Source organism: Heptranchias perlo, chromosome 11 (assembly GCF_035084215.1).
Source record: "Heptranchias perlo isolate sHepPer1 chromosome 11, sHepPer1.hap1, whole genome shotgun sequence".
NCBI lineage: Eukaryota > Metazoa > Chordata > Chondrichthyes > Hexanchiformes > Hexanchidae > Heptranchias > Heptranchias perlo.
Genome location: NC_090335.1, coordinates 68,339,051 through 68,399,998, shown reverse-complemented (window position 1 = coordinate 68,399,998; position 60,948 = coordinate 68,339,051). Strand labels below are relative to the sequence as shown.

Genomic DNA, 60,948 nt, shown 5'->3' with positions numbered 1-60,948 from the left:
TGTACAGGGGAAAGGACTGAACAGGGGGGAGGGAAAAAAAATTACGCAGGGAAAATCTGACTGTAATTTGGGAGCACTGAATAAGTAAGTGTGCTTTTTGCTGAGTTCTGCGTCCAGTGCTGGAAGCTTGGGGGGGAGGGGTTAAAACACACAGGAGAGGCCTGCAAATTCCTGAAGGGTTGGTAACCTGTGTGCTGCAATAGGAAGTGATGTCAGTGTTGAGTTAATGAACACACCTTGAACACCTGACCAGACAGATTGTGCAGCAACTATTCACTGAAAAAAAGGAGACACATGCACACACACCAGAAGGGAGGAGAAGGAGTGTTTGGGAATTGAAAAAGGAACGTTTTGAACTATGGAGAAACAGGAGCAGTCCTCCTGGGCAATGGGGCTGCTAAAGACCTTTGACTCTGATGAGTTTGGGAGCTGGGAAAAAATTGGATCTGGTGGTTTTGGACAGGTTTACAAGGTTCGTCACGTTAACTGGAAAACATGGCTGGCCATCAAGTGTCCCCCGAGTCTCCATGTTGACGAGAAGTAAGTTGCTGATTTTGAGTCTCGTATTCATGGCTGAAGGGATGAAAATTCCTGGTGGTGGGTGCGCCAGCCATTAAACTGATGTATGTTAAAATGCTCTCAAAATCAAAATAGTTGTCTGCCGTGTTTACAGCAGTAAGTGAGAGTGTTGGACGTAAAGGGAGTGCGGAGCATGCATGGCTTTCAGTTTAACCCTTTCCCTGTCTGTTTATTTTATTGCTGTTCCTGTTTCTTTCTTCTGTTGTGTGCGCTCTGGGTCTGAAGCTTCCAGTATGAAGGAAATGGTTTCCCGTGAGATTTGTATCACAGAGCGATGTTGAAATGAAGATCCCATTAACCATTATTGGATCTGTTCTGACATCTGCAAACATTATCGCGATCAAGGTTTACTTCCCCTCCCCCTTCCCCCAAGTTATCGCTCCTCCTCTCCTGAAGGTGTCGACTCCTGATCAAAGACGGTTTCACCTGGTATCTGGCCCAGTTGGCAGTCTTCATGTGCGAGTTCGGGCAATGATTGTCAACCAGATATTGAACTGTGGAGGGACTAATAGACAAGTCTGACCCTGTCCTACCCCACGGCTATATATGTATTCATGGAGACGTGGAATATGGAACCCTAGCTGACTGCCTTCGCCCATTGAGATCAGTTAACTTTGCACAGAGGATCAAACCTGGGACCTTATGATCTTATGTGGCTTTGTAACCTATCTCTGTAACTTCCTCCAGCCCTACCACCCGGGTAGATAGAGTCAAGATACAGCTGAATGGCCTACTCCTGTTCCTCCAACTCTGGTCTTTTGTGCATCCCTGATTTCCTTCGCCCCACCGCTGCTGGCTGTGTCTTCGGCTGTCTAGGCTGTAAGCTCTGGAATTCCCTCCCTAAACCTCTCCGCCTCTTTACCTCTCTCTCCTCCTTTAAGACGCTCCTTAAAACCCACCTCTTTGACCAAGCTTTTGGTCTCCTGTCCTATGTCAATTTTTGTCTAATTACACTTCTGTGAAGTGCCATGACACATTTTATTGTGTTAAAGGTGCTATATAAATGCAAATTGTTGTTGTATTACACTAGGCCTTTTACTCACTAGGCCATTCAGGGCAGCCTGATTTCCAATTTAACTCTTCCTGCTTGTTTGTTTTTTTGCCCCTGTTACTTTTTCTTGTTGTTCTGTTGTGTATGCTCTGGGTCTAAAGGTTACAGCGTGGAGGAGATGGTCCCCTCATGCTGCAGACAATTGTAAACAATTTTACAACACCAAGTTATAGTCCAGCAATTTTATTTTAAATTCACAAGCTTTCGGAGGCTACCTCCTTCCTCAGGTGAACGATGCAGACAGACACTGAACAAAACACCCCATTAACGAGTATTCGCCTCAGCCAGACTTCTGTAGATTCCAGTTGATTAATTTAGAGATAAAAAACCCCTCCCCGGCCCCCTTTAACGAGCGCAAGACAGAATTGATTCACGGCACTCTTACATTGTCATCGGGATTCCGGAGGAGAAGCAGCATTGAAATTGAGAGCGCTCCCAGGCTTTATACGCAGTCCTCCTCTCTCTTTATCTTACTTTCTGCCACCGCTCCAATCAATGTTTGTCGGTTCTCAAAATTTCCATAGCTTAAAGGGAGCAACTCTGGCTCCGGTGTCTCCACTTGTAACCGGAGGCCTAACAGCGACTCCCGAGACCCACGAAAATCGATGCTTCCCATGTCATCAGGTCCCTGGGCATTGGGTCCTTTTTATGATCGAAGAGCCCCTTCGATGGTCCATTTGATGTCAGTGGCTCTCCATTTCAGTGTAAAAATGCCTTTGGAATACGCAGAGCTAGATAGGAATTTATTGAATGTACAGCTGTTGAGGAGCTGACCCAATGTGGGGTACAATATGATGTTTCTGTAATTATGGGAATATCATATGTGCCTCCCTAATTGAAAAGGTGCTTCAGTATTGTTTTGAAGGGTAATGATGATGAGACTCATTCTTTAACATATACCCTATAATACTGTCTCCTATTTTTAAAAAATCATTTGCCGTTTCTCCTTAAGACACTGACTTATTTAGGGGTACAGTCCCACATGCACTGGCTGATCCCCATACCTCACCCAACTGTGAGATTGTAGGGCATTGTGCCCTTTAACCCTATTTGACCCTACTCTCTTTCCAGCGGAGGTCACTGTACAGTGCTCAGTAGCTGACCTAAAGGCACTATGACTAACTCCAGTCCCTCCACCATGGCCCTGATAGCAATCAGCTAACTCAGGACAAACTAAGAATCTAACCTGGGACCTTCTTTGTTTGTATGACTCAGTGCCATACCACGTGGTGTCCAATGACTGGGCCAAGAGGCGAGCTCCAAGTTTCATTTTATTGAGTTGAGTTTTCTTAAGTCTTTATCGTAACCATCTCCGATCCTTCCTGGGGACTTCATTCTTCAATTATTTCCTGTAGGTCATGCCCCAAATCTTCAGGTCTATTTTGCCTTTTGTGCCTCTGCCCTACGAAGGGTGGATACTGATTCTAAACCCAGATTAGTTCCGATATCTCTGCTAATTGACCACCTGGAGGCCCTAGGCACTGTCCGGGGAGGTGACTTCCGCTGTTCCCAATTTCTACCCTCCGCTGCAGGGACCTGCTGCAGACTCTGCTCACTGGTGTGGTGATCAAACCTACGTTTGCCCCGCTCCCTGACATTTGGTAATAGTCCTGGTCGCTGCAAGGCCGAGTTTATTTTCTGCAACACATGTTTTGTTCCACAGATGGTGTCACTTTGGGGCTGCTGTGCAGTGTTGCTGGAGCAGTGATGCTGATATCATCTTCTGCTCAAACCTGCATCGCATTCTGTGGGGCAGCGCATGTTTCGGGTCCCTGCGTCTCAATGGTGCCATTTTATGTAATGAGAAACCTAGGTGAAGGGCTAAGGTCCTCCATTCAGGACAGCACCGAGCTTGAAAGGAATGGGCTTAAAGATGAAGAAAATAAGGAAGGAGTGATTAGCCAAGATTGGATTTTAAAAGCCTGGAGATTAAAAGGAGGAGGCAGGGAATGTGTCACTTTTGTCTTTGATGTATCATGGTATTGGTTTCTTTCTTTCTGTTCTGGGGCTAAAAACCAGATTTACTCACAGACAGCAGGCCAGCTTGTTTCGATACAATGGCTCCTGTACAGAGGCGTTATGTCTAGCCAAATATCTGAGGGAGAGGCCAAGCCACTCCATTCAAATACAAGCATCTCGTTGGTTTTATTTGCGTACATGTACTCGATTGGCAACTCTTTCTGAAGTTAAGACGTGCATTTAAATTTCAGTTGTTCCGATATTTCTTTGTCTTGTCTTGTTAAAATTAAGAAGTGACCAGAGAGAGAAGGATAGGTGAGAGGCACTGTATGGATGGTCAGCAACAAACTGCTGTGTAGAGATTAATATTCAGCAAATTTCTGTCCAGCCATATTTATGCTGCAGTGTCGCTCAGCGGATGTGTCTGTTATTTTTCTATCTTCCAAGGAGGGTTGGTTAAACTGTAACTTACATAAATTTATCCAATTACTGTTTAATAAGACTGTAACATGTTTTAACCTAAGCGATGATCAAGTGAATATTATTCTACTGCCTACTGAAGTATCAGACTTGGCAAAGGCTTGAGTACATAATCCAGGCTCGGTGGTACCAGTCTCTCCTCTGAGTGAGAAGGTTGTGGGTTCAAGTCCCAATCCAGAGATTTGAGCACATAATCTACACACACAGGGTGGTAGAAGTTTGGAACTCTCTTCGGCAAACGGCAATCGATACTAGCTCAACTGAGATGGATAGCTTTTTGGCAACCATAGGTATTAAGGGATATGGGCCAAAGGCAGGTATATGGAGTTAGATCACAGATCAGCCATGATCTTATCAAATGGCGGAGCAGGCACGAGGGGCTGAATGGCCTACTCCTGTTCCTATAACACTTCGGTGCTGCACTGTCAGATGAGACGTTAAACAAAGGCCTCATCTGCCTTTTCAGGTAGACGTAAACGATTCCAGGCACTATTTCGAAGGTGAGCAGGGAAGTTCTCCCCAGTGTCTTGGCCAATATTTATCCCTCAACCAAAATCGTTTTTAAAAAAACAGATTATCTGGTCATTATCTCATTGCTGTTTGTGGGATCTTGCCGTGTGCAAATTGGCTGCCGCGTTACTTACATTACAACAGTGACTACACTTAAAAAAAAAACACATGCTCGTTGGCTGTAAAGTGCTTTGGGAAGTCCTGAGGTTGTGAAAGGCGCTATATAAATGCAAGTTCTTTCTTTTCGATGTTGGGTAAGATAACCTGAGTGTTTGCGATAATAACCGGCGGCCAAAAAATACATACCAAGGATTTTCTGTCCAAATCCCTGGACTAGCTGCAAATGCTCTAGATATAGGACGGGTAAACTCCAGGTAATAGCCATTGAGGACTTGCCTTCCGTAGTAGTCTGAGGTATTGGACCTGAGAAAAGTATCTAACACAAAAAATAACAAGGTGTTCTTTTAGATCCTGCAAAAGAATGGATTAGAGAGGACAATGTTATTTGGAACCTTGATTTCAGAGTGAAGGGAAGGACGTTGTTATTTTGATTTCAATACCATGAGGTTCATGTTCTTCGTAGCACCGTATTCCCAAGGAAGGGGGAAGATTGCAGGGAAAGACCTATCACACCTTCAAATAGATTTTGTATTACACTATTTATATCCTGCTAAGAGCACAAAGTCCTGTACATTGTTCTTTTTATATTAAAGATAAACAAAGGCTTGTGGTGTGATGTTCAGTCAAAACGGGTGCCCTTGAATTGTCCCACCCTTTTAACAGTCTGCGTCTCCCAAAGCTTGGCTGCTTTTGTCGCGAATAACATCACAGTCGTATCGTTTAACCTCGGTACCGAACACTGAGCTCCCACCCAAAATCGAGCTGCTTTCAGACAACTGCGACAGCGGAAATCGGGTTTGCATAAATCGAATAGACGAGATGGTCAAATGTATGATTATTTGGAGCTTTTTTTTAAATGAAGAAACGATAAGTATGGCCAGCTCCTTTTGTGGGTTTAGCTGATAAAGGCGATGAATAACTGAGCCCTGCAGATCTTGCTGAGTTAGCCGACCTCAGCAGGAGGGGCAGCTGAGGCATTACTGTTGGCCTCAGTTCCCCTGGGATAGGAAAAGGGGGACGAGGAAGCAGCCAGGATTCCTGATCCTGATCATTATCCAGTGACCTCACCCCATGTGTACAATGCATCTGTACAGATGTGGGAGCAGGCGGGACTATGATGCCCTCTATGGTAGAGTAGCCGACCGACATTTGGTGTCCAGGCTGGCACACGGTGGGTGGGGTTCTGGAAGGCTGCCATTGCTTGTGGAACCTTACTCCATCATGAAGTCAGCACCTTTTTAGGAGAGGAGGAGGGAAAGAACAATGTGATACGACTGTATTGGTATCTTAAAAGAGGAGGCTGGGCATCAGAATCTTTAAAAAAAATCAAACTGTTCCAAAGAACAGGGATTAGCAGTAATTTTTTTCCCAGATTATTTCTGTGGTTGTTTTCCCATATCTTTGTTTAAACACTAATGACCTGAGTGAGGACACTGGCTGGTTGGGGTTACTGAACCTGACAGTGTGAGTGAGGGCTATTAACCCTTAGTCCAGACGCTGTTGGGCTGTGGGGTTTGATCTGCTGATGGTATACACGTACCCGATGTACGTGTACCCTGTACACGTGTACCCTTGGCTTGTGACCATGTCAATCCACCAAGTCTGGCCTTTTACTCTGGCTGAAAAATATTGGCGGTTTGAACCCAACGAAAATCCAGCTGTTCAAAATTTGTTCCGACCTCCAATATGCAGAGAGGGAAAGAAGAAATGAGGGAAGCTTCGCTTATTTTAGGGAAAAGGGGGAAAGAGGATAAGTGAGATTAGGTAGGAGGAATAAATGTAAAATCTGATTTTAGAAAAGATGAATAGGAGGAAATAAAGACTACAGAAAAAGCTGAAAGTGTTTCCATTATGTACTTTGTGTGTATTTTAGTTCTGTAGGGCTAATGTATAACAGAAATAAGTCTATATTTAATTGGGTAACTTTATTACTGTAATATTAATGCTGTTTTCAGGTTCAGATTGTTTGTGATGAGAATTTGCTTGGAACTGTTGGCAGTGTAAGAAACTTGTCAAAAAAGTCTCTTTGCTCACCCCTCCCCATCTGACTCTTGCTCAGGTACAATTCCCCATGCAGCTCCCTGGCATTTCACCCAAGTGGCCATTCTTGGACGGTGGGTATTGGCAGATGATTCAAACATTGGGGCATCGTAACGAAGCCTGATTCTCACCCAGAATCTACACCTGTGTACTTTCTAGCACGGGTCAGTGGACTGCAGTCAGCAGTAGAAATCCTGGCTGACTTTGGAGGCTAATTGTGCTGTAGTATCTGACCCAGCTGAGATTAGCTAAGGGCGCATTCACACGCTAACTGTTTGGCAGTGAAGTGGGAACTGTTTTGCTGTGACACTACGGCCAGTGTGTGAGTGGGGGCTGGGGCAAGTGTTCTCGGAGCGCATCGCACGGGAACTGCTGAAGTGAACTGAGTGGATCCCAGACTGCAGTGTAAACATGGCCTTCTGAAGTTCAGGGTTAAAAGTGCACAGTGGAGTGAGGACAGGTCTGGAATTTTGCCAGCGCGGTGGGTAAGATTGCTTTGTGGTTTTCCCATTAAATTTTAGCTGAATGTTTTACAAACTGTCGTGTGCCTTGCACTCTGAGCACCATGTCATTGTTGATCGCGCATCGTGACGTAATAACATTAACGGGTTTCAGACCAGTTTGGCACCCAGAGAGTTTGGCCGATCCTTTGTAAACGGTCTCTCCGAGCCCACAGCAAACGTGTGAACAATTCGTTGGGAGGGGGGGTTAGTTAAGTGCAAATACTGGACCTTCTGTATGGCCTGGTCCTCACTGGGCAGTGGCTTTACGCATGAGGCCGTTAAGGAGTCTCAGCAGTTTAAGGGTTAACAATGGTACAGATACAGCCAGTAACACACAAGTGCTGGCTGGGGTTACCGAGCACAATGGTGCGAGGAAGCTAAGTTAACACTGGGAATGACGCAGTAGCTGAAGCCAATTCATGACTGTAGCTCTACTCATGCCAATTCCCCATACTCTCTGTCTGATCTATAACTCCTCATGACGACATTCAGACCATCAATACTGATTGTGGAAATGAAATGACCCTCCCCCACCCCCCTCCCACCTCGAAAGCAGAAGGTTAATCAGAATTCTTTATAACTATTTCCACTCCCTGCCTCCCTCCCCCCAAGGTATGCTGATGGTGAGATTCTAATTCAAGATATGAGCCTGGAAGTTACTGTTAGTGATGCTCAGTGCACTTGTATAAAATTACCCCCCGCCCCCACCACACCCATCCTCTGCTATTTTAACTGAGGCATTAACCGTTTTTTTGAAATGAGTTAACACCTCCATTAAAATAAAGAAGAATTTGATGCAAATACCTGATGCATTAAGTGTTCACACAAGAACGCTGTTCACAGTGATATTCAGGCCACAGAGTAGGATAGAGTGGCCGGTGGGATTTCTCTGTATGTCGCTTTCTTGCTAAGCGCAGTACCGAGGGAGTGCTGTATTGTTGGGAGGTGCTGCCCTTCAGATGAGTTGTTAAACCAAGTACCTCCGCTCAGGAGCCGCTTAAAGATTCCGGGGCACTATTCGAAGTTCTCCCAGTGTCCCTCCCCTGGACTCGACATCCGTGCTCCTCCAGCACGAGCGCACTGCAGTGTGTACAATCTACAGGATGCATTACAGTAACTCACCCGGGCTTACTGTGACTGCACCTCCGTGTTCCACTGAACAAGACTAGAGCAACAATGTTACAGGAAATGCCATCGTCAGATTCCTATATATCTCAACCTACAAAACTCAGAAAAACTGATCATCAACTTCAAAAATAACTGATCCAGCTCTTATAAAAAAATAAACTGACAGCTCAAAAATAACTGCACCGAAAAACTCCTAAAGTTCTCCACCTCCCCACCTCTCTCTCCTTTCACTCCTCTATACCTGCCATAGAGGGATTGCAACGAAGGTTCACCAGACTGATTCCTGGGATGGCGGGATTGTCGTATGAGGAGAGATTGAGTAGACCAGGCCTGTATTCTCTAGAGTTTAGAAGAATGAGAGGTGATCTCATTGAAACATACAAAATTCTCACAGGGCTCGACAGGGTTGATGCAGGGAGGATGTTTCCCCTGGCTGGGGAGTCTAGGACCAGGGGTCACAGTCTCAGAATAAAGGGTAGGCCATTTAGGACTGAGATGAGGAGAAATTTCTTCACTCAGAGGGTGGTGAATCTATGGAATTCTCTACCCCAGAGGGCTGTGGAGGTTCAGTCATTGAGTACATTCAAAACAGAGATCAATAGATTTCTAATTATTAAAGGCATCACAGGATATGGGGATAGTGCAGGAAAATGGCGTTGAGGTAGAAGATCAGCCATGATCTTGTTGAATGGCGGAGCAGGCTCGAGGGGCCGTATGGCCTACACCTGCTCCTATTTCTTGCGTTCTTAAGTTGTCTTTAAAACCTACCTCTTTGACCAAGCTTTTAGTCAAACCCTCCTAATGCCTCCTTCTTTGATTCAATGTCAATTTTTGTCTAATTACGCTTCTGTGAAGTGCCTGGGGGTGGGTTTTTTTAATACGTTAAAGGTGCTATATAAATGCAAGTTGTTGAAAAACCACTCTGAATAAAGGCCTATGAACAACTGCTTTGACTAAGTAATAATGTGGAGATGCCGGTGATGGACTGGGGTGGACAAATGTAAGGAATCTTACAACACCAGGTTATAGTCCAACAATTATAACCTGGTGTAAGATTCCTTACATTTGACTAAGTAAGTTAAATTCCTTTTTATTACACTGGATTTTCTTTTATTGGTGCGTAAGACTGACATTCCACAATTCTGTTTGTCTTTTATCTGGTGAAAGCTGAAACCTAATGGTCGCACATATGAAAAGTAGCTACAATGGGATATGAACTTAACATAACTTAAGCTATAGCTATATCCAATATTTCATCAGTTACATTATAGGGAAAAATACATACGGACACAAAGTGTAGGTTTTTGCAGTGGGGGATTTAGAAACATTTGAAGAGGATATGAGTTCTAATGGTGCAAAATTTATCTCCTAGGAAATTTTTCTTTTTAACACTTTTTAGTGTATTTTTCTGGCATTTTTAAGTGTACTACATACCCATCACGTGTAAAATATGAATGTGATCCACAATTGCCTCTTGATTTTTGCACCAGCAGCAGGCCATTGAATACCGTTTCCTGTTGTCCAGGGATTAGTAGGGCCAACTCTCAACTCCTGAGATACCTGCCGCTTTAACCAGTAAGCAGGGAAAGAGAGAAAGTCTGATTGGATCTGATCCAAAGCGAGAGCTCCTGACTCCCCATCTCTCCGACTTAAAACTAGAGTTAAACCACAGCGCGTTGTAATAAAAATCAGTGTGGACCTGGAGAAAACCCGTGCGAGGGTCTCAGTTAAAGGATCCTGAGGATCAGCCGTCTCATTAAAAGGACAGTCAGATTCCAGATTTTATAGCGGAATCCTCCTATGACTGCAGAGTGTTCTTCATCAATGAAACTAAAATTCTACTAAATGAAACACTTATCATGAAAACAAAACCTGAAGGAACACATTTCCATTCCTGGAAGTCCAGTGATACGTGACTGAGCACAACAGCGTGCACGGAAGGCAGGAAGAGAAGCTGGACCAGAGTGGGGTCGAGTTGGATAAGGAGTCTGGTCTGGTGCTGGAGGGTTCGGGGTAGGGGGCAGACTGAAGTCTGGTGCTGGGGGCGGGGGCAGACTGAAGTCTGGTGCTGGGGGCGGGGGCAGACTGGAGACTGGAGTCTGGTGCTGGGGGCAGACGCTTGCACTGTTAGAGGGACTGCTCATTGAAAATGTTAAGAGTTGAGTAGAAATCAAGTGAAAGAAAAGAGACGAAGGAAGACCAATGTCACAGTGAACAGAGAGCTCAGGATGCCTCTTTTCACCCTGCAGCCACTGCTGACTGCGCTTGCACAAAGATTGAGGGTGCCAAACACTTGGGACTTAGCATTTGCTCACATGCAACTTTCAGGGCTCTCTGGAGCAAGTCCCAGCCCAGGCGGCCGGAGATCAGGAAAATGTGGATATGGAAGGCCAATCGCGGATATATGACCAGCACGTCAAAGCCGCTGATTGAGGGAAACACCGTCAGTTGGGAACTACGGGCCAGGCGTGGCTCAGTGGGTAGCACTCTCACCTTTGAGTCAGAAAGTTGTGGGTTCCCCACTCCAGGGACTTGATCACAGAATCCAGACTGACACTCCCAGTGCAGTACTGAGGGAGTGCTGCACTGTCGGAGGTGCTATCTTTCGGATCAGACGTTAAACCGAGGCCCCATCTGCCCCCGCCTTGGATGGATGTAAAGGAACCCCAGTGACCTGGCCAATATTTATCCCGCATCACTAAAACAGATTATCTGGTCGTTATCACATTGCTGTTTGTGGGATCTTGCTGTGTACAAATTGACAGCCGCATTTCCTACATGTGACTACACTTCAAAAAGTACTTGATTGGCTGTAAAACACTTTAGGATGTCCTGAGGTAATGATGGGTGCTATATAAATCCAAGTCTTTCTTCTTTCTATGAGGTCCCTTTCAGGTAGTGCACTATCCTTACTTGGACATGTGTCTCTATCCCTTCACCGTCTCTGGGTTAAAATCCTGGAACTTGCTACCTATCAGTATTGTGGTAGAAAGGACTGCAGCTGCTCGAGAAGAAGGTCTTTCTCGGGGCAGCTAGGGATGGGCAATAAATGGAACCTTGCCAGTGTCACCACATCCCAAAAATCCTGGCCCACATTCCTCCCTTAACCAATACAACAACAAGCAAATTAACTGGCCGTTCATCACATTGGTATTCGTAGGATTTTGCTGCGTGCAAAATGGATGTAAGATTTGCCCATAAAGCAATAATTGCTTTGTTTCAAAATAATTAATTGCAAAGTAGGTTGTAATGTTTCTGAGAAAGGACCAGGCACTAGACTATTACAGATATGGAGGTGTCATTTCAATTGTACTGAGTGATCTGTTTAGGTGGATTAACAAAAAAAAACTCACACAGGAATTTAATGCAAGTTTAAAGTGGATGAGCCATATTCTAGCATGCAGTGCATTCTGGACTGCAACATCCGCCATTAAGCTCCAGAATCGCGGAACGGATCCTATTCAGGTCGGGGCCAGTGAAAATTGTGTTTGGAGCAGAGAATCAATACACTGAGTTAATTATTACTGAGTTCCACAGTAACCAACGCATTAAAAACAGCGCACAGAAAATTAAACACCTCAGTGTGTGCAAATGGCCATCGTTTCTGAAGTTACTGATTTAAAATGAGACTGTGCTCGTGCTGGATACAGTTAGATGGGTGTGGTTGCTCCACAGTATTTTGCCCGTGAATATTTTCGAGGGTGGACCTAGATGGTGAATGTCAGCAGGTAGTTTGACGGAGGAGGACATCACAGCTGTGTCTGATTTTGTCCTCGCCCAAAATTCTCTCTCACGCGAACTTTCCAGCATGATTCAGGAGCAGGAACCTTGGATGATTGTTTAGTTATAATATCCCGTCCCCGCGTAATGGGAGTAGGGTTGCCAACCCTCCCGGATGGTCCGGGAGACTCCCGGATTGGAGGATTGGTCTCCCGGGCACTGCTGTTGGCAACCTGGGAGCAAAGTGCGTCTCGTTCCCCGTTTGCGCCTGTGCACTTTCACTTCCTGTGGGTCAGAGACGGGCCTGAACTGCAGTCAGGGAACTCACAGTAATAATTAATTCAACTTATCGATTCCCTGCTCTAAACATGACTCTCCTCGACCCTGATCCTAATGGGATCTGTTCCGCGATTCTGGAGCTTAATGGCAGCTGTCCCTAACCAGAATGCTCTGCCTGTTTAGAATGTGCCTTATCCACTTTAGAGGAACCAAGAGCACAGTTGCAGAAGGGGCTCTTTGTGTGTTGCCTGGTAAATTTATTAAGCTGTTTTGCCTTCAGCTTAGAAGGTTGAGGGGTGATCTAATTGAGGTATTTAAAATGATAAAGGGATTCGATAGGGTGGATGCAGAGAATCTTTATTTCCTCTGGTGGGGGAATCTAGACCAAGAGGGCATAATCTTAACTTTAGAGCTAGGCCATTTAGGAGGAAAATCAGGAAGCACTTCTTCCACACAAAGGGTAGTGGAAATCTGGAATTTTCTCCCCCAAAAGGCTGTAGATGCTGGAGGACAATTGAAGCTTTCAAGACTGAGATCGATAGATTTTTTTTTGTTAGGTAAGGGTATCAAGGGAAATGGTGCAAAGGCAGGGAAATGGAGTTGAAGTACAGAACAGCCATGATCTAATTGGCCCACCACCCGCCCGACGAAGGAGGAAGCCTCCGAAAGCTTGTGGAATTTAATTTAAAATAAATTTGTTGGACTATAACTTGGTGTTGTAAAATTGTTTACAAATGATCTAATTGAGTGGTGGAACAGGCTCAAAGGGGCTGAATGGCCTCCTCCTGTTGTTCAACGGCCACTCTGTTGACCGAGAATAGTCAGTTGAAACCTTGCATATCAATAAAATTCCACTGAACATATTTCCAATAAGATGTTACATTTCGAGAAGGAGAATTTCAGAATTGTAGAGGAGCATTTAAATTTACTCTTGGAAAAGGGAGGTAAAGGTTTCCCTGAAGCCGTTAATGGCTTTAATGGGCAAATTAGCAGGCATTTAGGAAAGGTCAGACTGCTTTCTTAGTGCCCCACGCATCACAATACAAACACTCCCCACCCGTTCATAGCCATGTAATCTCTTGGGAGAGACAAATAAACAGATTTAAAAATCTCAGGCTAATTGGGGAGGGGGAGGCGAAACTGGAAAATTCCTCTGCTATCCCCTTGGGTGATGGAAACTAGTCCAGGAGATCACACTGACCCTGCTTTACGTTACAGGATACCGAACTCTTAATGAGGTGATCTCCACCCCAGCCAGAAACAGGTCCAGCTCTCGCTTGAAGGAACAATCGGTGTCCACCGCACGAGCCGGCAGCCTGTTCCCCAGGTCCACTACTCTCTGGGAAAAGAAGTACCTCTGAACATCTAACTTAGATCTGCCTTTACATAACTTGTAGATGTGACCCCTGGTCCTCCCTAACCAATCAGTTGAAATAATTGATCTACGTAAACTCAATCTAGTCCCTAGATCACAAAGCTGACTGTCTTAGAAGGTTATCCCGATGATAGGGTTAGATGGTGGGAGGAGGCTCGTGTGGAGCATAAACACTGGCATAGACCAGTTGGGCTGAATGGCCTGTTGCTGTCCTCTACATTCTAAGTCTTTGTCCTGAGCCCTCTTCTGATGCCACGGTGAGTGACTCTGTGAGGGGTCGCTGTGGAAGAAACGCCCCCATCTTTCACAGCGAGTGTTCTGTCGAAATTTGATTGGCGATTTGCCAGGATGTTTTCCACTTTTAGAAATTGGAAGGTTAATCTTGCCACTTTTTAAAATGTTATTTTAATGATCAAAATGCGAGCTACTTCAGTTTGTGCTGAGTGAGTTTGGCCTAGACTGTAGGATTTCTTCTGATGCTGGAGATCTGAAATAAAAACAGAAAATGCTGGAAACACTCAGCAGGTCAGGCAGCATCTGTGGAGAGAGAGAAACAGAATTAACGTTTCAGATCGATGACCTTTCATCTTTTGCCTGATCAGCAGAAACCTGGCTGATCAGGGCTCACCTGCAACAGTTCACACTTCTCAAGTGGTTTAATGGCCACTCAACTAATTTAAAGTAATGGTTAAAAATGTTAATCCTGCTCTGAATAGCAGGCAATAAATTAAGCATAGCATTGAAATCGCACAGCCTGATTAACTGACAACACTGTTTCTTTCATTTTGAAAGACAATTTTATTATCTCGGATGCTAGACCCCGAGTATTTACACTCATGAGTAATCAACGTCTGAGTTTCGAAACCAGAAACAGAGATTAAATAACAATCCAAGTTTTACAACTTGTATGCATCATCTACTTGCATAGGGTGCATTAAAAACTGTGGGGCAATAATGCAATAACATGCAAACTGTGGGCAGATGCCATGTGGTTGGTTGTCGCGCGATCAGATGTGACGTGATCAAACCAAATCAATACGTCAAACCAGAATTGGCGACCCTAAAGGGGGAGATGAGATGTATCGTAGCAAGCCTTTTGCTGCCTCACCTGAGATCTGTTAACTCAGTGCAAATCGGATCAAATTTGGAAAGGTCTTGCTCTCCGTGGCTCACTTCTACACTGGTGATGCACTGCCAACTGAGTCATGGCGGATCCGAGTTTTTAAGAACGCCAACTCCTGTATGCAAACTAGGAACTTGGGTTGCTCAAGCAGAAGAGTTAAGGAACAGCGGCCAAAGTTTAATGGGGATGAGTGTGAGACGGGGCATGTTGGAACAGGAAACGTGTAACCCATCAGTGGGTGGCTGCTTCATGTTAAACTTGTGTGCGTGACTGCTGCTGACATCAAAAAGCAAATCAAATGCAATCGCGTTGAGGATTCTGCTACGCTGCTGGTGTGCCGAAGGCAATAATTGTGTGTGGGCAAAAAGTGTATGTACTTGGTCCTGTGTCAATATTTAAGTGTTGTTTGTAATGAGTAGGTGCTTTTTATAATACAGAAGAGGAGTTGACTGGTGACGTGAGGGTTTGCTTCTGTCGACTGTAGTCGAGTCTAAATGGCCGTGTTTGGGGAGCCAATGGTAATGTAGACTCGTGAAAATAAATATGACGTAGAGTTAAAGGAGCCAGTTTCAATAAATGTGGTGAGTGAGTGTCCCGTGTTTAGGCTGTGTTACCAACAATACCAACTTACATTTATATAGCGCTTTTGATGTAGTAAAACATCCAAAGGCACTTCGGTAGCGTTATCAAATAAAATTTCACACTTTGCTGGCACAGACACGATGGGCCGAATGGCCTCTTTCTGTGCTGTAAATTTCGATGATTCTATAAGGAGATATTAGAACAGGTGACCAAAAGCTTGGTCGGAGGTAGGTTTTAAGGAGCATCTTGAAGGAGGAGAGAGAGAAGCGGAGAGGTTTAAGGAGGGAATTCCAGAGTTCAGGGTCAAGGCAGCCCACGGCATGGCCGTCAACGCTGTGTGGGCCAAAAGTGGGTGTACTTGGCCCAAGTTAAGGGTCTGTGTACTGCACAGTGGCACCCAGCATGAACAGTAGCTGACTGAGAACTAAAAGCAAGGAGGGGGAGGGGAGGGGAGGGGCGGGGTGACGTATGGAGTTTGCTGTCCCTGAAGAGGGTCAGTGGAAAATTGAATGTTGGGCAGTTACACAACAACCCTTAGAGCTTCAAAAATGGAGTGAAACTTCGATCAGCGGTAAAAATGACCGTGAAGCTGTCAGATTGTTGTAAAAACCCAACTGGTTCATGAATGTCCTTTTAGGGAAGGAAACCTGCTGTCCTTGTTTAGTCTGGCTTTTATGTAACTCCAGTCCCAACAAGGTTGGCTCTTAACTGCTCTCTCAAGTGGCCTACCAAGTCTCTCAGTTGTATCAGACCGCTACAAAGAGTTTGCAGCGGTTCAAGAAGAAGGCCCACCACTATCTTCTCGGGGCAACGAGGGATGGGCAGTAAATGTCGCTCTTGCCAGTGATGCCCACATCCTGCGAATTTAAAAAAAAATCCATCATAGGCAGATAATAGTGCCTAAATATTGGTCCTGCATTATGGTACAGCAATATCCCCAGCACAGCAATCAAGACAAGTACAATAAAAATAACATAAAATGAAAATCTTTCCTGGGCTGTGACGTTAATTTGTCAGATGAGGAGATTGGTGCTGGTGGGCAGTCAATGAGGTGACATCTCATGTAAGGTTTATTCCCGAGAAGATTCTGGTGGCTAATCAAGAAGGTGGAGAATCGAGGCTTCACTGTACTTCATGACAATTTGTGTTTCTATAGCATTCTTCACGGAGTTTTCTATGAGATATATAAACGCTATCGGGGGGTCGAATTTCCTGTGTATTTGGGCACAATCCGTCCGTAAAGCAAATGCCTGGCGCAAAACGTCGAGCAAACTCAGACGCTAGTGTGTTACGCACGTAATTGCGCCACACCCAAATTTCCTCTTTTTTTTACGCACGCTTTTTGATTCCTGTGCCCGAGTGCATCTCGGCTCATTATCATGGCTCCGCTCCCAGGCTAAGGAGCCGTATACGTGAATTTCCTGCAATTACGCTGGTTCAAAATGAGTGTAAAATTGAGCCCTGAATTTCAGGTGCAGCAGCAAACAAAAATCATATTTCTGGTGTTTTATTGCCAATTTTATTTTTTTTCCATGTGTATCTTCACTGAAATGCATATTGATGTCTTCAGTATGAATCAATTAAAAATGGAAAAGTTTCCCCGATTGCATGTTCTTAAACACGATGTACATGATTGAACGTAAGAACATAAGAAATAGGAGCAGGAGTAGGCCATACGGCCTCTTGAACCTGCTCCGCCATTAAATAAGACCAGGGCTGGTCGTCTACCTCAACTCCACTTTCCCACCCTATCCCCGTATCCCTTGATTCCCTTAATGTCCAAAAATCCATCGATCTCAGTCTTGAATATACTCAACGACTGAGCATCCACAGCCCTCTGGGGTAGAGAATTCCAAAGATTCACAACCCTCTGAGTGAAGAAATATTTCCTCATCTCGGATATAAATGGCTGACGTCTTGTCTTGAGACTATGAACCCTAGTTCTAGACTTTCCAGCCAGGGGAAACGGCATCTACCCTGTCAAGCCCCCTAAGAATTTTATACATTTCAATGAGATCACCTCTCGTTCTAAACTCCACAGAATATGGGCCCATTCTACTCAATATTGATGGTTAGGTGGCTTGAAACTCTAATTTTCAATACTTAAAGGAGGAATATATGATGTGAGTTCCGTTCTGCACCTTCCTCGGGCTCTGATTTGTTTATGTTGATTTTTACATTCCAGCGTACGCTAATGAGGTTGGCAGGAGATTTAGGTGTAAATTGATGTTGGCAAAATGACATTTTATATGTCAGCAGTGTTACATGAATGTAAGTTGTTGAGGTGGTGTCCTGTCCTTCAAGGACAACCGTACTGTCTTATTTACACCACCAGTTGTCACTTAAGGTGAGGCTGGTGACAACAGCAGTACCATATGGTAAATGTAGCAGAAGAAACGCATCTTTCAGCCTCCAGCCAAGCATGTGAACTTCCAGAAGCAAGGTGGCACTGTGCCAATCAAGTTGCTACTATCCAATCCTTTAAACCCACCACGCCCACTGAAATAAAAAGAAAATAGCCCAGTGTCATTCAATAACACGAGTCACGCAATCTTCTATAATTATCCATGTAGATGATGCACTCTTGTCTTCACAAGTTAGATAAAGATGAGGAAGGTCATTCATCTGTCACTATTACTGGAGTCACTGCACAGGTGTGAGAGATGCGCTAAAGTCATAGTTTTCCACTTTTATAATTCTGACCACAAACTTCCTCTACTATCGGTGAAGGGAGGGACGGGAGGTCCATCAGTGTAAAAATTACATTGCTGGTCCAGAGGGGGAAGAGAATTCTGATTAAAATACTGTTTCTAATGGCATTTACATTAGCTGGCTACAGTACTCTGATCCCAGAGGCAGAGATAACAAAATCGCCCCACGAGGCATGTGCGAGTGCGTGGGTTGGAGTGGAAGCAGGTCATGTTGTCCTGAGAAGGTGGTGCTGGGCCTTCTCCTTGAACCACTGCTGTCCTTGTGCTCCATGGGTAGATCGTTCCAGGATTTTGATCCAGTGCTGATGAAGGAACGGTGATATATGTCCAACTCAGGATGGTGTATGACTTGGAGGGGAACTTGAAGGTGGTGATGTCCCCATGACATTCCTAATCGTGTTAGATCACTGTAGTGCGAATCAAAATTGTCAACCAAGGAAAAACAGCATACAATACCTTTTTAGTTTTATAGGGTTGTTCTGAGATGACCAAATCATTCTTTCCCCACTTGTCTCCCCTCTTTTGAAGTGTTGACTCCTACTGGTGTAGGTTCTGTAGGTGCTGGCAGTCAGACTGCCTATTCTTTATACGTGAGGTCTGGATTTTCCTCCATTATCCTACCCCAAATTGAGCGGGGTAACAGGGAAAATTAGGCAGCAAGGCCTATTGCCATCTCACCACCGTGACCTGAATTTCCCTCGTCTGTTGGACGTCCCTTCCCTGCCCGACACATGCAGATGAGGAAAAGGTAAAGCACGTGGGCTTGACGCTCCAGTGCAGTACTGAGGGAGTGCTGCACTGTCGGAGGTGCAGTCCCGGGTGGATGTAAAAGATCCCACGGCACTATTTGAAGATAAGCAGGGGAGTTTTCACCCGGTGTCCTGGCCAATATTTATCCCTCAACCAACATCATTTAAAATATTAACAGATTATCTGGTCTTTATCTCATTGCTATTTGTGGGACCTTGCTGTGTGCAAATTGGCTGTCATGATTCCTATATTACAAAAGTGACTACGCTTCAAAAAGTATATAATTCATCAAATGGTAGGAAAATTACAACTTACAACAGCAAACTAGTCTTCTTCACTACTGGGCCTTGAGAGTTAATGATTGTGTGCACAGTGTTTAAACACTGATAAGAATTGTGAGATGTCAACAAGCCAATAAATTACACAATTTGGCAACGGAAAAGATTGAGATTGAGACTCTGGGGGAAAATGCCTATTGAAAAGCAGGTGTTGACTGTGAGTTCATGAGAGCAGGTTATGGGAAGCAGTGTGTAATATGAGTATTAAACCGGATATTCTTTCTTAAAGAAGGTTGAAAAATAAATTAGCCTCCGAATAAATGGAGCCAGGATATTGTGTGAACATAAGCACTTTCCTCAGGAGGATTGAGAATTCACTCTTTGACAACTGGAAGAGTCTTAATTTTCACAGAAATGTCCTCTTTGTCTAAAATCTGATGTACAAGTCATGCGATACCTGATGGCAACACGCAAGTACTTTCCAGCTGGAGTCAAAGGATAAGTTTCAGAAGCGGGAAGCCTGGCTTACTTATCACTCCCTAGCCCAAGGGTGCTGCGGCTAATTGCAGAATCAGGCGAGATTAGCTGACTAAACACAGAATGGGATAGACCCTAACGCCTGCCTGATCGATATGCCTTGCTTTCACACAAGGCAATCCATTTATCAAATAGGCTATTAGTGGAGGTCATACTAAGTTGATAACCTCCAGATAACCCTCCGAGATCTTGGCACTCCTCCAATTCTGGCCTCTTGCGCATCCCCAATTTTCATCGCTCCATCATTGGCGGCCGTGCCTTCAGCTTCCTAGGCCCTAAGCTCTGGAATTCCCTCCTTAATCCTCTGTGCCCCTCTACCCCTCTCTCCTCCTTTTTAAAATGCTCCTTAAAACCTACCTCTGACCAAGCTTTTGGTCACCTGTCCTAATATCCCCTTAAGTGGCTCGGTGTCAAATTTTGTTTGAAAGTCGCTCCTGTGAAGCACCTTGAGAGGTTTTACTACGTTAAAGGCGCTATATAAATGCAAGCTGTTGTTTAGGACGTAATGGTCTTTAGCATTAGGCTTGGAAGACTAGCTCCTACTTGCCCCAATGTGTCATTTCCATTTCTCCCAACAATCATTCTTGTGGTCTCTCTGAATGTGATCACTAAATTGGGGCCAGTTTGTGCTATACTGTGAGCCATGTTGGCTGGGAGCCTAAGTCCAATAGGAACTGGGGTGAGATGATGTCAAAGTCATTACCCCTAGTAAGTCCCTTGCAGCCGTAATTTAGATCCCGTTTGAATTCAAATCCAGCAACAGTTTATATTTGTTTTATTTTCTTCTTGTAGATGTTATGATTATCAAGGTGAGGCATGTCAGTGCTGGATAATGGGATGCTTTCAATGTTAGACATCCTGTGTCAGCATCATGAACTCCCAGGTCAGGTTAGATAGAGAGTAAAGCACCCCTCTATTATGTCCGAACAATGTGCCTCAACCCAATCTTCAAAAGAGCACCTGAATGGCATTTCTTTATTTTCCTACACCAATCATCCTGTGGCCTTTCTGATTTGAGATGGCTCATTTAGTGCCAGATAAGGGTCTGTTTGTGCTGAGGCGCCCATGTAGATCTAAACTACCCAATCTCATTTCACAAGGACCCTCACCACTGTCAGCAGACAAGAAACCTTTATTCTATCAGTCTGGGCTGGATTTGACCCCAGGTCCCACAGGTGAAAAAGCCATGATACTTACCTGGGTTCTGTTTTTTAAAAAAAATGTATATATTCGAATTGCAAGCGTCCAACGTAAAGTATTTCACTGATCTGTGGGGACGAGGATGATAGCAGCCAATGGGGGAGAATTGGACGACGAGATAAAAGAACAGGATAGCTCCTTGTTTTTGGATGTTATTGTGTGGTGTTTGGGTGTGTTCTCATCATCATGAAAATGTAACGGAACCATCCCCCATTGATGCATGTACAAATAATTTTTTTAAATTGGGGTGGGGGAAGATTTGTATCTTGAAAATAACATCTCCGTTCCTGTGTTTTCTGTTGAAGGAATCCTTTCCCCTCCCGCACCCATTATTGTTATGACTTTGCCATTATGTATTGTTAAAGGTCCTGCACTATTAACACAGTTTCCAAATTGTTTTGCCTACCATTGCTGATACAACCTCCTTGATTTGGGGTCGAGGAAATGATTTGAGTGTTGGAATTTACCAAAAAATGGAAAAATTAATGACAATTCTAATATTGTGAAATATTTTACTAATTCTTTTCTATTTACTAAATATAATTTGAAGTATAAATCCCCATTATTACATGTTAATGCTTGGGATGTACATCTTCCAGGATTTCTATTTGGTGCAACTTTAGTTTATGTACAAGTCCCTCAAGTAAATGAGCTAAGGAATAGTGTGTGGATTTATATATTTTTTATTCATTCATGGGATGTGGGCGTCGCTGGCAAGGCCGGCATTTATTGCCCTCCCTAATTGCCCTTGAGAAGGTGGCGGTGAGCCGCCTCCTTGAACTGCTGCAGTCCGTGTGGTGAAGGTTCTCCCACAGTGCCGTTAGGTAGGGAGTTCCAGGATTTTGACCCAGCGACGATGAAGGAACGGCGATATGTTTCCAAGTCGGGATGGTGTGTGACTTGGAGGGGAATGTGCAGATGGTGTTGTTCCCATGTGCTTGCTGCCCTTATCATTCCAGGTGGTAGAGGTCGTGAGTTTGGGAGGTGCTGTCGAAGAAGCCTTGGCGAGTTGCTGCAGTGCATCCTGTGGATGGTACACGCTGCAGCCACAGAGCGCCGGTGGTGGATGGGGTACCAATCAAGCGGGCTGCTTTGTCTTGGATGGTGTCGAGCTTCTTGAGTGTTGTTGGAGCTGCACTCATCCAGGCAAGTGGAGAGTATTCCATCACACTCCTGACTTGTGCCTTGTAGATGGTGGAAAGGCTTTGGGGAGTCAGGAGGTGAGTGTCTCGCCGCAGAATGCCCAGCCTCTGACCTGCTCTTGTAGCCACAGTATTTATGTGGCTGGTCCAGTTAAGTTTCTGGTCAATGGTGACCCCCAGGATGTTGATGGTAGGGGTTCAACGATGGTAATGCCATTGAATGTCAAGGGGAGGTGGTTAGATTCTCTCTTGTTGGAGGTGGTCATTGCCTGGCACTTGTCTGGCGCGAATGTTACTTGCCACTTATCAGCCCAAGCCTGGATGTTGTCCAGGTCTTGCTGCATCTGGGCTTGAACTGCTTCATTATCTGAGGGGTTGTGAATGGTACTGAACATCCCCATTTCTGACCTTATGATGGAGGGAAAGGCCATTGCTGAAGCAGCTGATATACACACACAAGTTAATGTACATTGCAACGTGGGTACAGAATGAAGGAGCACCATTAACATAGATAAGGAAACAATATGGGTCAGATTATTAACCAGTCACTCAAAGTATCTAAGTCAATGCTGTTAATAACCAGTCTAACCAAGGATGAGAATGCATCTTAGAGTCATAGAGTTATACAGCACGGATAGAGGCCCTTCGGCCCATCGTGTCCGCGCCGGCCATCAGCCCTGTCTACTCTAATCCCATATTCCAGCATTTGGTCCGTAGCCTTGTATGCTATGGCATTTCAAGTGATCATCCAAATGCTTCTTGAATGTTGTGAGGGTTCCTGCCTCCACAACCCTTTCAGACAGTGAGTTCCAGACTCCAACCACCCTCTGGGTGAAAAAGTTCTTTCTCAAATCCCCTCTAAACCTCCCGCCTTTTACCTTGAATCTATGTCCCCTTGTTATAGAACCCTCAACGAAGGGAAAAAGCTCCTTAGTATCCATCCTATCTGTGCCCCTCATAATTTTGTACACCTCAATCATGTCCCCCCTCAGCCTCCTCTGCTCCAAGGAAAACAAACCCAATCTTCCCAGTCTCTCTTCATAGCTGAAGCGCTCCAGCCCTGGTAACATCCTGGTGAATCTCCTCTGCACTCTCTCCAAAGCGATCACATCCTTCCTGTAGTGTGGTGACCAGAACTGCACACAGTACTCCAGCTGTGGCCTAACCAGTGTTTTATACAGCTCCATCATAACCTCCTTGCTCTTATATTCTATGCCTCGGCTAATAAAGGCAAGTATCCCATATGCCTTCTTTACCACCTTATCTACCTGTTCCGCCGCCTTCAGGGATCTGTGAACTTGCACACCAAGATCCCTCTGACCCTCTGTCTTGCCTAGGGTCCTCCCATTCATTGTGTATTCCCTTGCCTTGTTAGTCCCTCCAAAGTGCATCACCTCGCACTTTTCCGGGTTAAATTCCATTTGCCACTGTTCCGCCCATCTGACCAACCCATCTATATCGTCCTGCAGACTGAGGCTATCCTCCTCGCTATTTACCACCCTACCAATCTTTGTATCATCAGCGAACTTACTGATCATACCTTTTACATTCATATCCAAGTCATTAATGTAGACCACAAACAGCAAGGGACCCAGCACCGATCCCTGTGGTACCCCACTGGCCACAGGCTTCCAGTCACAAAAACAACCTTCGGCCATCACCCTCTGCCTTCTGCCACTAAGCCAGTTTTGTATCCAAAGTGCCAAGGCACCCTGGATTCCATGGGCTCGTACCTTCTTGACCAGTCTCCTGTGGGGGACTTTATCGAAGGCCTTACTGAAATCCACGTATACCACATCCACTGCGTTACCCTCATCCACACGCCTAGTCACCCCCTCAAAAAATTCAATCAAATAAGTCAGACATGATCTTCCCTTGACAAAGCCATGTTGACTATCCCTGATTAATCCTTGCTTCTCCAAGTGGAGACTAATTTTGTCCTTCAGAATCTTGCATACATTTCAACTCAAGATAAACTCTTTTAATCCTTTATAACCCATTGGTGCTGCTATGTGTGAAAGATTGTGTCCAGTTCTGGGGACTCCATCTTCGAAAGGGCATTGATGAGTTGAAGAGGATTCAAGAGAGGAGTGACAAGTACAGGGAAGAGGGGCCATGATGCGGGTCTTCAAAATAGTGACAGATTTGGATAATGTAGATGAAAGCAGGCTATTTGACACAGATAGTGAATGTAGAACTAGAATATCGATTTAACAAGCCTTGAGCAAGAGTAGAGGTTTCCCACAGAGAATGGAAATAAGGAACTCCCAGTGCAAGCAGTTAATGTTATGTTGGTTAAATATTCTTAATAAAGAGCTGGATAAATACCTGGTTAATAATGAGTTGAATGATTTAAAGATGTGGTTGGACGCAGAGGGCCAAATTCTCTTTGAAATGTGATGATTCTTAGGATTATGGGCTTGTCAACTGTGGAATACAGCAGAGATGAATTGCATGCTTTATAACAGTGGGTTATCTTGGAGTTTTCCTCAATTGCCTTTAAGGAGGCGGGGAGAATCTCTTTTACCTAGGCTAGGTTAGACTAGATCTAGGCTGACACTCCATTGCTGCACTGTCAGAGGTGCCATAAGATGTTAAACTGAGACCCCGTCTGCCTCCTCAGGTGGATGTAAAAGATCCCATGGCACTATTCGAAGAGCAGGGGTGTTATCCCTGGTGTCCTGGCCGATATTTATCCCTCAACCAACATCAGTAAAACAGATTATTTGGTCGTTGTCTCATTGTTGTTTGTGGGACCTTGCTGTGCACAAATTGGCAGTCACGTTTCCTACATTACAACAGTGACTACACTTCTGAAGTGTAGTCATTAGTACTTGAAGTGCCGTAATCTACAGGGCTACAGACCAAGTGCTGGAAAGTGGGAGTAAGCTGGACAGATCTTTTTCGGCTGGCGCGGACACAATGGGCCGCAAGGTCTCCTTGTGTCCTGTAACTTTCTATGATTGGCTGTAAAGCACTTTGGGATGTCCTGAGGTCGTGAATGGTGCTAGATAAATGTAAGTTCTTTTTCTTTTACCTTCTGTTGAGGTTTGACTTGTAGAGATGTTGGAAATGGGGAAGACATTGGGATCGTTTATAATTTTTGCAAACGCAGACTTTTGAACTGTTTCAAAGAGGGAGTCAAAAATTTTGTTGTGATCGTTCTTGGTCAGTATGTTTTTTGTGTGTAAACAAGGCTCTTGAATCTCCTTATTACCAATAAATAGCACCTTCACTGTTAAAAGCTTCCTGCATTACAGCAAAATATACCGTTAATGTAGCAAGGGATTGACTGCAATAATATTTCCATTATTTCCTGGAATGAATATTTCCTGCAATCCCACAGAACAGGTTTGAGTACAAGATGCCGAAGGTGTACAGATTTCTGTACTGACACACTTGATGATATGAGTTTATTGGACTCTTTGCCCAGAGTGCTGAGCTGCAGTTGCTATGAATGTTGTTGTTTAATGTTGCAATCTTTGTCTTGGAGATTTGTCTTCCCTTCCTCTGGCTCCAGACAGTCTCTGTATTATCTCTGCTACAGACACAGTGTTTGCTCTTTATAGTTTATCTCCAAGGTGTTACTCATGTGTGAAGGTGTGTTGTGAAGTCTTAAAAGGCACTTTATAAACAGAGGTGTGTTGCACAAGTTTGTTTTAGCTAATTTTCTTCCCTCTTTCCCTCCAGTGGGTCAACTCTTTCGGATGACCATTTCATGGGTTCAGACCATCCTGTGATACCTTACCCAAGTAACCATTCTTCAGATCTGATCCCACGCAGGTAGTGTCAGCAGAATCCTTGAGGAGCACCAAAGCTGAGTCCAATTTTGATCCCTCCCACACAGACACTTCCCAGTAGGGAAAGTTGCAATGACTTTTTCAAAGCGAGTAACTCCTTGCTTGTCCAAGAATCAAACCTGTGTGAAAACTCAACAATCGTGCAATTGCACCTCATTCTGGTTAGTCCAGAGTGGTAATATATATAGTAAATAACTAACCAGTTTGTAGTTTGCGATTTAATATGAATTTGCTTCATATTTTCTACAGGCATTGCTGAGATGCTGATTCCAAATTGTAGATCTTTTATGTTCTCAATCCAACACACAGGCAGTTTTAAACTGTGATCATGGGTTTGAAAAACTGGCCTTTTTTTTAATGCCACCTTTTAGGCTACAAAGCCATTTCTGATGGCCTGTGGTAGCACTCTGGCCTCTGAGCCAGAAGGTTGTGGGTTCGAGCCCCACTCCAGGGACTTGAGCACAAAATCTAGGCTGACGCTCCAGTGCAGTACTGAGGGAGTGCTGCACTGTTGGATCTTTTGGATGAGATGTTAAACTGAGGCCCTGTCTGATCCTCTCAGGTGGAGGTAAAAGATCCCATGGCACTATTTGAAGAAGAGCAATGGAGTTCTCCCCGCAGTCCTGGCCAATAATTATCCCTCAACCAACATCACTATAAACATTATCTGGTCATTTATCTCATTGGTCTTGGTAAGACCTTGCTGTGTGCAAATTAGCTGCCGCTATTCCTACATTACAACAGTGACTCTACTTCGAAAGTACTTCATTGGCTGTAAAGCATTTTGGGATGTCCTGAGGCCGTGAAAGGCGCTATATAAATGCGAGTTCGTTCTATCTTTTTAAAGGTGTGCTGAGGCATCCATTGGGGTAAATGACCAGAGGCCAATGCCTTCGGAGGTACTAACACCCTCCTTGAGAGTGGTTTCACTGGGTGTTTCTGATGGAAAGTGATGCCATCAGTAAAGTCAATCTGATCATGCCGCCAGCGTTTAGTCTGTCATCTTGACTCTGGGCTTGTGTATACGTCAGCAATGGGCTTTCACCATCACTGGCCTGTATGGACTTTCTCTTGTCTTTACTAAAGTTGCAGCCAGATCTGGGCGTACAGTTTTGTAGATCTATTGTTGCTAAATTGCCCTTCTAGTATAAAGGAGCTGGATTCCCTGACAACAAAGAGAGTTGATTTCACTGAAGGCAGTTCAATAATTCTTTTTTTAAAATGGCATGAATTACATTAGTATTTTTTAAACCCTTATTTTGTACAGTAAAGTTTCTTTCAACCTATCGGAACCTTTGGACTATAATTTTAACCCTTGCCTTGCTCAACAAACAGGAACTCTATGTTAACAGATTATATGCTGTGTCTCTTGTACTGTCTAAATGGGGAAACACCAGCTGTAGAAATGGATTAGTGGGCGATTGCACCCCCGATTAAATAGTGAGCCAAAAGTCTCAGGTTCAATCCGGGTCTAGGCTGCATTAGCTCATGTATAGGGCTGGGGGAGGGGCACTACAACTGGCCTAGGCATATCCATATAGGGGGAGGGGCTGATCAATTCCCATTCATATTCTCTTTCCAGTGTCCCCCTCTGGAAAGTGTGAACATGCAGATATGAGGTGAAGGCAGGAGCAGACTTGGCTGTAGAGCCCCTCACAGGAACATAGGAGTAGGCCATTCAGCCCCTCGAACCTGTTCCGCCATTCAATTAGATCATAGCTCATCTGTATCTTAACTCCATCCACCCGCCTTGGTTTCGTGTCCCTTGATACCAGTTTTGAAATTTTCAACAGCTTTTTGGGGGAGATAGTTCCAGACTTCCACTACCCGTTGTGTGAAGAAATGCTTCCTGACATCATCCCTGAACGGTCTAACTCTAATTTTGAGGTTATGCCCCCTTGTTCTGGACTTCCCCATCAGAGGAAATAGTTTCTCTAAGATAATTAAAGGATTTGATAGGATAAACACCTCGCTCAGATCACCCCTTAATCTTCTATACTCGAGGGAATATAAGCCTAGTCCATACAACCTGACCTCATAATTTAACCCTTTTAGCCCCGATATCATTCCGGTGAATTGGCACTGCACCCCATCCAAGGCCAATATATCCTGTGGAATACCCTCTTGATATTTACTGTCTAGGCTACAACTTGGTTGAAGTATCTGCATCTGATTCCAAGTTAACCAAAACCAGGTAAATTGGGAAAATTACAAACTGAAGTAAACTGGTTTGCATCGATTTCTACCTGACTCGTGCTTTGGAGTTCACTCCTTTGTTCAAAACAGGGGTCTGGTTGCTATAGTGACCGTGTTTTCCATTGTGCCTTTCCATGTGATACTCAAACAGCAGATCCTAGCTACAGTTTGTTTCCTTTTCCTCATTTGCAGAGAGAATGCAGAGCTGCTGGAAGAAGCCAAGAAGATGGAAATGGCTAAATTCCGTTACATACTCCCGGTGTATGGGATCTGCAAGGATCCAGTGGGACTGGTCATGGAGTACATGGAGACCGGTTCTCTGGAAAAACTGCTGGCCTTGGAACTGTTACCATGGGAACTGCGGTTCCGTATCATCCACGAGACGGCGGTGGGCATGAATTTTCTTCACTGCATGTCCCCGCCCCTACTGCACCTGGATCTGAAGCCTGCAAACATACTGCTGGATGCACACCATCATGTCAAGGTATGTGACTAAACCCTAACAGAGTAGTTTTATTTTGTGTCTTTTGTACAGCTTTTGTTACCCCCCATTCTCCCTGCTCCCGTTGTGTTACCCAATAACATTCATCATTCCACAGACAAATGGAGTCAGCCATCTATTGGTCAATGTGAATGTGGTCTCCAACTGGCTGCCAGGAGGTGTGTGAGATTCCCTCTCCTGTGGTCTGGTCTCTGCTTAGCATGTTCCCCAGTTCTAAAGCTAAGATACAGAACCTGCTCTGTGGGAAATTGTTGGTTAGAATCACAAGAAGGAGGCCATTCGGCCCATCGTGCCTGCGCTGGCTCTTTGAAAGAGCTAGCTGATTAGTCCCACTCCCCTGCTCGTTCCCCATTGCCCTGCAATTTTTTTCCTTTTCAAGTATTTATCCAATTCCCTTTTTGAAAGTTACTATTGAATCTGCCTCCACCACCCTTTCAGGCAGTGCATTCCAGATCATAACAACTCGCTGCGTTAAAAAAAAATTCTCTTCATCTTGCTTCTGGTTCTTTTGCCAATTACCTTAAATCTGTGTCCTCTGGTTACCGACCCTCCCACCAGTGGAAACTATTTCTCCTTTTTAACTGTATCTAAACCCTTCATGATTTTGAACACCTATTAAATCTCCTCTTAACCTTCTCTGCTCTAAGGAGAACAATCCCAGCTTCTCCAGTCCCACCTAAGTCCTAGAATTCTGTGGCATAGAGTGTTGGAGCACCGGCCACTGTGTCATCGTATTGCCACTTGAAAATGTTTTATACAGCATTTCAATTTCGCATCAAAAGAATTTTTAAGAAATTTCCTGGGGGAAAAGAAAGTAAAGAGCAGGTGGAGGTGAAACAGTCTAGAGAAGTTGCTCTTGCCTCAACAGTCTATGATCTTCATTCTGCACTGCACAGGTTTGGGCAAATTGGATTTATGGAAAATCTTTTGAGAATAAGAAACCTGAGGTATCAAAGGGAGGTAAACTGGGCAACTATCCAGGCCTGAAGAACAATGCACCATGAAGATAGCATAAACCTGAATAGCCAAGCTAGGCCTCTACCTGGGAAAAAGATTAGAGGTTGGGTGGCTCGGTAGCTTATCAGTAGAGTAGAGGATTCCACTCAGAGGTTTGGAAACTCCAGCACTACATCATCGGAATCCCGTTTAGAAGTTTTTTTTGGGGGAGGTGGGAGGAGCAGACAGGTTTTTAAACTCAATTTCAATTGTCCTTTAAACACAGTTATTGTCTGTGAGGTGGTTGCACTGGTTCTCAGCCAGTGGACAGAGTCTTATTATCACTCGAGTTTTAGGGGGCAGGTAAAGTAACACGTTGTCCTGTGAAGTTCACGTTCGATATGGTGATTTTGAAATGATGCTAGCAGCAGGCATGAGTCAATCTTCTCTCCCTCTCAGAAAGGATTAATGATGATAATTGTACAAAATTCTCCATTTAATATTGATTTTAGAAAAGGTAACCGTAGGGTTCTGTAGTAGGAATGTCGACTACTTTCATTCATCTTTCTGAAATCTGTAAGTGGTTTCAGCTGTTGAACATTTAATCTGTTCTCTGTATAGATCTCAGACTTCGGGTTGGCGAGATGGAATGGATTGTCTAACTCGCAAGATATCAGTATGGATGGTTTCTGTGGCACAATCGCATACCTGCCACCAGAGCGTTTAAGGCAGAAGAGGAATTCTGACATTAAGCATGACGTATACAGGTTAGACATTTTCGTCTTCACTCTTAATGGAGGTTTGTATAATAATTGGTCACATAAATTGGTGAGGGTGACTAAAGATGGCTGCCAGTGGTGGCACTTTCTGTTGGAGCAATCATTTTGTTCTGGCTGTAGGTGAGTTAAGCTCTTGTGGTTTTTCTACAGTGCTGGTGTTGAACCAACATTGGAAAAAAATCCCACGGCCAGAAATTCATCTTAAAAAAAAAAAAAAAAAAAAAATACTGCCTGTTCCCGGTGGTGCGGAAATGGTCCCTGGCAAATTTCGGCACAAATTCCTTGGGGTTTCTCAGCAACCAGCAGGGTCAATTATATCAAGTATCTGCCCTTGTTACAATTGCCCCAGGCAGCTGCCCTTTTAGACCAGTGGAATTTAAAAACTGCATGTCACTGAGAGTTGATGCTTGGGAATATTTTATGCAAAGATATCAGAGATGCTGATGCGAATAGCAGGAAGTGTTACTGTCCCCTGCTCTGTTCAAGCACTTGTAACTTCGCTCAGTGCCAAATTCTTGTTTGACCTTTCTCGATAGTTCTAACGGCTCTCCAATTGTTTCTTTTCTGGTTGCAGCTTTTCCATTGTCATCTGGGGGACTTTATCACAGAAGAAGCCTTTTGCAGGTATGTCCCCTTTTCCCACCGATGTATCTGAGGTCAAATAGCCTTGGTCCACCAACGCAGACACTTCCTGTTTTTAAAAAAAACAAGAATTTCAATCAAATAAACCATGTTATTCGATCTGTCCTGTAATTAAAGGCAGATTGCCATCTTTGAGGTGGATATGGACTATTTCTTTCTCACTGTCTTGGGTCTGTGCTGTGGCTGATGACTCATCCTTTCTTTCCATTAATTTGGGAAGAGTGGAGTTCCCAGTCTCTGTCCTGGCTCCCATTTTGTTCCTCCTTCATATCAATAAGCTTCTCCACTCTATCCAACCCTATTCCATCTTTTGCTGATGTTTCCACTCTACATTTATCAACTTCCTACAGAGCGTGCTCAACCTTCATTCCTTTTACAATGCAAAGAATTTTTTTTGATATTGGAATGTGGGCAACGTTGGCTTGGTTACATTTATTTGTCCATTCCTAGTTTTCCTCTTTTGAAGCAAATATTAATTCTCCCCTCAACAGCTCCTAACTCTCTCTGCCCAAGTCTGTCCAAAGTTTTAATACTGTTTTCATATCTGAAAGACTCTTCTAACACTGTTTAACACTCCTGGGCAGTTTAGAAAAAAAATTGTTATCTGATGAGTGACTTTTCTCTCACTTCTAGTACAGTTACTCACACTCACTCACTCTTGCACACTCTTTCACTGTTACTCACCCGCACTTGCTCACTCTCTGTCTCTTACTCACTCAGATGCATGCGCACCACACACACACACACACACACACACCCCGTTGCTGCTCCGATTTTTTTGTAATCTGTAAACATGTTATCCTCCACTCTCTTCCTCTCTGTGTTGGAACCAAAACTCATTGCACTGTCTCCTATTTGAAATCATTGTTTCCTGGACTTCACACTTGGGAACTTCTTAATTCCTTCTACAGCTTTCATACTTTCAAAATGCAAGCTTGGTGTCGATCACTGCTGGCAGATTGACCTCACCTTGACCTTTTCCAATCTAGGTGGTGTCCTGTGCTTTGGGCTATGGCCTTTTAGAATGAAAAAAATACATCATGCAAAGATCTAATTTGCATCATGATGATGTATTGATCCATATTGAGAAATCATCTTTGGGTTACGCTGGATAAACAGTGCATCACTTGTGGATGGTGACATTACAATACATATGATGCACCATTTCTCTGGACTCTTCTCCCTACCCTCATCAAAAATTAAACTTTCCTGAAAATCAGGTTTAGATTCCATTTAGTTTGTGTGGATATTAATTTGAGGATGTTAGTTAGCACTAGGAAACAGAACACTTTCCATTACTGCAGTCACATCAGCTTTAAGTACTCAAGTCAAGTATAATCGGTGAAAAGCTCTCTTTACTCTCCCTCGGCAATGTGCCCCAGCTACAATGTCAGAAAAGCACCCCCTGGCACATTTCATGCCGGTCATCCTCATTAGTTGGATTGCTGTGAATTCAGCAGTAATTTTGTACTGTGGGCCTATGAATTGAACCTACCCAAATTCATTCCATGTAGGATCCCTACAGGCAAAGGAGAATTTCATCACATTAGTCTTAACTGGATTTGATTAGAAGAACCAAAGATGCAAGGTGAATTCCTATTACAATGCATCGCCAAGTCCCTGGCTGCAATGAGTTGTTGCAAGTATCGCCCATACTGGGATACACGGCAGTGGTCTTCATGTGTTGCCAAGCATTCTGATGTTTTTAATTATATCTGTTTGGCCCAGTTGGTAGCACTCTAGCCTCTAGATCAGAAGGTAATGAGTTCAAGCCCCATCTCAGGGATCAGTATTCATGATCCGAGCTGATATTTTAGTGCAGTACTGGGAGAGCGTTGCCTTGTTGGAACTATTGGGAGTCTTTCCAGTGTCCTGGCCAAGATTCCTCCCTCAACTGATACCGCTGAAAATGCTGGTCAATCGTCTCATTGCTGTCTGTGTGACCAGATGTAGAATGGCTACTGTTTCCCTGCATAACAACAGTTACTGTACTTCAAATATGAAACATTGAGATGTGATAAATGCATTTAAATGCAAGCATTACTATTTATTACTTTAAACTATACCGACTTACTATATTGCTTTTCAATTTTTAGCTGAAACAAATATCCTGCACATTATGGTCAAAGTAGTTAGTGGTCTCCGTCCTGAGTTATCAGCGATCCCTAAATCTAGGTCACCAGCGTGCAAGAGTTTATTAAAACTAATGCAACGATGCTGGAAGGAGAACCCCAGCGCCCGCCCTACATTTCAAGGTAAAACTTGCTTTAAAAAATATATTATTTGAGGAGTATTGTCATTGGCACAGGTAGAATAATGCAACAGGAAATAATCTGCACCCCCACCCACGCTATCCCACCCTGTCAGTAAACTATTTCTTTGAGTATTGAAGGTCAGAGATGTTGATGCTGGATAGTAGAATCTTCTATCGTCTGTTCTGAGAATCAACATCCAGTACTCCCAGGGCAGGTGCATGTTAGATTGTGGCTTACCTACAGCTTCAGATGAGCGCCTTCTTACTGCACCAGTGTCTTGTTTCTTCTGACATCAGTCATCCTTCTATGTGCAAGACTCACTAATGCTAATTATTGACAGTTTTGTGTTATGCGCTTGTACCCAATGGGAACTGAACTCAGATCGTCTCGTGTGTGCGTGCATGTGTGTATTGAGAGAGAAATTTCCATCCTCCCTAGTTTGCCCTGGTCTCAGGTTAAAGGTATGTTGGGATACTATCCTTTCACCTTACCTATTGTCCAAACCTATCCCCATGAATCCCCCTCTGATCTCTCCCTTGTCTGTCTAATTAGTACATGTTTAAAAATAAATGTTATAATTTTGAAGGCACAATAGGCAAAGACGACTAATAACGCAGTTTGTTTTATCTTGAAAGAAATCACTTCAGAAACTGAAGAACTTACCACCAAACCACAGGAGATGGCACAAGAGAAGCCAGAGCAGGCTTTGGATTTTGGCCAAACCCATGAGGCAGACAGAAAGGTAAACCTTACTTATATTTCTGCTTTAAAGGGGGGAATTGAATCAAGTTAGAATGGTTCGTAGAAGCACTTGCTGAGATTGTGTTCTCAATGCTTGATCCCCAACTTGATAGCGTAACTTGCTAGGAGTCTCTGGCTAGGCATCTCGCTATACATCAAACTTGATTGGCAAATGCTACTTCCTGATTATCATAGAAGGTTACGGCACAAAAGGAGGCCATTCGTCCCATCGCGTCCATGCAGGCCGAAAAAGAGCTATTCAGCTTAATCCCACTTTCCAGCACTTGGTCCGTAGCCTTGTCGGTTACGGCACTTCAAGTGCACATCCAAGTACTTTTTAAATGAGTTGACTGTTTCTGCCTCCACAACCCTTTCAGGCAGTGAGTTCCAGACCCCCAACGCCCTCTGGGTGAAAAAGAATTCTCCTCAGCTCCTGTCTAATTCTTCTACCAATTACTTTAAATCTATGCCCCCTGGTCACTGACCCCTCTGCTAAGGGAAATAGGTCCTCCCTATCCACTCTATCTAGTCCCGTCATCATTTTATACACCTCAATTAAATCTCTCCTCAGCTTCCTTTATTCCAAAGAAAACCCCAGCCTATCCCATCTTTTCTCATAGCTAAAATTCTCCAGCCCTGGCAACATCCTCGTAAATCTCCTCTGTACCCTCTCTAATGCAATCACATCTTTCCTGTAATGTGGTGACCAGAACTGTACGCAGTACTCAAGCTGTGGCTTAACCAATGTTTTATACAGTTCTAGCATAACCTCCCTGTTCTTATATTCTATGCCTTGGCTAATAATGGAAAGTATCCCATTTGCCTTTTTAACCACCATATCTACCTGTCCTGCTACCTTCAGGGATCTGTGGACATGCACTCTAAGGTCCCTTTGTTCCTCTACAGCTCTCAGTATCTTCCCGTTTATTGTGTATTCTCTTACCTTGTTTGCCCTCCCCAAATGCATTACCTCACACTTCTCTGGATTGAATTCTGTGTGCCACTTTTTTGCTGCTAAATAATGCTCAGGATTGGGAACTTTTTCCCCTGTTCCCTAAGCAATCAAGTTTACTAACATTGTAATTTAATCATGTTTTAAATGATATTGAATCCTGACCAGGTTGGCCATTTATTATTTGCAAATACCCAGTTCCTTGTGCCCAGCAGTTACTGACAAAATCTGGAATAGAAACAGGAAATGCTCAGCATCTAATGAAGTGAAAAGACATTTGGGTTTGAACAAAACATCTCAAGTCTAGGGGATCCTCCACTACCTGCTATAAAGGAGGGGAATCCCCCTCCCCCCCCCCCCCCCCCCCAGTGAATAATGGAAATTGGGAGATGATGGAGTCCTCAAATTTTGGCCTTGCACTTATGGCATAGCAATACTCCAAGCACTGGACTCAAGGCAAATAGAAGACAAATAACAGTGAATTTTATTTTTTTTTGGACTGAGGTTAATTTATGCCCCACAGGAGTGGTTGTCAGCTGGCTGCACAGTGAGGTGACATAAGGCTTTGTCCCAATAAAATTCTTTTGGATAATTGGGAAAACTGATAACAGAAGCACAGATAATAGATATTTGGTTCAACATAGTTCATACTTACCACTTTCTAAATTCACCTGCAGTTGTAATGCAGTGGGAGAGTAATATTCCCACACAATTTGTTGGCACATCCAGCCAGAGGAAGGTGCTGAGTGGAGGCCAACCTCTTTCCCAGATGTAAAGAGGGAAAATCAGAGAGCTGGTTACCTCCTAATAACTGGTGGTAGAGCTACACTGGCAGCCTTCAGCTGGAGAAGCACAGGGGTGTTCTAGATAAGGGAATAATTGAGGAGAATGACTTTTTAAAAAAAAAAGACACTTGCCATGTTTCTCATTGTTGGTTAATTGAAGATAATCTCTATGGAGAGAGAACTTTCTAATCATCCTTTTAGAGTGGTCTTTATTGCAGGATTCAGTGATTGCCTCACTGCCCTGGTTCAAATCAACTCAGTCTGGTGGGATGAAAGGCTACTCTTTTCTTTATATATATCGTCATTACATGCAGGTACAGCAAGCAATTAGGAAAGCAAATGGTATGTTTGGCTTTGTTGCATGGGGGTTGGAGTACAAGAGCAAGGAAGTCTTGCTGCAATTATACAGGGCTTTGGTGAGACCACATCTGGAGTACTGTGTACAGTTTTGGTCTCCTTACCTAAGGAAGGATATACTTGCCTTAGAGGGGGTGCAACGAAGGCTCACTAGATTGATTTCTGGGTTGAGAGGGTTGTCCTATGAGTAGAGATTGAGTAGAATGGGCCTGTACTCTCTGGAGTTTAGAAAAATGAGGTGATTTCATTGAAACGTTTAAGATTCTGAAGGGGCTTGACAGGGTGGATGCTGAAAGGTTTTTTCCCCTGGCTGGAGAGTCTAGAGCTAGGGGGCGTTGTCTCAGGATAAGGGGTCGGCCATTCAAGACTGAAATGAGGAGGAATTTCTTCACTCACGGTTGTGAATCTTTGGAATTCTCTACCCCAGGGGGCTGTGGATGCTCAGTTGTTGAGTATATTCAAGGCTGAGAGTGATAGATTTTTGGACTCTTAGGGAATCAAGGAATTTAGGGTTTGGGCAGGAAAGTGGAGTTGAGGTCAAACATCAGCCATGATCTTATTGAATGGCGGAGCAGGCTTGAGGGGCCGTATGGCCACTCCTGCTCCTATTTCTTATGTTCTTTACGGATCTATGTAAAATAAGTTTGGGCAGTCCGAACCCAGTTGCTACTTGGTTTGAATCCAAAATCAGGAACTGCCTATAATCTGTCACTGATTTGATGCCTTTACTGAAACCACCTACAAGAATGGCCGGTGTGGGGCAAGGAAATGCCACGCTAGTGAAATGGGAGGTACTTCTCCTGGAGTTAGGATTAAGGCATATTGTTGAATTTCAGTGGAGAAAGCTTTACTCTGCATCAAATGAATGCTATAGCTAACTTGGAAGTGTTTGTTACTGACAGTGGCTGCAAACAATAGGAAAATGTGCCACCCTCCAACACACCTCTTGCTCTTGTTGAACACAGGATTGAGGAAAAAAAAAGCAATATCTTGTATCAATCCAGGTCTTGAGCACATAATCTAGACTGACACTTCAGTGCAGTACTGAAGGAATGCTGTATTGTCAGAGATGCTATCTTTTGGATTAGATGTTAAACTGAGACCTGTTCAGGTGGACATAAATAAAGATTCCTGGCACTATTTGAAGAAGAGATGGGAGTTCTTCCAGTGTTGTGACTAACGTTCCTCTCTCCACCAACACCACTAAAACATATTATCTGGTCATTTACTGTTTGTGGGACCTTGCTGTGCACAAAATGGTTGCCGCGTTTGCCTACAAGATCACAGTGACTATCTTAAAAAGGCAATTCATTGGCTGTGAAGCAGTTTGGGACCTCTTAAGGATGTGAAAGGTGCAATATAAATGCAAGTTTGTTTCTAGCTATTGGAATGCTTGCAATTGAGCACCACTGAGTCACCTGGCGTTGAGTCTTGTGACATCTTGGCCTCTAGTTGTTCCAATGGACCAGTTTAGCCAAGTCTTATGTAATAGTTTCAAGAAATGTAACCAAACTTGAATTGCTTTCTAAAGGATGGTGCACTGTGTTGCTTGAACTAATGCCCAATTAAACATGATAGAACGATATTATGTTTCTATGCTTTTGCTTTCATTTCGGCTACTGGTAAGAGTAAAAAAAAGACTTATTAAAGGAAAGCAATGGGTGTAACAGCACAGCAGAATTACTGTGCGCTGTTTACAGCAGCAGAGCGTGGCTCAGTCACAGTCCCACTACATTACAGTCAAGCATTGTTTCCAGTACTATTCTTGTACAATTTGCCTAGTTTCTCAATCTATAGAGGGGAGGGCAGGCTGAGGGAGAGAATATAACTATTGTGCGCAGTCATGTACTGCTCACCAGACTCCTACATTCATCCTGTCTATGTACGAAATGTCATGCGCTCTATTTTAATCTCAGAATCCGCCAGTAGAAGTTGAGCAGCCGGTGCAGAAACGCCAGTCCAATCGGGTCTCTGACAGTGAAGAATGTAGCCTTTCCCAGCTACTGTCCCAGCTGGACTCGGGAATCTCGCAAGGCTTTGAATCGACTGGCAATGAATGCCCAGCGACCGGGGAGATGGCCGACAGCAAAAAGAGACTGTCGGGAATCTCGTCAATTGACTCTGCGTTCTCATCTCAAGGATCTATGTCGTTATCTTTTGGGAAGGAGGCTGGAGGAATTGGTAAGTTTATTAAAGGTTGTAACAAGGTGACGTTTAGCCAGCCTTGCCATTGGACTTCCATTGCAGCAGTTCCCATCAGTCATATTTTATCCCCTGAAGGTGTTGACTCGTGGCTGGGTCATGGTTGCAAGGGTGCTAGCTGCCCTCTGGTACAATTCTTCATACGAGCCTAGGCTGTGAGTGTTGGCAGGGAATTTGACCATTGGAGGCCTCACAGCTGACTCATCTAGACCACACACTTGATTTTCAAATGGGGGAGGTCACAGACAGTGATCAGGAGTGGGAACACTAACTGTTTTTCTTTCCTTTCCTAGCCTAGAGGTCCTTGGAGCCATTTATAACACCCGATTATCTTAGTATAAAAAGGCCAGGGATCAAACTGGGAATCTTCTGGTATGTGCGGCTTGGTATCTCACACTGAGGTGCATTTCACCACCGAGCCATCATGGGTGCTTAAGCTGCAATCTGAATGAATCCTAAAGGAAATTCATTATTTTCATGGCCATTCAGTCAGGCAAATTTGGTGTTTGGCCAACAATCTGTTTTGGGCAGCCATGGTTACTGGTATCAACAGTTATGGTTTAGCTCTTTCAACTGTCTTAACACTATTCACACTGGAGGCAGCAGGCCAAATGGCAACACTCAGTGTGACTTTGGTAAGAACAGTCTGCCACTTTCAGTTTAAAATATAAAACCTATTTAAATTGCTGTTACAGCTTGTTTATCAGAGGTGACTGTCATAGCAACAATCTCTATGTCGTTAAACTCTTCCCCCGTGACCCAATGGACTTCTACCTTCTGAAGTGTAATTATTGTAGGTATAGAACATTAAGTTACTGTGGTTTCCAAATTCTGACTCTTATTAACATCGTGCAGTTAAAACTGCAGCATTGATCTAATTTTATTTTTCTAACTCAATAGTTCAACTGGAAGCTTAATGTATTCCGAGCGTCTCGCAGTGTAGGTGCCTTCAATGGAATTGCTTGAATTTTATGCCAATTCATGGTCATTGAATGAAATATTTATCCAATTCCATCTAATCTTTTTTCACTCCTAAAACAGTTGATATGTTTGTACATTTAAAAAAAAATAAAATTCCCTGTGTGAAACACAAGCACTGATTCTTTTCTTTTTCTTCCAGAACAATCCGTCTCCGATATACCGAAGAAGAAACTCTATGAAGCCATCATGTCTGGGGACGTTGGGAAGTTGATGAAACTCCTGCAGCCTCAAGACGTGGACCTGATCTTGGACGATGGCATGAGCCTCCTCCACTATGCTGTTCAACTGGGCAACGAGGAAGCTGTCAGGCTGTTGCTTTTGTACAACGCCAACCCTAATGTAGCCAACAAGCGAGGGTCAAGCCCACTTCACCTGGCCGCAGAGAAGAACCTAAAGGTCATTGTCGAGCTACTTCTCGGGAAAAAGGCAAATATAAACACCAAGGACGAAGATCAGTGGACTCCGCTCCACTTTGCGGCACAGAGTGGGGAAGAAACCCTTTTAAGACTACTACTGGACCGGAACGCTTCAACAAATGAAGTGGACTTTGAGGGTCGGACAGCACTGCATGTCGCTTGCCAGCATAGCCATGAAAATGTGGTACGTGTTCTCCTGAGCCGGGGGGCGAACGTCCAAGCCAAAGGGAAGGACAACTGGACACCTTTACACTTCGCTGCATGGCAAGGCCACCACATCATCACAAAGCTTCTTATCAAGCAGGCTGGGGCAAATGGGGATGCGCTAACAGCTGACGGAAGAACCCCACTGCACCTGGCAGCCCAGAGAGGGCAGTACAGAGCAGCTCGTATCCTTTTGGAATTCAAGAGCACCGTGAACATGAAGACCTCGAGCCGGCACACCCCTCTTCACCTGGCTGCCGAAACTGGGCACACCAGCACTTCTAGGCTCCTGATCAAGCACGGCGTGGACATCAATGCAGCAACTGGGGAAGGGTGGACCTCTCTTCACCTAGCCTCTGGCCATGGGCACCTGCCCACCGTGAGAATGTTAATCGAAGAGAAGGCCAACGTTGAGGCCACGGGTCTCCTCCAGAGGACAGCCCTCCACCTAGCAGCGGACAAAGGGCATGGTGAAGTGGTAAGAGTGCTTCTCGGCAGCACAGCGAATATAAACGTTGCAGATGACGATGGGCTAACACCTCTGCATTTGGCAGCAAAGGGTGGACACCTGAAATCTGTTGAGATTCTTCTTGCTAGTGGCGCTGACGTTAATTTGCACAGCAAAACATTTCAGACTCCATTAAGCCTGGCTCAAGAAACTGGAAATGGCTTAGTCATTGATGCACTTCAACACCTGACAGATTCGGATATAGAAGTATTGTGAGGTGGCTAAAACCTGAGACTGTTGCCAACAAAAAAAAAAACCTCAAATCCTGCTGAGTTATTGCACAAGATTACCTGAGGTGGACAACTGCTTGTACTGAAGACTATTTTGCTGCCTTGTTGTTTATCCTCCATTAATGTAACTGTCCACTTAATGGGTGTTGACAGGAAATTATCTGAGAGGAATTTCCATCATTGCCTTGAGATTATGAAGGACAAGGTGTCTCCTACTCAGATTTCAGAATTTAGTAGTGTACGGTGTGCCTCTACATTGCTAAACCCCTCTACACTCTCCTAAACACAATACATTGTGTGCTTTAGTGGATGGGGCATCTTTCATGCCCTCTAATTTTTATCACTATTCACACAACTATTTCATTGCTGAATGGACAGCATGTCATAGTTATACAGCACGGATAGAGGCCCTTCGGCCCATCGTGTCTGTCACACCAACCACGTCTCTGATATCTGCCATCTCCTAACAGTCTCTTAAACTTGGTACCTTTCAAACTATGCGCACTGCAGGTATTTACTGATGACAGTACCTAATCCTACTGGGGCCTGTGAGGTAGAGAAGCCATAATCTGCTGCACTTCGAATAATCATTTATATTCACCTTGCTCGTGATAACCGTTTTGAAGATGATATTACTCTCTGGGATTGCAAGAAAACAGATCTCCAAGATGCTAACCTGCAATTGCTTTGCAATAACACCGAGCTTCATGATTTGTGCCACAAGGAATGTTGCCTTTATACCAGACACCAAACTGTTATCGGATTCATTTTGCATCTGATTTGCCGCCTTAAGTGAGGCGGTTGTCTACTAGCCTTAGAGGCAAAAATGAAAAGCAACATTTGATGGGAAGCCTTCGTATATAGCAGAGACGTTATGTGGGATAACCTATTCTGTCATCTCTCCAGTACACACATTTATACCAGTTTTGTTATTCCTTAATTGTAGCACTGTTGTGTTTGACCTGGATGTGCAGGAACTTGCTTTATTGAGTCTAAATGCAATTTGATTAATTTTTTTCCTTATCCAATAAGGAAATTACTTATCTGATAGCATGCATGTAAGGAGTGATTTACATTCCTTGGACCAATTATTATGTAACAAGCAAGTCTATTGTATCTAAAGGCTTTCAACCATATAACCTACGTCATTGCCAAGGGGTCATGAGTTCAAATGCCATATTGCCAGTGCTGTATTATTGTAGTTCAATTCCAGTCTTTCTCTTGTAGATGTCATTTGGCATTTTTGTTTGCAAGTAATGTAATTTTCAGGAATTTTATATTTAATAAATGTTATAAAGGAAAATTATACCAAAGCGGGGACCCTATGTAGATCTTGGTAATAATATTGTCTGAATAAACTGGGTAACTTACGCTTTGCTTGTCACACAGCTACAGAAAAGATAGTCTTTATAAAGAAACCTTTTTTAAAAAAATTGTATGAACTATAAACTCTCCATTTTGTTTTTTTTTTGCATCAATGGCCCTTTTAAGAGTTTTTAATCTGGAAGAGCAAAGGGGAGGCTATAATTGGTCTCCGAGCCTAAGGAGAGGGGAGAAATCAGCCAAGATCCTCATGCCCGAGTGTTTTGCAGTGACCCTCGCTAGAAAGTGTGGTTGCCCAGACATTGAGTGAGGACAGGATTGGTCTTGGCTGTGATACCCTCAACAGTCAAATACCCCGCTGTCCCAGGCTTTACATGTAATGACTAGCCACTTGGGCAAGACGCTGGAATGCTACCAACCCTGTGGAACTGTACCCCAGTAACACCGCTAAGAATAAAATTGTGTGTAAGAGGGAAAAGGCATCATAAAAAAAATCACATTTCGGCATAAACCACAAGGTATAAACTGAGATATAACAAGAGAATCCCACCTGTGGCACTGCAAACTTCCCCAGTGGCCAGTGTGACAGTGTTTGCAAAGGTTTCAAGTGTGTATGTCAAACTTTAGATCGTCAGAAGTATTTTTTTAAAAGAAGAAATTTCATGCTGGTTTCTTCTAACTTGGAGCTGGAAATTTATGCGCACCTGCCAATTTGTAAATTTTCTTTACCAGCATTAGTGAACCTGTAACGTGACCTTTGGGATGTTTACATCAATAAAACTTTGTAGCCTTAAAGGAACAAGCCCCCTACCCAATCCCGGTTAAACACTGCTCCGCCTTAGCAGCAGAATGAGACATTGTGGATCACATGGTATAACGCTGGTCTCTTAAAACAATTGTTTGCGGAGGAGGTTGTTTTCAGGGAGTTGATCTGTTCCAAACACTCGTTTAAAGGACATCGATGCCTCTTTAAAGGTAAACTTTAGTCTGAATGTTTCCACGTTAGTGATGTTAATACAAAGCTAGATTTAACTATCATGAGCAAATGAAAAAGGAATTTCCCTTTGTCACGGCCAATGGTGTCCTGTTTGACTGCCTCTTGTTTATAATATCTATTGTATGTAGGTGTCAACACAGTGAGTAAAATACTAACTGTTTCCTATTTCACACTTACCAGCGTTGATGATGAGATTTGCTGAGTAGCAAGTGGGGTACTTTATTGAGGTGTAAATAGTAATTCAATACATCAGTAAGTGGGCCATCGTGTATAGCATTTATAGTGTCTCAGGTGGTATTGTTGATTTTCTTTAAAGTTTTCAGTTATCTTAATTGCTATGCGATTAATGGAACTATGTACGCTTTAGTACATCTTTTAAGAGGCAGTGTTTGCTTTGCATTGTCGTAGACTGCTAATTATCTTCATTAACTAACATTGTTATTTCAATAAGACCACCAATAAAAAAATATTAATGACACTCCTGTTACTCTGTATTTAATTATTGTGATTTTTTGCTACAAAGAATCTTTACAGCACCCTGATGCCATAGTGGGTGATGCCAAGCAGGAAGGCACCAGATTAGATCTGTGCTAAGTTAGCTGATTTTGCCCAGGGGTTTCATTAGGGGCACGGCAGCTGACCACAGGTCCGCTGGGCAGGAGAAGGGGTGAGGGAAAAATGATCAAGAGTTCCCTCTTCTGATCATTTACTCACGCCTGTGGATGTTGGATCAGGACCAAACTTGTCCTCCATACTCAAAATAGCCTTCTGATGTTCACAGTCTAGACACTCAGTTGGAGAATGACCACTTGGGCAAGGAACAGGAGAGGGCCCGCCAGTGCTTGTGGAATTGTACTCGATACACAGATTGGTGGCTTCGAGGAAGAAAATTGGTTGGGGGAATATAGAATCATAGAATCATAGAAGTTACAACATGGAAACAGGCCCTTCGGCCCAACATGTCCATGTCGCCCAGTTTATACCACTAAGCTAGTCCCAATTGCCTGCACTTGGCCCATATCCCTCGATACCCATCTTACCCATGTAACTGTCCAAATGCTTTTTAAAAGACAAAATTGTACCCGCCTCTACTACTGCCTCTGGCAGCTCGTTCCAGACACTCACCACCCTTTGAGTGAAAAAATTGCCCCTCTGGACCCTTTTGTATCTCTCCCCTCTCACCTTAAATCTGTGCCCCCTCGTTATAGACTCCCCTACCTTTGGGAAAAGATTTTGACTATCGACCTTATCTATGCCCCTCATTATTTTATAGACTTCTATAAGATCTCCCCTTAACCTCCTACTCTCCAGGGAAAAAAGTCCCAGTCTGTCTAACCTCTCCCTGTAAGTCAAACCATCAAGTCCCGGTAGCATCCTCGTAAATCTTTTCTGCACTCTTTCTAGTTTAATAATATCCTTTCTATAATAGGGTGACCAGAACTGTACACAGTATTCCAAGTGTGGCCTCACCAATGCCCTGTACAACTTCAACAAGACATCCCAACTCCTGCATTCAATGTTCTGACCAATGAAACCAAGCATGCTGAATGCCTTCTTCACCACCCTATCCACCTGTGACTCCACTTTCAAGGAGCTATGAATCTGTACTCCCAGATCTCTTTGTTCTATAACTCTCCCCAACGCCCTACCATTAACGGAGTAGGTCCTGGCCCGATTCGATCTACCAAAATGCATCACCTCACATTTATCTAAATTAAACTCCATCTGCCATTCATCGGCCCACTGGCCCAATTTATCAAGATCCCGTTGCAATCCTAGATAACCTTCTTCACTGTCCACAATGCCACCAATCTTGGTGTCATCTGCAAACTTACTAACCATGTCTCCTAAATTCTCATCCAAATCATTAATATAAATAACAAATAACAGCGGACCCAGCACCGATATAATTGGCTGCATTTGCAGAAGTGACACTGTGAGAGCACTCTGGTCCGGAAATTACGACATTTGACCCCCCCCCCCACCCCACCCGACACAAACCAGAAGCAGCTGCGCAGGGTCACTGCTCATTCCCAGTATAATTACTAGGATTGATACGTAATTTCATTATTTTCATCGATGAGAATGTAAGAAATAGGAGCTGGAGTAGGTCATACAGCCCCTCGAGGCTGCTCCGCCATTCAATAAGATCATGGCTGATCTTCAACCTCAACTCCACTTCCCCGCCCGATCCCCGTTTTCCTCGATTTTTCCCCTTGAGTCCAAATATCTATTGATCTCAGCCTTGAACATATTCAACGACTGAGCATCCACAGCCCTCTGGGGTAGAGAATTCCAAAGGCTCACAACCCTCTGAGTGAAGAAATTCCTCCTCATCTCAATCTTAAATGGCCGACCCCTTATCCTGCGACTATGCCCCCTAGTTCTAGACTCTCCAGCCAGGGGAAACAGCCTCTCAGCATCTACCCTGTCAAGCCCCTCAGAATCTTATATGTTTCGATGAGATCACCTCTCATTCTTCTAAACTCCAGGTATCAATCTTGTGAACCTTCATTGCACTGCCTCTAAGGACACCGCTGATGTTAGTTTTGTTTGCTTCCGTCCCATTGTTCCCTCTCCCAATAAAGGTTGTATCCACCTCTGAATGAAATAAATCTTCCTCCCTTTCATGTCAGATGGGCAGCCCTGAGGAAATCTGCCCACAGTAATGTTTGGGAGAGGGGTGGCTGCTCCACTTGATATCAACAGGTGACCCTAATTTAATTTGTTAATGGAGAAGTGTATTAGGAAACATAGGAACAGGAGTAGGCCATTCAGCCCCTTGTGCCTGCTCCGCCATTTGATGAGATCATGGCTGATCTGTGATCTAACTCCATATACCTGCCTTTGGCCCATATCCCTTAATACCTTTGGTTGCCAAAAAGCTATCTATCTCACATTTAAATTTAGCAATTGAGCTAGTATCAATTGCTGTTTGTGGAAGAGAGTTCCAAACTTCTACCACCCTTTGTGTGTAGAAATGTTTTCTAATCTCGCTCCTGAAAGGTCTGGCTCTAATTTTTAGACTGTGCCCCCTACTCCTAGAATCCCCAACCAGCGGAAATAGTTTCTCTCTATCCACCCTATCCGTCCCCCTTAATATCTTATACACTTCGATCAGATCACCCCTTAACCTTCGAAACTCCAGAGAATACAACCCCAATTTGTGTAATCTCTCCTCGTAACTTAACCCTTGAAGTCCGGGTATCATTCAAGTAAACCTACACTGCACTCCCTCCAAGGCCAATATGTCCTTCCGAAGGTGCGGTGCCCAAAACTGCTCACAGTACTCCAAGTGCGGTCTTACCAGGGTTTTGTATAGCTGCAGCATAACTTCTGCCCCCTTGTACTCCAGTCCTCTAGATATAAAGGCCAGCATTCCATTAGCCTTATTGATTATTTTCTGCACCTGTTCATGACACTGAAGGACTGTCACGTAATCCTTCAACGGTATAAATGGAGAGATTTTCAACTTCCCGATGCCTCGGTCACCATTTATAACAAGCTGGAAAGCAGGGATCTTCTGTAAAACATTGTACCCCTGCCTCCCCCATGTGACATATTGAGGGTCCTCTCCAGTGATGACATAGTGGGCACAGTAAACTACGGGAAACGTTGGCTCAGGATTTGCTCTGAGTGCCGAACGAGCGTCGCCCGCCACTCGTTAGTTAGGAACTCCCTCGCAAACTATTCACCGGCTTTTGGGTGGCAATTTGCTCCATTGATGAATCAGAATCAGGAAGTGAAAGCTACAACAGCTACTACACTCAAGAAGCTCGACACCATCCAGGACAAAGCAGCCCGCTTGATTGGCACCCCATCCACCACCCTAAACATTCATTCCCTTCACCACCGGCGCACTGTGGCTGCAGTGTGTACCATCCACAGGATGCACTGCAGCAACTCGCCAAGGCTTCTTTGACAGCACCTCCCAAACCCGCGACCTCTACCACCTAGAAGGACAAGAGCAGCAGGCACATGGGAACAACACCACCTGCACGTTCCCCTCCAAGTCACACGCCATCCCGACTTGGAAATATATCGCCGTTCCTTCATCATCGCTGGGTCAAAATCCTGGAACTCCCTTCCTAACAGCACTGTGGGAGAACCGTCACCACACGGACTGCAGCGGTTCAAGAAGGCGGCTCACCACCACCTTCTCGAGGGCAATTAGGGATGGGCAATAAATGCCGGCCTCGCCAGCGACACCCACATCCCATGAACGAAAGAAAAAAAAAATTCAATGTAAAATCAGTTAGAGAAAGCAAAATGAAGAGAGGGTAAGAAAAAATTGATTTAAAAGAGAAAAATAAAAAAGTAACAAAGTTAAATTTAAAAAAAGTCCCCAACAATTAAAGTTGGAAGGAATGAGACTCCACATTTTTAAAAGTTAATTTTCAGTGCCAGAGAGGTTGTTTGCAGTTATTAAGACTTACCATGCCATTAAAAGTTAGTTTAGAGCTTTTAAAAAAAACAGCGTCCCTTTTTCTGTGCAGATTAGCCAGTTTCCAGCTGAGTGGTGAAGTAACACCACGCTGGTCCATTTATTTCACCGGCGGGCTAGCCTTCCCACGCAGCTTTCAAACCAGCAGGGAATTCCTTAAAACAACTTTTGGATTGACTTGTTGGACTGCGCGTGTGCGCTTGCTGGAAGTCGCTCTTGATGACTTGATATTTCATACACTCTGCTCTGTCTCATCTCGCTGTGTGGCTGGTTATGACATCTTGTTCAATGCATTTTACACACAGTTTATATATGGATTCACGTTTTCATTTGCATATATCCTTTACCTTGATTCAAGGTGGCAAGGTTTGATCCCTTGCTTCACGCAAAGGGTGAGCTACAGTACATCGCAGATACAAGAAAGAACTTAGAAAGAATTTGTATTTATATTGCATTTTTCAGATTTTTATGATATTCCAAATTGCTTTACAATCAAATGTAAGGAATCTTACAACACCAGGTTATAGTCCAACTGTTTTATTTGAAAATCACAAGCTTTCGGAGGCTTTCTCCTTCGTCAGGTGAGCGTGGGATTCGGATTCCATGGAAGGTTACCGCATTTATAGTCAGAGAACAATACCTGGTGATTACAGATAATCTTTCCAACTGCTCGTTGTCAAGGCAATCAAAGTGTTCAGACAGAGAGATGTTACCTACAGGACCACCGAATACACAAACGGCCAGAACAAAAGACAGACAGAGAGAGGGAGAGAAACATCCGAAAGGAAGAGAAAGACAGAGAATGACCCGTTGTATTAAAAACAGATAACTTTTTTCGCTGGTGGGGTTACGTGTAGCGTGACATCAATCAATGATTGGAATCAGTAAAATTAGATTATTCTGATTTCCACCTGAATTTGCGGGGGTAGAAACCCCTGAAATTTCCCATTGTTTTCATACCAAAAATCAAGTCCGGAGATACAGGCACATTATACCCATGATGTCAGCATGCTGTATGTGCTGTGATATCATGGATGCAATGTGTGTGCATCTCTGGACCCAATTTTCAATATGAAAAGAAATGAAGGCTGTGCAATTTGGATATTTTTTTAAAAGAGAACCTGGATTATCTTTATATATCTGTAAGGACTGGCGACTGCATGAGAGGGATGGACTCTACCTGAACCAAACTGGCATCAATGTCCATAGGAATGTTGGACCCGCGCCTATTGTTGGTGTGGGCTCTGGTATGCCCATACGATAAAGCTCCAGAAATCCCAGGGCAAAATGGTGGGGACAGAAACCTGAAGTAACTGGTCTTCGTTTCCATTTCCTCTTTGAAACACTTGGGACGCAATTGTCACTGGGATTGCAGTGAGGAAAATCAACCCTTAATTCAGTCTAGATCTGTTGATAGAGAGAAACTATTTCCTCCGGTGGAAGGGCCCAGAGGGGGGGGGGGTGCATAACCTTAAAATTAGAGCCAGGCCGTTCAGGGGTGATGTCAAGAAGCATTTCTTCACCCAAAGGGTAGTGGAAATCTGGAACTGTCTTCCTGCAAAAAGCTGTTGGGGCTGAGGGTCAATTGAAAATTTCAAAACTGAGATTGATAGATTTTTGTTAGGCAAGGGTATTAAGGGATATGGAACCAAGGCGGGTAAATGAAGTTAAGATACAGATCAGCAATGATTTAATTGAATAGCGGAACAGGCTTGAGGAGCTGAATGGTCTACTCCTGTTCCTATGTTCCTATCTACCGTAGGAATTTAGTCATTGCTTATCTTCCAGATGGAGAGATAACCACTCCATAGAGGGAACTGGATGTCACTTTGGACAATATTTGTCAGGTCACTAATAAGGCTCAGAAATCCAGTGGGGTCAAGAATGGTACCCTGAGAGACTCCTGTGTACGTGTTACAATAAGATGAATGTATCTTAATAACAATCCATTTATTTTTATTGAGATAACAAGGTGAAGGGTCAAAGTCACAAAGGGTTACAGCTGGAGTATTGTGTCCAGTTCTCGGCACCGCACTCTAGGAAAGATGTGAAAGCCTTAGAGAGGGTGCAGAAGAGGTTTACTAGAATGATTCCAGGGATGAGGGGCTTTAGTTATGTGGATCAGCTGGAGAAGCTGGGGTTGTTCTCCTTGGAACAGAAAAGGTTGAGAGGTGTCTTGATAGAGGTATTCACAACCATGAAGGGTCTAGACAGAGTAGATAGAGAGATACTGTTCCCATCGGAGGAAGGGTCAAGAACCAGAGGGCATAAATTTAAGGTGATTGGCAAAAGAACCAAAGGTGACATGAGAAAAAGCTTTTTTACACAGCGAGTGGTTAGGATCTGGAATGCACTGCCAGAAGGAGTGGTGGAGGCAGATTCAATCATGGCCTTCAAAAGGGAACTGGATAAGTACTTGAAAGGAAAAGAATTGCAGGGCTACAGGGATAGGGCGAGGGATTGGGATTAGCTGAATTGCTCTTGCATAGAGCCGGCATGGACTCGATGGGCCGAATGGCCTCCTTCCGTGCTGTAACCTTTCTATGATTCTATGTCCACAGTGCAGGACACCACCAAGGTTTAAAAGACTTTAGAAGATAAATCCGAATTGAGGACAAGTGACCAGAACTGTACACAGTACTCCAGCTGTGGAACATAGTAACATAGGAACAGGAGTAGGCCATTCAGTCCCTCCAGCCTGTTCCGCCAAGCAGAGTTTGACCAGAGCACTGTGCACCGTCAGCATAACATCTGGGAATCTGAACTCAAGTGGTTTGGCAATATAACCCAGGATTCTATTTGCTGTTGAAAAGATGCTGTAAAATGTGACATTAGTTGAGATTGATTTAGTCTCATCCTATTAAGCCTAAAACGGATTTTGCACTTGTTAAAAAATGTATTTTTGGACACTCGAGGAGCATTGTAGATAAGGTGTGTTGTAGTGTGAAGGATAATTATTCGGAATATGTTTTACAATTGTTTATCAGTACGATTCAGGACCGTGTTGCTTATGTTTAAGCAAATCAATGAACTATGAAGAGGTTAGAATTTCACAATAATGATCGTAGGGCCGAGGAATGCAAAACTGTCAGTGATTTTATTTTAGCTCAAGGGGCAGGCATAGCTGGTGATAAAATGATGTAATTGCTTCAGTGATCACATTATTGTGCGGCCCTCTGTTTACCATTGTGACACAATGACCTTCAGGACACTTCACCACGTGACAGTACCCCTCTGACAATGAATGGCCTTTGTTGTTGTGCTTTAAATACAACAAACAACATAATTTCACAGAAAGGGATAAGTGGAGAAACGAGGTTGTGAAATGTGTTAGCACATTGTTCTTTCACCTCCGTTATCTCTCAATGGGATGAAACTCTCCGCTCTCTCCAATAAGAAAGAAATACTTGCTTTTACATAGAGCCTTTCATAATCAAGTTTAGGCAGTTTCTAATTGGTTCAGGGCCTCAGCACAAGTCTGTGCACAATTCAGCACAAATTGGTACTAACTTGTTGGTTACTAATTCCCTCAGGGTACAGTCGCACTACAAAAAGAACTGAATCACTCTTAAGCTTGCTACATTTCTGGAGTTCAGATTTCACTGTCTTGGAGAGACTCTGAATCTGAACTTTTAATGAATTAAGAAACAACAACTTGCATTTATATAGCGCCTTTAATGTAGTAAAATGTCCCGAGGCGCTTCACAGGAGCGATTATCAAACAAAATTTGACACCGAACCACATAGGACAGGTTGTCAAAGAGGTAGGTTTTAAGGAACATCTTAAAGAAGGAGAGAGAGATAGGGAGGCAGAAAGGTTTAGGGAGGGAATTCCAGAGCTGAGGGAATCCCAACAATTTGGGCTGTAGTGAGAGAGCTGGAAGGTAGAAAATCAGTGGGAAAAAAAAATAATGTTGTAAGTCGTGTGTTAGCTGAGCTTAACTGTGTTCTAGTTTAATTATATTTGATTTTATTGCTAATTACAATGGTGCAGAGTAAAGACAACTTCACGCTCCATCTAACCTGTGCTGTATCTGTCCTGGGTGGGCTCATTGGTAAAATTGGAAAACTATTCCAGTCTCCAGTGCTGGTCTCTAGCCGCTTGTGAGGACGAAAATTCACCCAAAAATATATTTTAATAAATCGAATAAGTAAAAAATGCTGTGCTTAGCAAAGAGATTGAGAAAAAGAATTGCACAGTCACTCTTGCACAACCTCTGCTTCCTGTAATGCACTGTAGTCATTATTACTGGAAATAGCATCTGTACCATATGCATTTCGAAAGGTATGCTGCCTGGCGTGCGATGCAGTAGCAGTCAGGCCTGACTGAAGGTGGCTGATATACAACAACACCACCAACAACTTGGCATAAAACAAAATGCTACAGTTGCTGCAAATCTGAAATAAAAACAGAAGGTGCTGGAAACGCTCAGCAGGTCAGGCAGCACCAGTGCAGAGAGAGAAACCCAGTTAACATTTCAGGTCGATGAGCTTTCGTCAGAACTCATAACTCCTGAACTCAAGCCCATAAGAGTTCTGAGGAAAGGTCAACGCTGTTTCTCTCTCCATAGGTACTGCCTGACCTACTGAATGCTTTCAGTACTTTCTGTTTTTAATTCCAACAACTTGTATTTATTATAACACTCCTCACATAGTAGAACAGCCGACAGGGCAAGGAGAAGAAGTTGGGAAAGGTTAAGGGAGGGTGGACCCAAGGCACAGTAGAAGCACTTACATCATTAAGAAGTGTTTAACTGTAGGGAGGGGGTTCATCAGATGTAGTGGTCTCAGAGGGGAGTTCCAACAAGCAGGGGCATAGTGACTGACCAATAAGCGGCAATGGTGGAACAGAGGAGGTGAGGTAATGTATGGTAATCCAGGGTTGAATAAGCGGACAATATGTGCTGGGACATTTGGCTTGAGGCGATCGCTCAGATAGAGCAAATAGATAAATTCAAGAGGTCACCATGTAGGTTAGTTAAGTAAATAACTGCATTGAACCAGTTCTTAAACACAGAGTTCGTTTTTTGTGTTTTATAGATCATAAATAAAGGAGGCACAGGGTGGAAAGGAATCTATTGAATATGTTGTGGGTAGGAGACAGCATGACAGCCAGCAACAATTGTACTGCCTCCTATTGACAGCTCAGCTGAGATCATCTAATGCAACACAGCCCAAGGATTGAATCTGGGACTTCACTTTACTGTGTCTTAGCATCGCACCAGGTACTGGGGAAACTTAACCCCGTTTACACTACATTTCTGGTGAAGTTACAGTGGTGGAGTGGGAACAGGAAATTCCGGGACATTATTTCTATTTTTAAAAAAATCTGTTGTTTTGCTCATACTGGAGAGTTTTATTCAGATATACTCAGTTATTGGAACAGATGCAATTTGTAATTTTCAAACATTAAAATATCAAAGGACGATGTGACAATATGACTGTATCAATGTTTATAAACATTGTGAGGCGTTTCACTAGATGGCAATGCCCCTTTAAGATTTCTTACTGATGCGTATTAATAACTGTGGTTCACCAACTGACTTCTTTCATCTTTAGTTTGAGAGGTACAGTCAGTCCACGCTTTTGTAACCAGAATAGTTGTGACTCCAGATTCATTGTTGTCTGTGGGTTGGATGTCTCCTATGTTCACTGATGGAGGTTCTGTTCTTCAGGATCTCTCCCCTCTCCTCCATACCAAGCTCCAATCCCCGATCGAGAGGTTTATGCTGCACTTCCGGCAAAGTAACGCCGGTGAAACGGGAGCAGCTCTGACGTCTTTCCCGGCCCACGTACCTTTGTAGAGTTTATGACTTTGTCATCATTCTTAAGGTTCAACACATCTATGCCCTATAGTATTTTCAATACTTCAATAAGACGGTTGTGATAGGCATTATTTTTGAAAATATAGTTTTCATCATAGAAATTTATGACATGTTGTGACGGCTCTTTGCTAAAGCATTTTACTTTTGTTTTATGCTTTCCTGGTTCTTCTCTACTCAAGAGGCTGTTTGGGATGTGGACCTTTCTATAAGCGGCCTCAATGCTATCTGGTATCAACTAATGAGAGCTGTGCTATTTGATCAGGACAAATCTCCATGACAGCTTCTCCTCCCTCTGAGGTAATGTCCATAATGAGTCATCAAATTCAAGTGAAGACTTGATAAACTGTGAATACTGAAATCTGAAATATAAACAGTAAATGCTGGAAATGAACCACAAATTAGAAGCTGAAAGAGAGAGATCACGTTCACCATTTTGGGCGTTGCCCTTCATCAGAACCAACAGAAATGTTTAAACCCGATTTTCCAAACATGGGCCCAATGCTTGACTAGAGATTCTGGGCCATTCATGAATGTTAGGGCCTGATTTTCCTCATCCCAATGCTGTATGTGCACCAGTTTATGGGCCTTTAGGATGTGGAAAAAAAGGCAGAGACCTGTAATGCTGGGTCTTCACCTTGTATATAATCTGTGCCGTCTCTTTGTAAATTCCTAGTTATGTTCCGATACCTCTGAATCTTTTTTTCACCATTAATGCCATGTCTGCCGCACTCCGTGGAAATCAAGCATTGTGCAGCGCAGGTAAGTAAATTTACAGGATCAAAAAGAAGCTTCCTTTTGTAGTGTTGAGGCCATTTTTGGCCCATTTTACATAATTAAAATAAAATTCTCCTGTTTAAATAACTGTTAGCTAACATGGCAGGACTGCTGGGGCCCATCGCGTGCACATCCTGTGCCATGTGGGAACTCCAGGACACTTCGTCTGGCCTGGAAAACCACAAGTCCAGGAAGTGCCACCAACTGCTCGAGCTCGAGCTCAGGGTTTCTGAGCTTGAGGGGCGGCTGGCGTCACTACAGTACAAACAAGAAGCTGAGAGTTTCATGGATAGCACGTTTCAGGAGGTGGTCACCCCGCAGCTACAGAGAGCGTTCAGGAGGAGAGGATGTGGGAGACCACCAGACAGACTGGGAGGAACAGGCAGGAAGTTGAGAGTGTGGCACTCACAAACCGGTACTCAGTGTTGAATACCAGTGAGGCAGTTGTAGAACTAGAATAAAGAATAGTTCAGAATTAGGAGGGATCAGAGAGGGGGCAAACGTGAGGCAGTCTAAGATGAGATTGGAATGCATGTGCGTAAATGCACATAGTGTGGTAAATAAGGTTGGTGAGCTGCATGCTCAAGTCACCACATGGGCTTATGATATAGTGGCAATAACAGAGACCTGGCTCAATAAAGGGGAGGATTGGGTACTTAATATTCCCGGCTACAAGGTATTCAGGAAAGAAAGGGAAGGAAAGAAAGGGGGTGGGGGAGTGGCAGTATTGATCAAAGAAACTATTATAGCACTGGAAAGGGATGATGTAGTTGAGGGGTCAAAGACAGAATCTATTTGGTTAGAATTAAGGAACAATAGAGGAGCTATTACATTACTGGGTGTATACTATTGGCCACCAAATAGTGAGAAGGAGATAGAGGAGAACATTTGCAAGCAAATTACAAAAAGATGCAAGAACTATAGAGTGGTGATAATGGGGGCCTTCAATTACCCCAATATAGACTGGGACTGGGCAAAGAGGGGGAGGAATTCCTGAAATGTGGCCAAGAGAACATTCTGGAACAGTGTGTTTCCAGCCCAACCAAGAAGGAAACAGTGCTGGATCTGCTCTGGGGAATAAAGTGCAGTAGATGGAGCATGTTTCAGTGGGGGAGCATTTGGGGAACAGTGATCATAATATCATTAGATTTAGAATAGTTATGGAAAAGGACAAGGAGCAATCAAATGTGAAAATGCTTAACTGCAGGAGGGCAAATTTCAGTGAGTTAAAAAGGGATCTTGCCCAGGTGGATCGGAATCAAAAATTGGCAGGCAAAACAGTAATTGAACAATGGGAGGTCTTCAAGGAGGGCATAGTTGGGGTAGAGTAGACACATCCCTATGAGGGGGAAAGGAAGGCATCCAAAGCTAGAGCTCCCTGAATGACTAAAGATATAGAGATTAAAATGAAACAGAAAAAGGAGGCTTATGACAAATGTAAGGTTCATAATGCAGTAGAGAGCCAGGCTGAATATATAAAGTACAGAGGAGATCAAAAATGGGAGTAAGAGGGGCAAAGAGAGAATCTGAGAATGTATTAGTGGCTAACATAAAAGGGAACCCAAAGGTCTTTTATAAACATATAAATAGCAAAAGGATAGTCAAAGGAAGGGTGGGGCCAAGTAGGGATAAAAAAGGAGATCTTCTTGTGGAGGCAGAGGGCATGGCTGAGGTACTAAATGAATATTTCACATTCGTCTTCACTAGAGAAGAGGATGCTGCCATTGTAGCAGTAAAGGAGGAGGTAGTAGCGATATTGGATAGGATAAAAATAGATAAAAAGGAGATATTTAACAGATTGGCAGTACTCAAAGTAGAAAAGTCACCCGGCCCAGATGGGATGCATCCCAGGTTACTGAGGAAAGTAAGGGTGGAAATTGAGGAGGCTCTGGTCACAATTTTCCAATCCTATTTAGATATGGGGACGGTGCCAGAGGACTGGAGGATTGCAAATGTTACACCCCTGTTCAAAAAAGGGGAGAGGGATAAACCAGGCAATTACAGGCCAGTCAGCCTAACATTGGTGGTGGGGAAACTTTTGGAGACAATAATCCGGGACAAAATTAATTGGCACTTGGAAAAGTATGGACTAAAAAATGAAAATCAGTGTGGATTTGTTAAATGAAAATCGTGTTTGACAAACTTGATTGAGTTCCTTCATGAAGTAACGGAGAGAGTTAATGTGTACACGGACTTTCAAAAGGCATTTGATAAAGTACCACAGAATAGACTTGCAAAACTAAAGCCCGTGGGATTAAAGGGACAGTGGCAGTGTGGATACAAATTGGCTAGGGGACAGAAAGCAGAGATTAATGGCGAACGGTTGTTTTTCAGACTGGAGGGAAGTTTACAGTGATGTTCCCCAGGGGTCAGTATTAGGATCGCTGCTCTTTTTGATATATATTGATGACCTGGACTTGGGTATAGAGCGTATATTTTCAAAGTTTGCAGATGACACGAAACTCGGAAATGTAGTAAACAATGTGGAGGATAGTAACAGACTTCAGGAGAACATAGACAGACTGGTGAAATGGGCAGACACATGGCAGATGAAATTTAACTCAGAGAAGTGTGAAGTGATACATTTTGGTAGGAAGAATGAGGAGAGGCAATATAAACTAAATGGTATAATTTTAAAGTGAGTGCAGGAACAGAGAGATCTGGGGGTAAATGTACACAAATCTTTGAAGATGGCAGGACAAGTTGAGAAGTCTGTTAAAAAAGCATATAGGATCCTGGGCTTTATCATAGAGGCATAGAGTACAAAAGCAAGGAAGTTATGCTAAACCTTTATAAAACACTGGTTAAGCCTCAGCTGGAGTATTGTGTTCAATTCTGGGCACAACACTTTAGGAAGGATGTGAAGGCCTTAGAGAGGGTGCAGATGAGATTTACTAGAATGGTACCAGGGATGAGGGACTTCAGTTATGTGGAGAGACTGGAGAAGCTGGGGTTGTTCTCCTTAGAACAGAGACGTTTAAGGGGAGACTTGATAGAGCTGTTCTAAATCATGAACGGTTTTGACAGAGTAAATAAGGAGAAACTGTTTCCAGTGGCAGAAGGGTCAGTAATCAGAGGACACAGATTTAAGGTGATCGGCAAAAGAGCCAGAGGCGACAAGAGGAAACATTTTTTATGCAGTGAGTTGTTATGATCTGGAATACACTGTCTGAAAGGGCGGTGGAAGCAGATTCAATAGTAACTTTCAAAAGGGAATTGGATAAATACTTGAAGGGAAAACATTTACAGGGCTCTAGAGAAAGAGCAGGGGAATGGAACTAATTAGGTAGCTCTTTCAAAGAGCCGACACAGGCACAATGGGCTGAATGGCCTCCTCCTGTGCAAAAGACTTTTGAGAATGGGTTCTCAAAAGTCTTTGTGCCAATTGTTTTCATTTATTTTTTTCCCACTGCACCATTATAGCCATCAATGGGCGTCCCAATGGGAATTCTCTCAGCATGAGGTGCTGGGAAGACACGGATGGCAGATGGGTCGGGACGCATGGAAGGTGCTCCATGCCCACCTTCAGCCTCAGCCTTCTCACTCAGGCAAAAGGTATGATTTAATCCAAAGTTCCTCCTCCTTAAGAGCATTTAGAATACTATCTCTACTTGTCCCAGTATGACTTAACTATTTTCAACATCTTTATGGCTTCCTCGATTGAGGTTTACCAATTAGTACTAATTATTCCAGAATTGTAGAGAATTTTGTGGTTTGAATTCACATCAAGTGGGAACTGGGTTGAAACGGCCCAACTCATTCCACCTCAGTAACTGTTGAAGAGGAATTAAATTATGAGAACGTCTTGACTGTTGTTAAATAAACATTGTGGAGCTGAAAAAACAATATTGTAAAATACTATACCACCCAAAACTTACAAAACATTGTCCAAATGAATGCTTTGTGAATATTGCCTAATTTAGAATTGGCTACAGTGAAACTATCACTATCTTTGTAACCTCCTCCAGCCGTACAACCCTCCGAGATCTCTGCACTCCTCCAATTCTTGATTCTTGCGCATCCCCGATTTTAATCGCTCCACCATTGGCGGCCGTGTCTTCAGCTGCCTAGGCCCTAAGCTCTGGAATTCCCTCCCTAACCTCTCTGCCTCTCTGGCTCTCTCTCCTCCTTTAAGAGGCTCCTTAAAACCTACCTCTATGACCACCTGTCCTAATATCCCCTTATGTGGCTCGGTGTCAAATTTTGTTTGATAATCGCTCCTGTGAAGCGCTCCGGGATATTTTACTACGTAAAAGGTGCAATATAAATGTAAGTTGTTGTTGTATAAATAGGAGTTAAACGAGACTACTTCTGGGGAAAAAAATGGGCCCATTTTGTTATTTGCTCTGTATCTAGTTAAGGTTCTGTGTTTTTTTTTATAATCACAGCACTGGCATCCATTCCTCCCAAAGTCAGGCAATTACAAAGGCAGAACCCAAGGTGAAGAGCAAAGGTTAGTGCTGCAGGTATACAAAGGTCACTGACCCACCTCCCAGGGTCGGGGAACATAGGGAGGCTATGCTGGTAGTACTGGGTCAATCCTGAGCACCTTTTTTCTTTCTTTTCCTTTTTCCTGTATGTTGGGTTTTAGGGAAGGGCGGTACAGAGCAGTAAAAGGCATGTCCTTTTGTTCTAAAACCGTTACCCGCTTCAAATAACTTATCCAAATCTAATACATTGAATTTTTCATAATATTAAAATCCTTTATTATATCCCTCCTAAGCTTATGTTTCTTCAAAGTGAATAACCCTATCTTGTAACTAAGAAATCTAAGGTATCATCCTTGTTGACCTCCTTTGCACTTTTGCTGAAACCTCAATATCGAAAACCGGGAATTTCCTTGGAGCAGCTTCCACTCTGCTGCCGTAACTTTGCCGGAAGTGCGGCGGAAACCCAATTTGTGCAGATAAATGGGGCTTCTGTCGCACTTCTGGTGAAGTTAAGGCAGAGGAGCCGCAGCAACTCCGAGGAGATTCTCAGCCCATATGTAAAACCAAAACTAGATGCAATACTCCAAGTGCGGACGTGATAAAGCCTTATATCACTAGTATAGTCATTGATGCATTTAGGGGGAAGCTAGGTAAATACATAAGGGAGAAAGGAATAGAACATTATGCTGATAGGGTTAGATGAAGCAGGGGTGGGAGGAGGCGCGTGTGGAGCATAAACACTGGCATAGACCTGTTGAGCCAAGTGGGCCGTGACTGTGCAGTATATTCTATGTGATTCAATGTAATAGTGCTGTTAGCTTTGTATTTCATTGACCTAGCAGCAGTTTCAAGAATCTTAATTGTTTTCTCCACAACCACCTCCCAATACTTGTGGATCTTTGATAGATATTTGACTGCATCTGACTGAAATAATCTATTTTTCCTATCTTGTCGACCAAATTCAAACTAGTAAACAATGTCACTGATTTTACTTCACAGAGCCAGAGGAGTTCATGGACTTTTTCCAAAACAAGCTTCTTACCATGTCTTTATTCAGTTGCAGAGTGCACCCACTGAACTCGGACAAGTTAACGAAGGGGCACGTTTGTCAAGTACACATTTGGCATTGTGCGTACAAGCAGAAAATCCACCCACTGACAGGAGCTTTTTGTGTTTTACATATCTATCGATCAGCAATGTGAAGGCAGTGCCCGTAGCAACTCTCACAACATAAACAGCTCAAGCAAAAATAGCATAGCGAGTCCGCACTCGTCAAACCGGGAGAGCAATGAATTAAAACCCATTCTCAAACTAGGATAAAATTGTATGTATACCTTTGTTGATATAGAAAAAGGGTAATACGGATGTCAATCATCACTAATTAGTGAACAAGGCTCCAAAATAACTCTGTTCAGCAGTAAACACCAATGTTCAATTCTAAATAATAGATATGTTAAAACAGGTCAAATGGATCTGGTTGTTTTGTTTATGTCGCTGATAGTCTTTTTTTGTGAACGTATCCGCTTTTATTTTTAGTTATTTGGTGGCAGCATGTTGTAGGTGCCATCTTCCAGATGTGTCATTAAACCAAGGCCTCCGTCTGCCCTCTCAGGCGGATGTAAAAGATCCCACGGTACTATCTGAAGAAAAGCAGGGGAGTTCTCCCCTGGCCAATATTTATCCTTCAACCAACATCACTAAAACAGATTATCTGGTCATTATCATATTGCTGTTTGTGGGAGCTTACTGTGTGCAAATTGGCTGCTGCATTTCCTACATTACAACAGTGACTACGCTTCAAAAGTATTGTATTAGCTGTAAAGCGCTTTGGGACGTCCTGAGGTCGTGAAAGGCGCTAAATAAATGCAAGTTCTTTCTTTCTTCTATCTTTCTCCCCCAAAATGACACCTACTGAGAGGGCTGGTGGCCAATATGTTTGTAAGCCTCCGGCAGGGTGGCTATGAAAGCCGCCTCTAGGTGATGTGCAATGGCGGCCGAGGATGATTCTCCCTCTCAATATTCCCTTCTTCTCTGTGAGGAAGTCCCTCGTTTTTGCCAAATCCTTACAGCAGCATGACTGTAATTGTGAACATATTGACGTGAAGGTGAAGGTGTTTGGACCATCCAGCCCCTTATATCTGTTTTTGCAATCTAACTAACAAGAGATAGATATGCAGAGATAAAAGGGAAAAATGTGAATGCAGGAAATCAGAAGTAAAAGTACAAAATACTGGAAACGTACAGCAGGTCAGTCATCGCCTGAAAGATAAGGGTGGATTAAAATTTTGGGTGCGACCATTCATCAGTAACGCAGTTTGAAAAAATCTTAATCTTGGTATTAAGCTGAAACATGCACTCGTTAAAGTATGTAACAAATCTAACATATAGTGCAGTTCAAGTTGTGTAATCATGTACATCCAGTGAATCTCTCCCTGGTTTATCACAATCCAACACAAAAATAAGTGGAGATGGGGAAGGCCATGTCTAGCTCAGCCTTCCCTCGAAAAAGAAAGAACTTGCATTTATATAGTGCCTTTCACGACCTCAGGACATCCCAAAACCCTTTACAGCCAATGAAGTACTTTTTTGAAGTGTAGTCATG

The 60,948-nt window shown here is 43.6% G+C and overlaps 1 protein-coding gene and 1 long non-coding RNA gene across 2 annotated transcripts; both read left to right on the top strand.

Moving 5' to 3' along the window:
* The first annotated feature begins 249 nt into the window (after positions 1 to 249).
* Positions 250 to 42,031, top strand: ripk4 (receptor-interacting serine-threonine kinase 4). The gene is made up of 8 exons (XM_067993325.1): positions 250 to 540; positions 28,256 to 28,547; positions 30,123 to 30,268; positions 30,855 to 30,904; positions 33,019 to 33,177; positions 33,813 to 33,919; positions 37,929 to 38,193; positions 39,335 to 42,031. Exons 1-8 carry the CDS (start codon positions 359 to 361, stop codon positions 40,537 to 40,539), a joined length of 2,406 nt encoding a protein of 801 aa, XP_067849426.1. The 5' UTR covers positions 250 to 358; the 3' UTR covers positions 40,540 to 42,031.
* A 15,336-nt stretch (positions 42,032 to 57,367) lies between these two features.
* Positions 57,368 to 59,623, top strand: LOC137327016 (uncharacterized). Its single transcript, XR_010964332.1, has 3 exons — positions 57,368 to 57,471; positions 58,305 to 58,369; positions 59,404 to 59,623. It is a non-coding gene; the product is annotated as an uncharacterized lncRNA (long non-coding RNA).
* The last annotated feature ends 1,325 nt before the right edge of the window (positions 59,624 to 60,948 follow it).

Excerpts from the sequence above, each read along its gene's own strand:
- ripk4 (XM_067993325.1), top strand. The coding sequence starts at position 359 with ATGGAGAAACAGGAGCAGTCCTCCTGGGCAATGGGGCTGCTAAAGACC. Across the intron at positions 30,905-33,018 it reads ACAGAAGAAGCCTTTTGCAG|CTGAAACAAATATCCTGCAC; the intron begins GTATGTCCCCTT and ends TTCAATTTTTAG. Across the intron at positions 33,920-37,928 it reads CCCATGAGGCAGACAGAAAG|AATCCGCCAGTAGAAGTTGA; the intron begins GTAAACCTTACT and ends TTTTAATCTCAG.